Genomic DNA, 66,457 nt, shown 5'->3' with positions numbered 1-66,457 from the left:
TGACAGTGTTGGCACCAGTGGCGTTAGTTTGGAGTTCACGTATTAATTAGTCGGCCTAGTTTGGCTGCTTAAGCTGTCTCTAATGAGTTTTCCAAATATATGCTGTTGTTTACAGTGATGGAAAATTGAATGCCTACTTTATGATGTATTTTATGGCTAATGTTTCAAACATCAGAGGCACACTGCTACCAAAAAGCCTATATTAGGTGGATTTCTCTTTTCTTTCTATTTTTCTTTCTTTTTTTTTTCTTTCTTTTTTGTTTTGTTTAGGACTGCATTCCATGGACAAAATCTCACTCTGCTGTTATATAGCTATATCCTGTGATTGCATTATGCCTTGCAGTCTATTAAAACACACTTGTCAGTCCTTGATGTGATGCAGTGAAATATTGGCCTGCTTTTCTTATCCTGTAGACATTCCCTGGTCCTGTCTTTCACATCATAGTGTTTTCACACCAGATCCATTTAACCAGCTGATTAACAACCTTTCCTGGTTTGAACTGGGTGTTTTAGAGAAGGGAAAACCCTAAAATGTGCAGGAAACAGGGTTGGGAACCTGCACTCTAGAGCAGTGTGTATATAATTGATTAGAAGTCTTTTTTTTTTTTTTTTTTTTCTTTTTCCTTCAAAATGCAACTTTTTAAATGAGCTATTATAGTGAGGTCCAGGAGCCATTGACTGTGGTTTGGAAAAAAAATTATGTAGGCATTCAGCATCAAATTTGATCATACATGTGTGTGTAGACTGACTTTTCCTTCTTTGCAAGTTTGTTATTACTGTCCCTTTTTTTTTTTTTTTTTTATAAAAAAGTCAGGTTTGGAGTAACTGCATCATGTCCCAGAAGTCTCTATACACAGAGGTATATGTTGCCCGCACCATGTCTGTTGTGTCTTCATCAGCAGATGTTCATGGACGTCCACTTCTCGGTCGGTCCGCAACACTTCCAGTCTTTTTGAAATTGTTATAAGTTTGACAGCAGTGTCGTGTGTGTGTGTGTGTGTGTGTGTGTGTGTGTGTGAGATGTTTGCCATGTTTCCTGTTAAAGTCCATCACAACCTTGCGATAGCTTCCTGATCCAGCCATGAGAATGATTTCAATACGTTCTCCTTTTGTCAAAGGCATTCTTAAAGCCTATCTGAAAAATATATGTAATATAAACTAAGTATGAAAAAAGAAAGCACTGGAAGACATTTTGCTAAAAGGTCTTCCACATTTGGTCTCCATACATTTGCCCTTATGTATGGAGACTTTTTTGGATACCCTGTACTTTGTTCTTTACCAGATATCTTACTTTCTTTTCTGTGCAGAAATATAGAAACACTTTGCCCAATCAGCTGTAGGACTTTTTTATTTTTATTTTTTTATAAAGCTTTCTCTTATGTGGCCACATGGGGGCACTGCTTTTCATGTATTTTTCCCCCTCCTTATGACATGGAAAGTGACAAACATTTTTAAAAACTATGCAGTGTTAGTAGCAGTGAAAAATTTTCTACTATGATCCATTTTAATTCACATAGTTTTATTTGTATAATCAAACCATTTTTGTATGAATTTATAAAAAAAAAAGGCAAAAAGAAGTTGCATTTGAAAGCTTTACTTGTACATATTAAGCTACACTGTCTTTAAAATATGGCCACAGTATTGACAATACACCAAATTCCTACACATTGTCTGATAAGCTTTCATGCACTCCCACTTTATTACAGCAAAACATGACTACAGATTGTTCAGACCGTCTGAATGTCTGGGATTTGCTGGGGCGCGCTGTGGTAATCAGAGATTGCTCAGCGTACAGTGGAAATTCGTGGGATTTGATGTATTGCAGTAGTTATAACAAGGGATGCTTTAAGCGCAATGTTTTCTCCAAGATCAAACTCATATCGTGGCCTTTTTTTTTTTTTAAGTCTCATATTGCACACAGTGGAGGTTTCGGGTGTATATTTAAATCCTTCATATACTGTAACGATGTTAAGCCACTATGCAGGATAACGTTTTTGAAATGCAGGTAGAAATGAATTTTCACACAGCAGAAAGGATGCATTAAAGACATTAAAGATCTTCTATGATTAGACTTAATTAAAATAAAAAATCTGAAATAGGAAAGAAAAAAAAAGTGAGCATATGCAATGTTGAAAAGACAATAAACCCTGACTGCTAGGAGCTGCATGTTGATTCTATCTGCAACAAGACAGAAGAATTACCAACCCCCCATTTGAGTAGCTCTGTGTAGCCTAATTTGCATAAACATGAGTAATTTATGAATAATAAATGCACCCCTATTCGGCGTGATCCATTAATTTGCATATCACCATGCCACTACAGTTATTTTTTTCTGTGTGCTGTGCTATCATGAAGCACTAAGAACCTGCCTTTAACAGAATCAAGCAGAAGGACTGAGAAGGTGAGTATTTAAAGCTATTTTCCTTCTTTCCATCCCTCTTCATTTTTTCCCCCCTCTTAAATTGTACCATTTGTGAGCGTTTCAATTTGCAGTGTTGTATTATTCCGGGTAGACGGGTGTGTAGGTTTTGCAGGCTTGTCAGTCTGTACAGTTCCTAGGATGCATATGTGCTCCATTGCATAAACATGAACTCATGCTGCATTATTGATGAGATCCTGGCTCAGCTGTATGGGTAGCCAAGAAGGTGTCCGGACAGACAGAATGATGGCTTTGGTTTATTATTTGCCCGTGTCTCGCCCTGAGATTCTTCAATGAGGGTGTCAGATGCGTTATTTTCTGGATCCAGGGTGCTTCAGCTGTAGCTCTGTGTTAGAAGCGACCTTTGATGAGTGGCTTCCCCACCAGGAAAGCGTGCTCGGACACAGCAATTGCTGATGGATAGCGTTTACCTCCTGCCACCTTATGTGGTCGCTCCTTTCCAGATCCATGCGAGGTCATTTGCATGATCTATTTGTTATGCGGCTACAGTTTCTCTGGTGTCAGCAAAGCCCGTGTGGATTTGATGTAATAGCAGCTATTGTGGATGTGGATGCTGATTGGGGCCAGAAAGGTCTTGCTGATTGTGGTGTCGAAGAGACCACTGACTATTTTTGATTGGGTGACTTTTGGATGTTATGTTTTAATAGAGGGTTGGGTTTGGCGGCAAATTGTGCCTGTCATCCTGATCCCTGCTCACTCTCATTGATGTTTAAGCCTTCTTTCATTTCTTTAATGATGCGCCATCTTTCCTTGTTATTTCAACTATTTATGAGAGTCGTAGCAGACCAGGGGTGGAGGCTGAATGGAGGAAATGCAGAAAGCAAAAAGCTGCATTACTGTCACCGTGATGAACAGCCGCGTGGATGTGCGCAGACACGCCAGGAAAATCAAAGACAAGCATATTGTGACAGTGCTGGAACTGGCTGTGGGCTCTAATCAAATCAACACCGCTATGATAAACTTGTGTAGTCGGGTGGTGTGTAGGCTTTCTCTCTTTCTTTCTCTCTTTTTCATTTCCCTGTCCTTAGCGTAAAAATGTGTTGTGCGGAGGCGGATTGAATGTGCCTCCTTTTATCAGGAGAAATTGACATATCTGGTTTGATGCCAGATCTTCAGATGAACTGATGAGCCGGTGTAGTGTGTGAGCGCTGATTGCTGTGCTGTCTGTCTGCGTACTCGACCGTGTTTGCAGTGCTGTGAGACATCATGGCAGCATCAGCATCAGCCTCAGTGCTCGAATGGTTGACTGAGGGAGGTGGTTATTTTTATTCTGCCCGGTCCCTAACTGTCATCCACAGCTTCTCTGAAGTTATCTGCACAGTTTCTGATGAGTTAATCTGTGACGTGATGTTTCATAAGGGATTACACTCACTCAATTCAAAGATGTTACAGAAATCACAATGCTTCAAAATATAAAATGGATGTCACCTTTTCCTCTCCACATATAAGCCATGATTTTTTCTTTCTTTATTTATTTCTTTATTTATGTTTTAACCACAGTATCTTTTCATTCTTCATTCTGATTGGTCAGAAGGTGTTGATTCATTTTCTACACCAGCATCTCTGACAGAAGCACTGGCTGTAATTCATAACAATGAGATACATGAGATTTCTGTGAATGGTACCATTTAAAAACCATGAAGATGGCTCTGGACTGCAATTGATATGAACAGTTTTGCGCCCAAGTCTCCATCAGTGAACAGTGGATAACTTCAACAATATAGATTTCATGTGAAAACCATAATGAATTTCCTGGTTACACAATTGCACTATTTGACCATGTAGTACACAGTTATAGAAGGGTTTTATTTATAATCGTACTATCCAGTGCCACCCAGGATGGGTTCCCTTCTGATTCTGGTTCCTCTTAAGGTTTCTTCCTCATATCGTCTCTGAGTTTTTCCTTGACATCGTCGCCTCTGGCTTGCTCATTAAGGATAAATTTATACATTTAAAATGTATATATTTCTGTAAAGCTGCTTTGTGACATTGTGCATTGTTAAAAGCGCTATACAAATAAAATTTTGTTGAATTGACATCACGTTTATATTAATATACTCATTCTGATATCATTATTGTTTCTATAGTAACAGCTCATTCACAGGTACTTGTGTATATACTTGTATTATAAAAGGCTAACAATTCTGCAAGAAGAACAGTAACAGGTTTCCACTACAGGAGAGTCTTCATGAGTTTTTGCTTTCTGTTTTAAAAAAAAAAAAAAGCATCATTTTTGGTTACATGACAAGATTAATTTTTTTTTTGTTATTTTAACTTCTAGAGAGGGGGATACAGGAAAGGCTGGTCAGGCAACGACTTTTTCGAGCTGCTGTAATGTTAAGTGATAACAGTAAGTAACTTTAAGTGAAACAGGAAGTTTCATTGACGTCTACAACATTAAATGCAGTGTAAAGTATTGTATTGAAAGTACTGCATGAAAGGAATGACGTTTATCATTAATAAAGGAAAAATTATAACCATTGTGAATTTTCTGTGGCACAAGAGGAGTAAAACACTTCAAGATAGGCTGCTATTGGACAATAATCACACCACCAGTTGTTGTTTTTTTTGTTTTTTTTTTAATGGAAAAGTTTTTTTTATACGTTTACATAATTTGTGAATGACAAGCTATTTTTCGTGATATTTGGCAATATGTCCCAATATAAATATACACCCCATAGAAAGGCCATTATTATAAACATATAATAATAATAAAATCGTGCAGCTGTTATTCATGCAATGCATCATTTGGTGAAATTTTCTCAAACTGAATTTGGCACACATCCGTGTTTGGTGTGCACGTTTTGCAGGAACAAAAGCAGCTCCATGCGCATGCACTTCACCCACTCTTTATGCAAAATTAATGCCTCTGCCCCTGCGACGGCGTGATTTAATTTCTCCCTCTCGTTTTCCATTGCCCGTTGCCATGGTGAAGGAGGAGCAGGGCTGGTGTGACATTAGCGGGGACGAGTGCAGCTCTCCCCATGTATCCCAGCACCGCTGAATTACACCACCTCATCAAGTCTCCATTCTGCATGCACACGACACTGGTGCCAAGGCTGAAAAGGCAACTGACTTCCAGAAGGCATCATATATTAATGTAGCATATTAAACTGGTAGCTACCAGTAGGGTAGGGATGATGATTAATTTTCAATCATTTCATCATTAGGGACACTCAAAAGCAAAAAAAAATAAAAATAAAAAAGACATTAAAATGCATGTGAAAAATTTGTATTCTTTTCTAAGAAAACAGTAAGGTTTAATTTATGTACAGCAGAAGCCTGTAAATCCAGTGAAGTCAAAAAAAGATGAAAGGAACCGAATTATAAGGTGTCTTCTGTGCCACAGAATGCCACTGGCTTTTCATTGCAATAAAGCAGATTGCACAATATTGTCACACTCCCTTCGGTAACGACCCTGTTACCTATCATATCATACTGACCATGATGAAAGTGTGTATGTGTGTTTGTTTTACACCGCTTTGTCTGCCAGTGCATGAGTTTAGGCATAAGAGTAGGTATATCTCAGGTTGGCATTAGGCATACAATGGGCACACACACACACACACACACACTCCTCACTATCCTCAGCATGCGCTGTCCTGCCCCCCTTCCTTCATAATTGAGCTTTGTGTCTGCCTCCCTTCATTCTCAGACGTTCTCATTTGCATCCCGCATTGGCACAATCTCCAGCTGCACGGCTTAAATGAGAAACACAGACCCACTTTACGTGACTCGCATTTTAAATGCACCTCTTACTAGCAGCTCCTCTGTCAGCTCTCCATACACACACACATGCACACACACTGTTCAGCGAAATTAAACAACTGGCCATGCTGCATGACTTTGCTAAGCCTCTGTTAAATTCCAAATTATAAGTGAAATAACTTGGAGGTAGGACGCTTTAATAGTATGGTATAACAATATACTGTAATAATCAAGCCAGATGTGTGTTAATGTAATAAAGTAGCAGGTGTCAGAAACTAGTATTTCAGAGCAAAGTGCTTTAGAAGAACCATTTCACAGAGGTTGCATAGACTCAAAGACTTAACATTATTTCCTCAGAATAAACACTGATTTTCACTGATTTACATGTAGTTACTGGATATTGCAAAATTATGATGAATGTCATTTATGGGAAATAATTTTTCCCTTCATTGTGGTGCCAATGCACTGAAAGGTTATCCAGGGAACCAAAAATGGTTTTAAGGACTGTTTCTGGTAGGGTGAATTCAGGTATGTTTGGGGATCAGGTAAAGTGGAACAGATAAACCATAAAGCAGCGTTTACTTTCTAACCTGAAATGTGAATGACAAAACCCATGCAAAATAAGCCCTTGCAGTGGAGCTACATAAAATAACATGACTTAATTCATGTTACATCATATAAAGGGAGCGTGGTTAGCAAAAAACTGGAAGTTGACCCCAGAAAATTTGAGGTAGGAATAATTACAATGGTGAGTCAAATGAAAAACTTGGAATTTAAAAAAAAAATAAATAAAATAAAAAATTTATATACATAATCTCAATTTTATTCACTGCAAGTCTTCCAGCATTAATGAGTGTCCCAATTCCTCTAGAAGATGCAATCTAATTTATGTTGCACTTATACATATACTTTGGCTAGTTTTTTTTTTTTTTTTTAAATAAGGTTAAAATTGTCATTATTAATATATTACATAGTTATGATGCATAAACACACAAGAAGTACTATCACAACAAAATATGAATAAAGCTAATTTAAATCATGAACAATAATTCAGGACAGCATGGTCCACGTTAACTGGGTCTTAAAAGTGATGAGAGGAAAAATGACACATGTTAAGACACAGGAGAATAAAGTAGATTGGAAAATATAGAACATTACTTAGATGCAGAGATGTTTAGTTAGTGTATGTGTTCATAGAATTTTATAGATTGGTGTGTGTGTGTGTGTGTGTGTGTGTGTGTGTGTGTGTGTGTGTGTGTGTGTGTGTGTTTGGGTTTTTTTTTTTTAAAACCATGCTAAGCGGCAAGAAATTAATTATAAATGTTACTTACCTTTTAGTGGCACTTTTCTACTGTGATCTTCGTTTAATCTGTTCTAAGTGAATTTTAAACTGAATTTTAATTGAAAATATTTTCTACACAATGTTAATGTTAAAGGAATTGGGCAACATCTTAATGTGTAGTCAAGTCCTGTCATTGAAATTTGATTGATTGATGCCATCAATAAGTATACAACAAATTACGTTTTTTGAAATGTGTAATTGAGGATGAAAATAAAGGCCTAAACGAATGAAATGATGAATCTCATATTACCATGACAATGTAATTAAAATGATTTTCAGTCAGATTTAACAAAAGGGTAAGCAATGCTTCATTAGAATATGAGATAGTGGACACCTTTAGCATTTAGAAGTGTATCATGTGTTGGGTATTTTGATTATATTATTGTCAAGAAAGCTTAGAAAATTGTGGAAAGCAAAAACTGTCCCAGTGTTTGAATTTGAACCGACCCTGCTGTAAGAGGATAAATAAGCATGTTACAACAAAAACACATACTTTGATGCAAGAAGATCATTAAAATAAATGCTAGGTCTCTCTCTCTCTCTCTCTCTCTCTCTCTCTCTCTATATATATATATATATATATATATATATATATATATATACACATATACATATACATATATATATATATATATATATATATATATATATATATATATATATATATATATATATATATATATATATATATATATATATATATATATATATATATATATATATATATAATATACTTTTTAAAAATTTCCACGGTTATCATTATATGATATACAGGGGCGAATTTAGCGCTAGGCAAAGGTAGCCTTGGGCCACCAGAAGCCAAGAGCCTCCTGAAAATGCAAAATACATATATACATTTTAAATTATTAATGCTAAATAATGTATGCTGAAAATGTAAATATCGATGTTAAAACACTGAAATGAAGGCCCTATTCCTATATTTTTTCCTTGGCCCTCCAACTCACTAAATCCGCCCCTGATGATATATTCCCACCGTTCCACCGTTAAAGAACTGCAGCCTAAGCTAATGTGTGTTCCTGCATTTCATTTACACTACCACATTTCATAATCTTAGACATCTGATTATCTGTGCTATTTATCAGAAAACCGTGTTAGTAAAATCCATATTCCGCTGATGGTTTCGGATGCCCCTTCCAATAGCTTCCTCCTCATTTTTTTCCCCAATTGAACAGCAATCAGAGATTGAGTTCTGCCATTCAGAAACTATCTCAGTGTGGATGTGTGGCAGGATGGAAGGAACGGGAAAGTGTAGGCATTCATGTGTGAATCCAATCCACCACAGTACACAGCTCCCGCCAAGTCTCCACAATGACCCTTTATATCAATGTAGCATGTCCACCGCTCTGTGCCTCGCCAGCCTCAACTTGAGAAATAGATGCGTGTCCGGCCATGCTGGAGTAATATATGACCTGTCGGCTGACTGTTCTGAGTTTTTTTATCCTGTGTGTGTGTGTGTGTGTGTGTGTGTGTGTGTGTGTGTGTGTCCATATCTTGATGGGGCCCAAATATCCCCAAAATTATGGTAATATCTGACAGTTTTGACCTAGTGGGGACATTTAGCTGGTCCCCATGAGTTAAACTGCCTTTTTACAAAAACAACAAGCTAAAAAGCTAAAAAAAAAACCAAAAGCTTTCCTTTTGGTTACTTAGGTTAAGGTTAGAGATATATTCAAGTGTACATTAAACATCACAAAGATAGTAAGACAACTCTTTGTGCTATGTAATAATACTTACTGTTCGATGATAGAATGAAAAATGTTGTGATGCAGGCTGAAATTACACATTAATGTTTGCAGGGAATTGGTCCATGCATGATCGCTGTGTAATGTGTCTTTGTATATGTGATCAGCAGCGGCACGTGACCATAGATCTTGGTGTTGAAGGATAACATTAATAATGCCTCAAACAAAATTAAGTCGAGAGGCTATGGTATTTGACTATAGACTACTATGTAGCGAATAGTAATTGTGAATTAATAGGTAGTTGAGAGTCGACAACAAGAGTCACTTAGTATTCAGTCTAGCTGCTCACATTGAGCGATTTAAGATGTATTTTTGCTCAGCTATTTTTTGAGGTAAAATCACAAACCAGGATTTCCATGGTTCATCAAAATTTCCAGCCTGTCTACATCTCAAAAACCACACACACTAGCCAAAAATATACATGTACTGGCAAATACAGTCACATTGTTCTTTTTTCTCTCAGTCTTTGCATGGGAAACAAGGTCACCGTGGTGTACACACATGTCTGGTGTACTAACATTATACTGTACACTCCATAATCCACCTTTACATTCACATTTCTATTTATGGCATTTAGCAGATGCCCTTATCCAGAGCAACTTACAGAAGTGTTTTGTAGTCTCCATCAAAACACATCCTCATACCATCAGCCTAAAAACCTTACTCTGGAGATTAGAATAAAAAAGAATGAAAAAAACACAAGACAAGGAAAAAAGTGCTAATTTAAGTGCAAGTGTTCCCTCTTCGAATCTTTGCAATATGAGAAATCGCAATATCTTACACAAGAAATTGTTCTGTGCATTACTGTCTGCACTTACAATTTAAATTTCTTTGTGGAAATTAGGTTTAATTCAGATTATTTGCTATAAAACAAGTATTTTTAAAGTAGCCCAATCTGGTGTGAATTTAGACAACTGTACTGTCTGCTGCTCCTCCTTTGCTGAAAATGTTTAGAGCACGAGCATGGGGCTGCAGGATTCTTGCCCCAGTGAACCTCTATTTGTGCTTGTCGCAGTTCCCATTTTTGACCACTAGGTGCAAGAATAACTCTATGGCAATAAATGAGGCAGTGAGCATGCTATTGTACAATTCAAAGCAACATGGGCTTATATCTGTCAAATAACAACATCTATTTTAATCGTTAGTCACTCAAAAGAGAAAATTAATATTTCACTGGAATTTAAAATGTATGGTATGGTAAATAAGGACCTTTTGAAGATTAACATTTGTCGAAAGGCTGATAGATGATGAGGTTATGTTCAACCTGCCCCTGTGGATGAGTGTCGCTGTATATGATACCAATAGTTTAGTATTTTGGAAGCTTGTAAATGTTGTTGAACACACTGATCAGTGTGTTGTTTCACCGAATTATTTTCATTTGATTTCCTCTTTTATTCTGTCAAGAAGATCGCCCTCTTGTGGTGAAAAGGAGCCGATTCAAATTTTTACCATCATCCTATTAGTCTCTCTTACTCAAATGCAACAAAACATTATTGGAACATTATTTATTTATTTATTTATTTTCCAAAAAACATTTTTCTCCATTTTTCTATTGTTATTGTCATCCACGTGTACATAGTAATCGTAATGTGCATAACACGTGTCCTTCGTTTTAAATGAATAATTGACTGAATTCTCCATAGAAATGTCCAACACTGCTGTCCATGTTGAAAACACATTCGTGATTTTATCCACAATGGCCACTAGATGGCGCCATGATCTAACTGATATCCTTACAAATTTCAGGACTTTCCTTAATTTTCTCTTATTAGTGGCTCATATCAGTTAACAATTAGTAACTGTTATTCTTGCACTCGAGAACAAATAAACATTATAGTTAAAATGATAATGATAGCCTTGATTAAGGTTTAATCTAAAACTGCAAGCTACCACAGGCCTATCTGACTAAATATTAGCCAAATAATATATTAGCCAAAATAATCAAAACTAAAATGTTCATGTATTAACAAGTATATTATAAATTCTAAACATTTGAATCATTATATATATATATATATCGTTTTTTGAAATCCTTACAATATGTGTATACTTTTTACGATGGAAGTCAGCTTCAAATATCACCTATGGCTCCCAAATGATAGAATTCAGGTTAGTTAGTGAACTTCATTAAAAGGTCATTCATTGTAAGAAATGTCCCAAGACCCCTTGCTAGTTATTTTTGACTCATACAGAATAGGGAAGAACTTCCTGACCTTTTACAGCTCACAGCCCACACAACTGACAACAAAATACAGACCACTTTCCCAAACACAATATAAAGTTAAAATCATTTGAACTCCTAGAGAGAATTTTCAATATGATGCTCTGTACCATTTAACAATGATGGCTGTGCTCTGATGCTTCTGGGAAACCCAGCCAAGGTCATTAAGATGAAATTACAGATGTAACATTTTATAACGTATAACGGTGGATACAATGTGGCTTTACCGAGATGCTACAATAGCCAGCTTTAAATGCAGCATAATGATCTAGTAATATGCTGAATTTGTTAGCTAGATAGCTATTGTTACACTGTGAAAGTACTCACAAGCTTTTCATCGTAATCGTAGTGTTAATATCTCAGATAAAATAAACAGAAATGTTTGAACACATTGGCGGGTTTAGTGTATGGTATACAAGGTTTGATCTGAGTCTGCAATCAGAATGAATTTAATTCCATTTACAAAAAAGTTTGTAAATATATCTATTGATTAGGGTAAAAGCATAATATTCACAAAACAGAGCCTATATTTAATTATAATTTGATATGTGTATAGCCTATAGAGGGTGAGTATCATTCAACAGTGTTTCTAACTGAATAATAATGATATAACAAATAACCCATTGTTGTAAAATTATTGTCAAATAATATTCAGACTTTAAGTTATGACATGTGAAGTTAGCTAATAATTTTTAGCTATTATTTTGTATAAAACGATTAACCCTGCAGTACCACCATTAAAACACAGGTTTGTGATGTTTCTAAATGCCAGGAATGCAGGAACATTCTTACAAGAATATTAATTTTGCAATAGCATAAGAACAGAGAACACAATTGTAAGAGACATGCTGTGTGCATGCCATTACTGCAGAGGTAATTGCTAGTTAACTGCTAATTAAACCAGAATCTTTTAATAATATTTTTTTTTTTTTTGGGAGAGGGAACAAACAAAAAAAAACTTCCCTATTAGGTGTAGCTTGTTCCCAAGATGCCAATCAACTTTAACAATTTTTATCACACAAACTTACATGTTGACTCATCCGCCATCACTATGTTCTTGCAATGAACGATATCAAATTAATTCACTATTTAAAGTGCTGCAGGTAATGTTGGTTTAGTGTCCTGTGTTCTCTGAGTGTGTTGATTTGTGTACAATGCAAACCCTGACACTAATTAGCGATTGAAAACCCGGCTAACATGCTGAACTAACATGAGGTACTTGTGGCACTCTCACAGGAATAAGCTTCTCATTGTTATGCTAACACTCCAAACAAATTCTGATCCATGTGTTTAGTGTCACTGTGCTCTGTGTCAGGCTTTTGTTTATTGTTCTACAATGCTATCTTACTACACTAATTAGCCTTTTGACTAGCTGCTAAGATCACCATACAGTAGCTCCAATATAGCTATATGTACAGTGGATGTGTTTTCTAATACTTCTTCTTCTTTGTGAACTCTGCATATGTAAAAGGATTTCTCTTTAGACGTTAGTTATAATTTTACTTCTCTTCAATCAAACACTAGTGTTTGGGATATACATTTTGAAGCCACTGGCCTTGCTTCTTCTTCTTCTTCTTCTTCTTCTTCTTCTTCTTCTTCTTCTTGCATTTCTTGCTGAAACTGACCAAATTGGTCTCAGCAGGTGAAAGTAAAGAAACGTGAGGCCTTTGATTTCCAAACAAAGGCCCGTCGCACGTCTCTGAAAATCTCGACTGATTAACACTCTAACGGTGAGGAAAAAAAAGAAATAAAAGCACCATGACACCTCCTTAACATTGCAAATCTTTCATAGAATCAGACTTCAACTATGGCTGAGGAAACTTTTGTGTGAGAATGGGCTAGCCTTGAGAGCGGGGGGGGGGGGGGGGGGGGGGGGCATTTTTACACCTGTTAATCTGTTAATAGAAGAGATTACTTGCAATTAATTCAGGATTTTTATTCAGACACCACTTCCTGTCTGTCTCCGTTTGAAAGATAGATACAACAACTCTGCGCAATGCATAAATTATTCAGGGCAAATGTAACGTTTAATCTTCCTTGAATAATCTCTGAGAACAATGAAAAGTAGAGAGACATTTCTTCCTTGATCATTTAAATCTGCAGTACTTTCTCGTGTCGGTCATGTGCTCAAAAAACAGAGCAGGTTGATCATAGGAATCTAGGAATATACAATATATTGTCATAAGAGTAATCTAAGTAATTATTTTTACTATCATGCAAGTCTCAGAGCATTTGACCATATATTGTAATCTGATTTTGTCATTTGTGTGGAGTAATAATTCTGTTGTTCATCATTTATTGATTGTTGGGCATCAATACTGGTTGAGGTCTTTTATCATTCAAATGAGGTGTTTTCCATATTTCTTTCTTTATACGGTGCTTTTTCAGTGAGGGAACCTGATGTCAGATACTGTACAGTACAGACACATAGGCTGTGTGACTATTGTTCTGTCATTTGACGAGGCTTCATTATGTATGCCATATGCGCCTGTGATTTCTGTTCTCTCCTCGTCACCAAGGTTCTCCAGGCGTTTTTCTGACAATTATGCTGTGTGATGCTTTGATTAGTGCAGTCATTCCTTCTTGAAACTAGCATCAGTTCACACGTATACACAAAAGTTGGTTTGTATATTATGGTGTATATTGTATAACATGCTTTTTTCAAAGCATGCGGCTATACATAGAGACAAATCATGCTCTATTCATGATAAAGTGTGTTTGATGAGCAAAGCAATTTTATCATGAACGGATAAAATCTCCTGCAGTTCAAACGCTCAGATTCTAGTGTTAAATGGCAAAGCAGATTTCTTCTTATTATTGTTTTTTTTTCCATCTGGTTCAGCAAGTCAGTGCAACACACAATGCTTGCAGCTTTGTTTAAAATAACAAAATAGCAAAAGCAATTGTCCATATTACAGTTACAGTTACACCAACAAATACAATTAACCTCACACATACTGTATGTGCATTATTACTATATTATTATTTAACGTTAGTTCTGTTATTTAAGTTTGCACAATTTACTCTATATAAAATTCAGTCTATATGTGACTTATTTTCACGTTTAATTTTTAACAAAAGTGCTCATTATTTGAGGACAAATAGCCATTGCTCCTTTTATGTCTATTCCTCAGGTTGTGTTAAAGAAAAAAGAAAAAAAGTCCCTGATTTTTGTCATTGGTCAAAATCTGATGTGATATACCAAATGGCTCGAATGGGTAGCTGGACATGGAGGTCGAGAACTTATACACAACCCATCATAGGGTCATCTCAAGGCCACCTTTCACATGCGTCACACTAACATAGCTATACTGGGGAAGCTATCAGTACCCCTGTTTGCCCATCACACTAAAAGTGTGAGTGTTTGAGAGCATGAGTGTGTCACTAGATTTCTTCCATGTCTATATGTCTCTAGGTATGCTCCAAGCAAAATCTGCCTGGCCTTCTGGACACAGATCATCGGATCCTGGCAGAGCTCCATCGAATATTGAGTGAAGCTGAATATGGATAACTGGATTTCCTTTAAGTTTATTTGGCTGGGCTGCAGCGACTGATGCCGGGAAGAAAATGGCTCTTGGCCAGGCTAACATTCCCTATGGTCATTAAGCATAATAAATTTACAGAGCCTGTGCCAAATGTTTAGATTGATTTGTACAGAACAGTACAGGCACAGGCGTATCTATGATATCTCAAGCCTACAGATACTGTATATCTGTAAACTGCATGTATATTTATGCTTAGTGCATACTGCATAAGTTATTTCACGAACACACTGATGCTCAAACACACAGATCATATACTGGTTTTTGTGCTTCTGTCAGAACTAAATTTGACATCACATTACAAGAATACAGCGAGAGTAAGAAATTACTTATTTGTATAAGAACATCACCACAGATTAAACATGGGAGGTAATATTAATAAAGAATGGCAAGCCTGACCACAAGGAGGCCTTCTGCATCAATTTGAGATGCCGAGACTGTCTGGTTTTGTGTCATGGAAGAATTGCATTGTCTTTACCGTAGCAAGTGCGTGAGGTGTGCTCAACAATTCTCCTTGAAGTTTAGAGAGACGTCAGTAAAGACAGAGCCCTCTGAAGTAGGTAAAATCGGCGTCATGTGACAGACAGGAGAGCCAACATACCGTTCTCCGAGCCCTGTTTGAAACCTCTCATTAACGACTAACCTCTCAGCTCTGCCTTAATGAATCCTCAGACTGGTCGACTTCCAGTGTAAAGAAAGAAAGAAAGGGGAAGGGGGTGGGGAAACAGGTAAATGACAAAGAAAGAAACCTTGATATTAACAAAACAGGCTAATATTGGTTTTAAGGAGGAGAACAAAGGAGCCGGGAAAACTAGAAATATAAGATATAGAAGAAGAAGAACGCACTGAAGATGTATTCTTTATTTATTTCAAAGCCGATTAAAAATTAAGAGGACAGATGATAAAGAGGTGTAAGGGGTGTTGACAAACATGATGCAGATGAAGTTGGGAAAAGATGGACACTTCATCCAAGCTTTGTTGTCCTCTGTATGGAAGTAAACCTGCTAAGCCTCCCACTTGCTTCTTAATCCCACCTTTAGGTGCTTGGCGTTGAAAGTAGGAAGCAGGGATTATATATATATAAAAAAAACCCTTTCATGTTGAGAGGATAACCTTTCTGACCTTCTCTTAGTGCCAAGAGGAATCAGTCCAAGCTTACTGTGGCTCCAGAGCAGGTGTCCTCAGCCCATAACCGCACACCAGGAGGAAGCTTTCCACTGCCACTAGGTGAGAGGAGAGGTCGCAGAGGTCACGAAACCTTGCTGTCAGGGATAAAAGTGTGGCACAATCACCTGTCAATCAGATCAAAGTATGTAGAAGACTCTCTCTCCATGTGAGATATGCTCATGAATATACCCACTGCGCAATCCGGCTCCTCACGAATCACCTTTCAGTTGCTCAGAACATAATACCATATCAGCCGTGCTAATGAGAAATGTAGAATTAGCTTTCAGTGTCTATGAGGCTTAGAATGCGTGTTGATGGTCAATTAAAAAAAGTGAAAAATGTGTTTCATGTACAGTCCTTAAATGAGTCAACTGCTAAGTGAACTGATTTTATTCATCATTTATTAACCTATAGTTCACATTTTTCTTAGTTTATAATATATATCAGAACGTTACCTTTAAATATGACTACTTGAGACACTGAAAGATATGCAAATTCTTTTCATACACCTTTTGCTTTATTTTAAAATGGTTAAATGCTTCATCTTTCCATGAAATTATATAACAGTGTAAATTTATGTTATCTTTTTAGTACGCTTTGTTTTATGAAAATTGTTTAAACCCTACATTTGAAAAGCGCTTTTTTTGGTTGTTAAAATGGCATAATTTGTTTTAGATTTAAATATCTGATGAAATGTAAACTATTACTGCTTTTGTTAGTGGAATACATTCAGAATTTTGTATTTTTAACTTCTGCTGAACTGCTCGATATTAATTGTAAATAATGGTTAAATTTGAAGTGTGAGATGACTGTACCATGGATGCTATCCAGCCTCTCTATACCATGTCCTCCTTCTCCAAAAGAATCTGTTTTAATGAAAGCATCATGTCATTATGAATGAGTAGAACTGCACCTCAGTGTACAGGTCTTTAGGGGGCCACTGTGTGGCCCTGTGGCTCCTGGCTTTCGTCTTAATCCTCTGGCTAATAAGTTCATAGCCTGGCCATATGCTCCCGTGCTGTTTCGGAAGGGGGTAGGTGTCGGCCCATGCCACTTACACCGGGCCGGCCCATTTCTCAGGTACCTCCCCCGCTGGCCGGCCCTTTGTTCAGGCGGATCAGTCCACTCCATGCCGTGAATGCGCTGAATTGATTAGCCTGCACCGTATAATTGTCAAGCAAATCCCCCCTCCCTAATCATTTCCCATCCATTTGAAAAGGACAACGTGCATTCTCCTTTTTTCTCCACCTTCTATTCGAACCATACCCACTCTCCTCCCCCTTTCATGCCTCTTGGTTCTTGGTTTTGCGCACCCCCCCACCTCCTTTCCATTCCCAAACCCAAGCCACCCCCCTTCATGTTGAAGAGAAAAAAAAGGGTAGGGGGAAGACGAATAAAAATAAGAACAGATCCTTCTATCCCGCCGGCACTCTGGCGAAGGATGAAAGGGGCCGGCGGGTGGACGTGTTCTAATCTGCCGCCCTGGAGTGTGAGCGGCGAGTCGACCACAGCTCTTACCTGCCCACTCTGGGGAGAGAGAGGAGGCAGGGAGGGTGCATAGGGGGAGCAAGGGATAAAGAGAGAAAAAAGTGAAAGAGAGTTGTGGGGAGATTCTGGGGCACAGGCGCCAGAGCCAGCTTCTCCTGCAGCTCTGCCCATTCAAACAGGAGGCCCAGAAGCCATGCTCGGTTAAAAGTCTGGCATATTTACTAATGCTTACTGTCACTGCATGGGTAGTGTTCAAGTGAGCACTCATTGGTACAATGAGTATTTCAACATTTTATAACTGGAGTCATAGTCAGAAACTGTCTATATATTTATCCTGGACTGAAATATCACATATAAATAGACAGGTTTCTGAAAGCACCTGTTGATTGTCTACTGGGATAGTCATATGTTCAGAGTTTTTACTAAGCTAAAGTCCAACTCCAAATCAATTCCCTTTCAAATCTAGTATTTCTGCCTAATTCAATTTGTCCATGACTTCATGACATTTTCTTCATTTCTTTGTTTATCTCTTCCAAAATCTTCCAAAATCACAAAGTATTCGTTTGATTCAAAATGACTTCCAACGTTTGCTAATTCATTGGAACCATGTTTGAAATGAAATTGCTTTTTCAGTGAATTTCCGTGACCAGTCCTCATGAATCAGTGTTCATGAAGACCTCTTTTCATCTGTTGAGTCCAATGAAGTCTCTTTTGGGAAAATGTTGGAGTTTCAAGGTCGTAAGGATTGTGACCCCAGTGCCCATCCCCATGACCAAACATGGTCAGTTCCACATGAGGTCAGATGAGGTGTTGCTAAATGGTTTAAACTAATGTGTAAAATCTGGACAAAAGTATGGCCTCAGCTACTTGACCTGGATTATAGCCAGTGTCCATGTTGTCCATGTGCATAAAACCATGGAAAGAATTGAGGCATGAGGTTCATATTGATTAACATCTTAAGTCTTGAAAGTCTTTTTTGAAAAGTGTATTTAGTCAAGAAATTTAGAATTTAATTAATGATAAGAAGGAAGAACTTCAGTGAGGCAGATATACATTTTATATAACAGGCCAGTCTTTCTGAATTTGGAAAGGATTCATTTTTAAGGAAATGACAAACAGCAATATTTCATTTGTCATCCTGCTGTCAAATATATTGCCTCAGTGGAAGTCTTCACATTGTAATCTTTTAATCGCAGCTTATCAAACTCAGTAAGGCACTGCCTGCATAAAAATACAGCTATTAGTTCACTGAGAATAACTGTCTGAGGAAAATGTTTTCTGTTTATTAACTTTTGTCTAAAGTGTCTAACAAGGCAGTACACGGCACTGCAAGAGCCAGTGTCAAAGGTCAAGTCAAGTAGTGACCATTAAAACGACTGATAATAGACTGGTCAAACATGTCATGTCTGTTGGGAATTCAGTTTCCTTTCATAAACAATAAGTCCATATGGAGGATGGTGTATGTTGGACACCGAATAGGTCAAAGGTTAAGTGACCAGGCTTGTTAAAGGAGAGATAATAATCAATATGTTAGTCAGGATTCACTGCATTTTTATTGATAATAACTGGAAAATAAGTTGTTATATATAGTTATAATATAGTTAATCTGCTGTTTCATTATTTATTTTGTAAAAGTTTTCACCAGTTAAGTAAGCTCTCCTATTAACCTACAAACCACTTGACATGAAACTCATCAGGCCAGGTGCAAGTTCCACATCCATATTCTCATGAATTTGAGGACTAACAGCATTGTTCCATGATAGAATATGAATGTGTTTAACTAAGGGCTCTTTATATTTGGCCAACCTGTGGTGACATAAAGTAGTCCCATGGGACAGCTCTGAAAGGTCACTGACCTGCCTTGTCTTGATGACAAGCAGTCGCCTGGTAGGTTTTTTTCCCCACAGTCCTCAGCTCTTTTGTCCTATTGAGGGAGTCCTTTGCTAAGGAAGGCAGGAAGTTATACAAATAACGGACAAATTATGTGTTGGAGAATCTACAAACATCTGCAGCAACTAGTTTTGGGGGTGTGTGTGTGTGTGTGGGGGGGGGGGGGGTGTAGTTCAGTGTAACAGTTACGCTAACAAAATGTACAGATAATGAGAGAGAAACCAAAAATTCTCAGTGTTATCCAAATGAAATAACTAAAGATTTGCAGTTTTATTACTCTGAATGGTAAAATGGTATAAACTGGCGAATAGGAGTTCACCGTAGGTCAGGTTCATGTATGAATGATATTAACTGATATATGAATGAATCATATAGAGATAATAAATTGTATGAAGCATTGGGGAAATCTGATTCCACTCAACAGTTTTAGTCTGTATTTGATCCTTTTCTTGTTGCTCAAATAGCAGAGGATACTGCACATTTAGGCACAGAAGAGCCAGTTATGGAAACTCTATAGTGGGCTGCAAGTGGCCTAGAAGTAAACAGCCACTTTTAAAGTTTAATTGTCCTTTTGATGACATTTTTATTGGCCAAAATGGCCCAAATGCAACCAGTGCTGCTGTAGCATTTGAGCCATAAGTGATTGAGCTGTAAGTTCTGTTCTCAGATGTCTATTGCTATTGCTATTGCTATGCTATTGCTATGTCTATTGCTGTGTTCTGGTAGTCAGATACAAATTAATTCACTGCCGTCATTCACTGGTGGTATGTTGGCCAGATTGGGCAATTATTTGCCATCAGGGTGGCTACTACACTCAGCAATATCATTAAATATGAACACACATTTATACAAAACTGATATTTATTTATGTTTACACTTGATTATACACGTTTTTCAAAATAGCCAGCTAGGTTCAGGCTATGTGACCTGGTAAATGAAATGTGGTGGTGGTGTGGGGATGTTTAATTGCAATTATTCTTTTTTACATAATTGTCAATGATTGTGTGACAGTTGAACTCTGACTCGGGTTTGGAAAAATGACAATAACATGCACTCTGGATTTTACATTTGATACCCATCATCCTGTGTTCATTATGGACAGCATATCACAATGCTGTGTAAAGTCTTGCATTGTATTGTGGTAGATAGAGAATAGATGAAATAAGTAAATAACTCAAAATACTTGAAAATCATTTGTGGGAATATTACACTATTGGCTTTTTGTTCTTCCCATTACAACACTACTGCATAGACTTCATGTAATCCACCAGTCAGCATTTGCTTAACAAGCATATGTGTAGCCATGATTATGGAGATGTTGTCTTCTCTGAGAACGTGCTACTTACAGAAGTATTAAACAGCTCTAAATCCCAGAATAGCTCCAGGCAGAACTGGGAGTGGCCGAGTTGACCAGGTCATTTTCCGGATTGCTGCTCTCTTAAAGACCTAAAGGGGCTGAGACCAGGGGGGGACTTAGGCATGATTTATACTTCTACAACCATGTATTTGCGAGCACGTCAGGGTGTCATGCACCAATGCTCGATTGACTTCATATTAATGTGAGCATGTACACTAGGGGGCAGTGTCACATATACCAGACCAGTATTTACCGAAAACCAAAAACAACAAAAAAGAAGTCTTGGAGCCAAAAGCATGGGAAGATTTTGTTTTTCATTTTAGGAAAAAATATGAATAGAAGAATAAAATAAAGATAAATAAAGGTGCTGGGGAAAATATAAACATTGGGTGATCAATTATAAACCAAGCCTATTGTCACTCGTCTGAATTAATCAGTTTCATGCAAATCTAGGGTGACCATATTCTGGGGGGGTTGGTGGGGGGGGGGGGGGGGGGGTTGGTGGGGGGGGGGGGTCTTAATAGCATTCAAAACAGTGTTGCTATGAATGTAAACTTTAGTAAACCAAAAAAGGCACACTATTAGCATCACCTAAATATATATAAATAAAATTGGTTTCACTCTGCCCACATGTTACATTTTTCCTACTTTCGTTTGAATGTTCATGGAATAAAATAAAATACCAGATGGCACAAGTGTACCTTCATTCTGCCATCATTCACACATTTGAATGGCCATGTAATACAAAGCAATGTGATAACATGAAATTAAAAATTACCTTATATGGCCATGGACATTGATTTGACTCAGGACAGCTGTCATTTGCTGCTATTGTCAAGCAAGTGTTTGACTCTGTACACAACAGTGCTTCACCTTCGCACGTTTGCTGAGAGTACGCTTGGTTGAGAGGCAGGAATTTGGCCAATAGTTGCTGCAAGCCTTTTATTATCGACCAACTGGTGTGCGAGAAGGTGGGACTTACAGAGAGGGGTTAAAGCAATGGAAATATGCGCACACATGATGCAATAGTAGACCATAAGCACATCATAATGAAACTAAAGGCGAATCCCCGACATTTTCTCAAATGTAGACATCCTGGCCGAGACGTTTTTTTAAGGTCAGAAAAAGACTACATCTGGTCACCCTAAGCAAATCATGTGTTTCAATGTAAGTAAAAAAAAAAAATAATAATGTAGTTGCTATGGTTTACATCATCTACATTGTGTCTTTACTGGGAATCCCTTAGAGGGAAAAGGAAAATACAGTGTACGATCCTGCAGGTTGATTAATTTGGCTATTATAATGATGGCTACAACCAGTATAAAGGCTCACACTTTATATTTGCATATACCACAATATCATTTTTTAGTTTACTGTAAATAAATCCATTATACTGTACAATATATCACTCTGTGTTATGCAAATATGATATATGCTCACTTGCGTTGTTAATTTCTAGCTGTCTAGATACAAGAGTTTTATCATATTTATGATATTTACATCATATGTATTTTATTACAGACACTTCCCTAAGAAAATAACAGTGTGAATGGAGTTAAACTGATTTTGTTAGAAAGCAAGTTTCTTCAGTTTCTGTTGCAAGCTATTACATATATATATATATATATGTACATAAGATTTCTAACAGACTACACTTTTATCAAATAGATGGATTCACATCCCCAGCCTAAAGTAAACAGTAAGTATTTGTGCAATAAGGGGAAAAATATTGTTTACACCCTATCACTATGCCCTGGAAACACGGGAAAACACAGAGGTAGAAATGTCAACATGGTGTGTGAATCCTGGCTCTGATAGTTCCTCAACCTCAGCTACATCATGCAAGTTCATAACTGGTCTATCAGTATATCTGACCACTTATTCAACATTACATGAATACAAAAACTCATTGTGCAACCCATTTGTGTAACTTTTTTTTTTTGTTGCATCCCATCCAATCCCAGTCCTGATGCACACCTTTCTTTCTTTCTTTCTTTCTTTCTTTCTCTCTCTCTCTCTCTCTCTCTCTCTCTCTCTCTCTCTCTCTCTCTCTCTCTCTCATATATGTGCACACACACACACACACACACACACACACACACACACACACACACACACACACACACACACACATATATATATATATATATATATATATATATATATATATATATATATATATACAATAATGTACAATATGTACAATAATACATATGTACAATAATATATTTATATTCGGTTACATCCCTATCCCAACCAATCAGCATTTGCCTAATGCCTGGTTGAGACACCGCACCACAGATACACACTACATGCTATTTGTTTTTTTGGGAGGACAGCACTTGAGTTTTTCAGTATGCTTCTGTGTGCACGGTCATAAACCTAGCCATAAACCTCTCTGCATTTTGATGCAAATTTGCAAATATGCTTTAACGCAGAAGTATAAACCAGCCCTAAGATGTATGTGTATTTTTGTTTTACTGAAAGAGAGAGAGAGAGAGAGAGAGAGAGAGAGAGAGAGAGAGAGAGAGAGAGAGAGAGAGAGAGACCCTAAGCATATAGAAAAAAAAACAGCTCGTATGATGCTATGGCCATGAGAAGAGGTCACTGCAGCACTGATGTCATTATAGGATGGCAACATTATTCTCTCCATTTTACCAAGGAACAGTAGCATGAAGGCACTAAGATTCATATTGTGCTAAGAATGATTATATAAATATTCTAAAAATACATCTATTAGGCAAAGCATGAAAAATGGTATATATTACAGTAAGTTACAAACACTATAGAGAGGCTCTGAATATATATATTTTTAAGAAGAATAATGTGCTTAAAAGTTTGACAGATTATGCAACATTTCTAAAATATTGATTGATATAAAGATGTACAAGGATGAGCAAAGGTTTACTTTCACCGTTCTTCTTGAAGAATGTATAAGATGAATTAAAAATGTGTAAATACTACTACTGCTACTACTACTACTACTACTACTACTACTACTAATAATAATAATAATAATAACAACAACAACAGCAACAACAACAACAACAACAACAACAATAATAATAATAATAATAATAATAATAATAATAATAATAATAATAATAAGGGATTTAATCTAACCTCTAGTATAATTTACACAGTTGTTTAAGGAATCACATAGATACACATAAATGATGTGTAAATTTTGTTGTCAAATTCACAAAGGTAATTATCATTACTGTCATGACATTGTATTTGAAGAAAATACTATCTTATGAAATACAGTGGTGATGATTATAATTGATTGGTCCATAATAACAATATTGTGCATTTTGAATATAACTGATTATCAGCAGGTGCGTAATAAATATATCCACTGCAGTAAGATTGCTGTACGATATGGAGTTACGCGTTTCCATCCAGCATATGGCTCCTTCATTGTCAGCCATGTTCACATCTTCTCTTCCTTTCACCTCCGTCGTCCCTCGCCAGGATTTATCTGTGTCCTCTAGTCATGATGACAGGGTAAATATTCATGCAGACATCCAAGGTTCCGCACACAATTACTGGCACGCTTCGCACAGTTTGCCCCGCCAGTTAAATTCTTAAAGGGATTATTTAGCAAGATGAATGGGGCCAAACTACTGAAGGGCATCCCAGAGTTCTTCAAACAAAGCTTATGCTGTGATTGGCCTGGTGTGGATGAGGGGGAAATAATTCTGGGTCTAAAGCTAATTGAGTCTCTGTTATTTTGGAGATTGGCACTGAAGTAGTCATGCTATATTCATTGACGTTTTAGATGAGGTTGTTAGCATAAAGCTGCTGTTCACCTAGATGAAGAAGGGGGAAATGTGTTATAGGACCATTTCCATGAAAATTACAGAATTTTCACGTTACTCTCAAACATAATCGGCTAAGACGCCATGAGGCTTACTTGTTAGCACCAGTGCAAAACTAGAGAAGCAAATATTAAACACAAAACTTGCCTTTACTTATTAACTATCTTGGGAGAGTATGGGGAAGAGTGTACATTTCATTTTTTGGCCAAACTCTTTCTGCAATGTACATGGAATTATACTAGAATTCCTTTATTACAGTCCAATGAATAGATATTCTGTGTTAGCTCTCTCTCTCTCTCTCTCTCTCTCTCTCTCTCTCTCTCTCTCTCCCTCTCTCTTTCTATGAAGAATGTGGAAATACATACTGGAAGATTGACTATTTAAAATCACTTTTATAAATGGTAATATCTATTGCAATATAGCTTTATATAGTCTCTCATGTCTATAGGACTGGTGAGATTTGAGCACATACAGTGGCGTTTCTCTGTTTTTGATATGCATAATTACTGTATATGATTTGTATTTATGTGCAACGTGGTGTGTGTGTGTGTGTGTGTGTGTATGTGTGCGCGTGCACTGCGCCAATGCTTTGTGTCATGCTGAGTGCTCCTCCTGAGAGCCACTGCGCCACACCAGGGTAGGTGCAGCTGCACTGGCTTTCATCTCCTCAGGCGCCTGGTGGGGGGCCGCAGTATTTATGTGTACGTGTGAGTTTGAATGTGTGTATTTGTGAAAGCAACTGGGGGAAGTGTAGTGTAGTGTAGTGTAGTGCAGTGTACTGTAGTGTAGTCTAGTAGGCCTATAGTTATGACTTCTAAAAAAAAATCATCGAAGGATCCCTGCATTAATCAGTATTTCCTTGCTGCTTGTTATGAAATGAGGTGATATTATTATTTCACAATAATTTTCTGTATATTTGACACGAGCAATGTCCATCATCCATAGTGGCTCCCTTCTGTGCCGTGTTGTGCGAGACGCAAAGCACCGCACAGAACTCTCTGAGGCAGCCGAAGGTTATGGTGCGATCTGCAAATCCTCCATACACCTTTTGCTTCATTCAGCTGCAGCCTGGGGCTGGGCAGAATGTTTTAACTCCTGTGGTGTACCCTCGAGGCAAAGGTTGCCCACGAATTTCCAGCATTCCATCTATTCCTGCCTTTGATTTGCCTCATCCCAGGACACCTCACGTGTTTGAATTCTCCTTTTTTCATTTCAGCGAGCACTGAGGCCTGGGAGTCCACCTGTTTAAGTTTTAACTTCAACTGGTATGAAAATGGAAAGCTTTAATAATATTTAATATAGCTTATATATTTTATAAATATGGATACTATTGAGTGTTGGACTGGTGAGGGCTAATTTTATGGCTCTGAGGTTTTGGAGTCCAGCCTTGATATGTCTAAACTACAGTGTCCTTGTGCCTTTAGTGAAGAGTATTTTTCGTCATATTACAATCGTTGGTGTTAAAGTTAAAGGTCACTTCCTGTCACCACAATCCTGATATCTTCATCGAAACAGAATTACACTTAAACCTGGATCTAAAGAGATGACTCTCTGCCAATAATAATGTCTTTATTGTTGTACTTAAGATCAAAATTGACATTTAGGCCATTCGTGTCTTGTGTATGAAAAGCTGCAATAGCTGTTCCTTATATAGACGTGATATTAGAAATAACCAATTAGTGAACACCTTTGATTTGTCAGTTGGAGGCCTTGTCATGACATCATCCAATCAGATGTGGTCTCATCTGGTTGGTGAGACGTAGGTGCTACATTTCAGAGCCAAAACGGAAAACCTCCTTCATTCCTTGCCATTTGTTCGTACAGTAATCAGAGTTAATAAGTGACTCTGCACATGTAGAAAAGCTTCCATTGCCTCTATAGTGCTTTGAATCAGCTTTGCCATGTTCCCGCCCTGGCCCTGTCAACCCTTGCCGGCCTTTCCTCTGAGTGAGTCCTCATTAGAAGAGGCTCCTTTTTTCCTCAGCTCTCTCTATGAGACAGATCATTAGAAGCAGCAGTAAACAACTACAGTAGAGCAAGTTTAAGCCAAGTACTTTACCCTTAATGTATAAAGTTACAGATAGGACGAGAGTCCAAACCCAACAGTCCTGTACTAAACTTTGTGTTAAATAGCGATCTAAGAGGATGCCGCTGGTAATGGCCAACATACTGCGAGAAAGCAAATTTTCTGATGGTACAGTATTTATTTATTTATTTATTTATTTATTTATTACACTATACGGTAAACAGTATTAACCAAGAAAAGAACGTTTTTGATATCTGATAGCAAATAACAGAAGCACAAATTGTTATCTCAGATCAATAAAATGAATAACTCATTACCTCAGTACAATTTGGCAATGCATTACAAAATACAAATCAGACAATGTTATGGTAATTCAAATATGTAATAAAACTACATGAGAATAACTCTAACACAACTACATAATACGATACATATGAAAAATATATTGTAAATATGATTAGGTGTACATGGTTATGGTATCACATTACATATGTTCTTCCGTATATACCATATGATACATTATAATCTAAAACCTTGTTTGCTTATTGGTATCTCCTTCAAGTAAAATCTTCAGAAAGTCAGAATGCCACTCATAATACAGATTAAATCATTTTGGCATTTTGTAACAGACAGATATATATATATATGTACTTTTAAAGAACTAGAAAGCAATATTAATTACTAATAAAGTACTGAACCTTACTAAGTCTACCTTATGATTTCTAACAAATGCAGTTGTATTTAATTTCCTCCTATAATTTTATTCGGATTATTCGGATTTTAGATATTCATTCAGTCCCAAATATAACAACGGTAGCCTATGCACTGGATTTTTTGCATCACAAAAAATTAAATCAGAGTCTACCCCATTTACATGATTTAGTGTCCCATACATGTATGTTTGTATTTAACTTTAGAAAAATCTCAAATAAATAAATAAATAAATAAATAACAGTAACAGACTGTAGAGAAGCTACTTACATTTCTTATGTATAATATTACCAGCAATCTGAAATTTTTACCAAGAAGATAATCCTTAAAATTATAATGTTTTCATCAGTGTAAACAATTAGTACAAATCTAATTTCTTTAGCCTGCTTTTATTCATTAAATAGAAAAGGATGGCATGGACGTTAACAATACAACGCTATTCATACAACAGTAACCATTTCACAGCGGCACGAGAACTGAACTCCAACCTGAGAGGTCTCTGCCTTTTTCTGTTTGGAAATCTTTTTTATCCTCAAGCTATGCTGAAATTATTGAGGCCTCAGCAGGCCTTCTCACTCCTTTCCTCTCAGGTAGAAAAAGGGAACCACTCTCACCAGGTCCTCCTTTTCTCTCTGCCTCTCACGCTTTATTCAAAGTGAATGCGTAACTGAATATAAGATGGTTCAGGCATCTTTCAAGGGCCAGGGCTAATGAGATGTTTTACCTTGAAATTAGAGGAAGGCCCCGTCGAGCTGAGCTAGTACAGCCGGCTCCCAATCAGGTACAGAAGTCACGATTGCTCCGAAAAGAGATAGGGAGGGTACGAGAAACAGGGAGCGGGTCTATTTGAGGAACATAGAAAGCTATTAAAGAGAGGGAGGCCATTTTAAGGCTATGTGTAGAAAGAAATGTAGTGTAAAGTCTAACACTAGCCCCCCCCTTTTTTTTTGTTATTATTCATATCCATACAAGCAGCTTACAATGAGATGCCATGTATGAGGGTCACATGAAGGTAAGGTTTACTTAGGTGGGCTAGTTGGAATAAAGTTTGATGAACAGGTAATGTTAGAGATTAGCTTGAGTTAACATGTACGTACCAAGCCAAATGAGGATGGGGATGAAAAAAGACTAGAAGTTTTCTGTCTGAGGGGCCCGCTTTTAAAGCAGAGGCCCCAGGATGGAAGCATGGAGGAGCTAGCGAGTGTACAGCCACTGTCATGTTAATGAAAGAGTCTCGGGCTGTGAATGGGGGGAGCCTCTAGTTATCTGCACGCTAATTAATGCATGCTATGGTGCGAGGGTTATATGCATAGTAATCATGGGAGAAATTTTGGTATTAGTGGTGTGGGGGAGGGTGGTGGAGAAAGCCTGTCTTGAATTTAAAAATCTGTCTAATGTATATCTTTGCCTTGTAGAATTAATTTGTATCAACATACAGTATACAGTGTTTTCTTTTCGATAGCACAATTTCATTTCTAAATATACACGTAATACTGGTTGTGTTTATTTAATTGTCAGCTTTAAATGACTATGACAATAATGTGAGTTGCATGGTTGATTTCAGAGAAAACGAACAAGCGTTTTTTTTTTTTGTTTGTTTGTTTTTTGGGGTTTTTTTTAAACAATTAAATAAATTTGACCACAATTTTCTCATCTCAATTCACAACAAAGCACAAGTAAAATTGTGGTCTCCCATTATAGGTGCAAGCTCTCCATCTCAGACATGCCTGGTAATAATTAGACACAAACCATAAATCCTCTCTATTATCTCATGTTCATCAAACCTCAGTCGCAGTTTTGTAAGTGGCTCATCAACATCACCTCAGAGTCTGGTTTTAGTAGACCCCTTTGACCTTTTTCGTCTGGCCCAGACGAAAGACCCCCTTTTCCCACACATGACCATGCAGACAAACATGCATCAAGAGGCCCAGCATATGGCCTCAGGCTCTACCTATTGTCTGCCATTGGTATGAAGGACGTACCATGATCATTGTGAGCATTGTGAGAGTGGAGAAGTGTATCTGGAGGAACAGACATGGATTGATCAGAGCTGATCCTTACACTAGTGCACTTTCCCATCCAGCCCTTTATTATCGTTAACACAGAGTTAAAAAAAAATAAAATAGGATATACAGGATTTATGATTCAAAGACTAATTTAAACAACACAGTTTGCACTCTGCTAGACCTCATGTTTCACATCTGTGAATTAACAAAATGCCTTCATTTGAATACTCACATAAACCTGATTTAAAAAAAAAAAAAAAAAAATCTATCTATAATTGATATACACCATGTTAGTCTTAAACCCGCATGTGTGTTTTAGAAACCTCAGGTTGACAGGAAGCAAATAGAAAGTACAGAGTCATTTGCAACACAGAAAAGAAGAGGTCTCAGGAGAAATAGTTAAAATTAGGTTTCATCATTCCTACAGCCTGATCTAAAATTCTCCTTCATCACCTTTTTAGGACAAGGAGCAGCCGATGGCAGTATGTATTCTCACATCGATTTGGTGAAAGTGACACTCTCTGAGTAACTTTCAAGGTGGAGACCTTGCAATTATGAAATCCCTTTCCTTATTTTGCCATGTTAAGCATGCTTTATCCTGCAGTACGCCTTCACATTATAAAGCGTTTCTTTTTTCTTCTGTGAATGAATGAAATATATGAATGTTGATATAAAAATAGATGTTGTGCTGCTTGTGCTGATGTTGTGCAGAGAGTAAAAAATTGTCATAATGTCTATCTATCTATCTATCTATCTATCTATCTATCTATCTATGCATCCAATTTTCCATTATCAGCGTGGGCAGTTTACACTGTAATAAATGTGTTCTCTAACATATATATATATATATATATATATATATATATATATATATATATTGCTTGTTTGTTTTGTTTATTTTCTTCCTGATGAAATATATGCAACCACTGGCTGATTTTTTAAAAATGATTTATCTACAAAAAAAATTTTTTATTACAAAAACTGAACAAGAAAAGGAGAATTAGTATTTCTTCATAATTGTATTACAATCTTCATCATGTATCTAGGTGAAATTTGTCTTCCTTAATATTATTTTTTTTAAGCACATAAGGATACTATATATATATATATATATATATATATATATATATATATATATATATATATATATATATATATATATATATATATATATATATATATAATTATTATTACTAGTACTATTACTTTGCATGAACCAAGAATATAAAGTTAATTCTAATAAGGGGGGGGGGGGGGGGGGGGTATAAATGTAAATATACTGTTTGTATATGATTCAAAAGAAAGGAGGGAAGAAACGTTGAAATCAGGATGCTGCTTTTGCAGAAAAGGCTCCCAGGTCGCTGATGCCAATTTAATTAAACTGTTGCTAGGTAACAATGGCAAGGCGTTTGCTAAATGGGCTTCACTTTAGTGAAATGAGGAGGAGGGCCCCTGCATGAAGCATGCACATCTCGCGCCCTACAGAAAAGCATCTTTTCTTTACTTTACGCAGAGACAGAGCCCCTCGCAGAGAGACATGCTAACACAAAACTCTTTCTTTTCCTTTATTTCTCTTTCTGATTCTTTCTCAGGACCGCATGCAGAGGCCACATCAAGCCTTTCACCTTCAGCGCTGACTTATGGGGCCACAGCTCCTGCTGCATGCCGGGATGCTACGCGACACACACGCAGAGCGCGCGGTCTCCAGCAGCAACACGAGCACCGTAGCAAACAGCCAGGCACGGCAAAGCCATGTCAATGAATGCGGAAGTAAATCTCAGAGCTGAGGCCGTGCTTTCAAGCAGCAGTGACTAAGGGTTTATTTCTTCTTCTTAGACACACATTGTGGCAGTAATGTATGCGTTGAGAATACATCTCAGGTTCTTTCTAATTCTAATACCCCAGCTCTGTTCCCCTCAGATAATGCCACAATTTACAGCCGCATATTGTGAGATAAACGATGGTGGCTTTTCATAGCTAATGGGCATTTCCTTTAACAAATAACAGCTAAGACCTCAACAAGAAAGAAAGAAAGAAAGAAAATCAGAGGCTATTTCTCAGCATGAGAGTTTCCCTCTAACGGATATTTTTAAACAGAACGCATTGACACCAATCGAGAAATGGCTCAATTTTCAGATTATGCTTGTGCTGATGTATCTTTTAGTAACAATAAAATTCCTCTTTTTTATGAGAAGCAAGAAATCATTCCTGTCATTTTTAGCCTTGTGCAATTCGATTTTGTGAGAAGTCATATATTTTTGGTGCAAGAAAGGCCAGTTAGCTTCTTTTACTTCACACTCTCTCTTACACACACACACACACACACACACACACACACACACACACACACACACACACGATTGTCTTATAATTCTTGTGAGGACTGGTTATTAATGCAGCTAATTAATTCTATGCCTACACGAATCTAACTATAAACTCAGTAACCAAATGAACTGTTTCAATAGTTCATCTGATTTTATATAGTTTTTCCTCATGAAGACCAGCCAAATGTGTACCACTGGGTCAAAACTGTGAGATATTCATATCCTTATGAGGACATTTAGTCCCCACTAAGATATATAAACATGCCCCCACACACAGCCTCTAGCAGGACTTCTGGAATCTCAGTGTCCCTCGAGGCTTCCAATTGACTGGCTACTGACCCTTGCTGCCCTTGGACTGCTGGCCAAAGCTTAAATGAAAGACTCGAGGGACACATAAAAGGCCACTGAGGTTTAAATTAGCAAAGCTATGCAGGCTAGTACACCACTGACCAAAGATAATTAGTCCCCACCTTTTTTTTTTTGTATAGGGTATGCCAGAAGTTGTAGCTAAGACATAATCATAATTATGAGACATAAGAATTTTAATAATGATTTTTACTGAGCATTTTTAATGAAATGCCCGCTATATCATTATTTAGTTATAAACCTGCATATCTTAGGGAAAGTAATCGTTTTGCTTTTCTCAAATTGACACCCAAACCCCCCCCCCCCCCCCCCCCCCCCCCCCCCATTTGCCACACGGTCAAATTAAATTATTTATTTTAATATCATAGAAGGATTAGTCTTCTTATTTAACCGCTCCTACATTTTCATTGTGATGAAAAAGAGCAAGAAAGCAAAAAAACAAAAACAAAAACAAAACAAAAAAAACAACAACAACAAAAAAACATTTTTTAAAATAACAAAAGATTGCTTTCTCATTTGTGACCCTGCTGCATACACTTTTGATCACAAGGGGGCAGTGTAATCTGTTCCAAAGCCTCTTTTGTCAGAGCAGTTAAACTGACTTTTTTTTTTTTCTTTTTCATGCAGCAGTTCACCTCCCCTTATTTTCCACAATTATATATGGCATGAAAAATTCACTGTCCAACTCAATATAATTAAATGACATGTAACACCACAGCAGCAGGCCAATCATTTGGTTAGGGAAACTGCTAGAACATATTCTTAAAAGCATGCTCTGGAGCATTCAGTATCCAGTCTGTAGAAATGTTATAATTTGGTGTAAAATATCAAGTGGTGTAGTGGTATAATTTATACTAGCATATAAAGCATAGTGTTAATGATATTAGTATATCAAATGAGATTGTATATGAGGGTAAGTCGAGAGAAAAGCTTTAAAGTGTGGCATAAATTAGCAACTAGAAGATTTGTTTTTAGAGAAATCTGGACAGTGCTGGAATACTTGCAGTGAATGAAATGGAGATTATGTAGAAATATGGTAGACTTTTGTGACACCTATCAATAAACAATATGAATAAATAAATAAATAAATAAATAAATAAATAAATAATGGTTTCATTTGCCTCACTCTCATTTTCTTTTTTCTATTTATTTAAAATGGTTTAATTTAAATTATCACTCAAATATATTACACTCCCCTGATGGAGATACAAGGCTGCCAGGCTGATGTCCCGGATAAGAATCATGTGTACTTCCTGTATTCATTTAATATAAAGGCAGCAAGGCGAGATCAGCCATTATGCCAACTTCCCAGTATTTATTTTCTGCTCTTTCACCAGAAACAGCCCAATCATCAAGTCCTCATTATCTGCTGGAGACAACGAATAGGTGATTTAAAACAGCCGTTGGTCAAACTTTTTTCCGAACGCTTCTGTTAAATTGGAGTACTTGGGAATGATGGTCCTAAAAAGGCCACACGGTGGGCCTTGGTGAAGATAGGCGATGTGAAAAGAGCCCTCTCAAAAGAAGAAAAGACCCACTCTGACTGTTTGTTTTGGAACCTGTCTCATTGATCCAAAGACTGAGAGCAAGGAGATCCCGCCGTTCCAGGCCACATCAACAATAGTACAAAGGCATATCCTTAAATGAGTACAGGAATGTTTTTCACTCTGTGGGTTATTATCTCTGGGTAATTATTTTACCTGTTACATAGAGTATCAGTAACAGCTTATACAAAATACCACAATATATGCATAAAATTGTTATTGCAAACACATTACCTTGGAAATGAATGAATTACCTTGGGTGCTTCATTCAAAAAGCAACATGGCTAGTGTTGCCAGATATTCATCGTTAAGTTTTCCAAGCTAATAGGATGTAGGCTGAATAAATAGCTTGCTAGTTTCTGTAGCTAGTTATCTATCTAGCTATGCTGTTTAATTTGTAGCCATGTGAAAATATTGTAAACATTTATGTTCATTAAGTTTAGCTAATTCTTTTGTAATTTTTATAGTGGCACATGTCAGGTCCTTTCTAAGGTCATTGCTCAGTTCTTTTTCAGCCCTCCTAACTACAAGGAGTAGTGTGAAACATGCCGGAATCTTCCAACAAAGATGCATAGTGAGGCATAATGCAATATTGCAATAAATACTGTTGTCATGCCTATATTCTTATTTGCTTATACACATCGGATCACATGTACACAACATGGAGCTAACAACTTGACAGATAGCTTGGAATATTCTCCTCTCATCCTCTTCTACCTCGGTGGTGTGGTTCTCTATATAGAATGCCTGGAGCTCCATAGCATCTGTTAGCTTTGTGTTGGTTTTCTTTTGTTAGCAATACTAGGCTCTATTAGACATCACTCTATGATCTTGCACTGTACAGTTTTACTGTCTTCTCAGTAGATGGTACTTTTTAATGAACGTTTCTCACCAGGTCAGATGGTAGTCACAGTGGTGATCAACCCCTACTTGCTGGAACTATGGGTTAAGTCTGGACCCCAACGCCACTTGTCTCAGTGAGAGGAATCCAAACATTGGTTTTTCTGCTGAAGCAGAACATTTCTAATAAAATCAGTTCAATTGTGAATAGTGCCCTATTAAGAGATGATCATCACGGACACCTCATTTACATCTTGGTTAGTGATGTGGAACAGGTGGCATGTGTCCCCTCCAACATAAGATAGGAACACATCAACCAGCTGGAAATAAGGGGCGGTCCATCTGGCTCTCAATGTTTTACTCAAAGTAATATCTACAGTGAGGGAAAAAAGTATTTGATCCCTTGCTGAATCTGTATGTTTGCCCACTGACAAAGAAATGATCAGTCTATAATTTTAATGGTAGTTGTATTTGAACAGTGAGAGACAGAATAACAACAAAAAAATCCAGAAAAACGCATGTCAAAAATTTAATAAATTAATTTGCATTTTAATGAGGGAAAAAAGTATTTGACCCCCTCTCAATCAGAAAGATTTCTGGCTCCCAGGTGTCTTTTATACAGGTGACGAGCTGAGATTAGGCGCACACTCTTAAAGGGAGTGCTCCCAATATCAGCTTGTTACCTGTATAAAAGACACCTGTCCACAGAAGCAATCAATCAGATTCCAAACTCTCCACCATGGCCAAGACCAAAGAGCTCTCCAAGGATGTCAGGGACAAGACTGTAGACCTACACAAGTCTGGAATGGGCTACAAGACCATTGCCAAGCAGCTTGGTGAGAAGGGGACAACAGTTGGTGCGATTATTCGCAAATGGAAGAAGCACAAAAGAACTGTCAATCTCCCTCGGCCTGGGGCTCCATGCAAGATCTCACCTCGTGGAGTTGCAATGATCATGAGAACAGTGAGGAATCAGCCCAGAACTACACGGGAGGATCTTGTCAATGATCTCAAGGCAGCTGGGACCATAGTCACCAAGAAAACAATTGGTAACACACTACGCCGTGAAGGACTGAAATCCTGCAGCGCGCGCAAGGTCCCCCTGCTCAAGAAAGCACATATACATGCCCGTGTGAAGTTTGCCAATGAACATCTGAATGATTCAGAGGACAACTGGGTGAAAGTGTTGAGGTCAGATGAGACCAAAATGGAGCTCTTTGGCATCAACTCAACTCGCCGTGTTTGGAGGAGGAGGAATGCTGCCTATGACCCCTGGAACACCATCCCCACCGTCAAACATGGAGGTGGAAACATAATGCTTTGGGGTTTTTTTTCTGCTAAGGGGACAGGACAACTTCACCGCATCAAAGGGACGATGGACGGGGCCATGTACCGTCAAATCTTGGGTGAGAACCTCCTTCCCTCAGACAGGGCATTGAAAATGGGTCGTGGATGGATATTCCAGCATGACAATGACCCAAAACACACGGCCAAGGCAACAAAGGAGTGGCTCAAGAAGAAGCACATTAAGGTCCTGGAGTGACCTAGGCAGTCTCCAGACCTAAATCCCATAGAAAATCTGTGGAGGAAGCTGAAGGTTCGAGTTGCCAAACGTCAGCCTCGAAACCTTAATGACTTGGAGAAGATCTGCAAAGAGGAGTGGGACAAAATCCCTCCTGAGATGTGTGCAAACCTGGTGGCCAACTACAAGAAACGTCTGACCTCTGTGATTGCCAACAAGGGTTTTTAAACCAAGTACTAAGTCATGCTTTGCAGAGGGGTCAAATACTTATTTCCCTCATTAAAATGCAAATCAATTTATAACATTTTTGACATGCGTTTTTCTGGATTTTTTTGTTGTTATTCTGTCTCTCACTGTTCAAATAAATCTACCATTAAAATTATAGACTGATCATTTCTTTGTCAGTGGGCAAAATCAGCAGGGGATCAAATACTTTTTCCCTCACTGTACTTTCTGAGACATTGTCATGTGTTAATCTGTTCAGACAAAGTTGTGATGCTGTCTACACCTTGCACGGAATCTTCTATCTCCACAGGTGGGCCCTTCCACGACTTACTGAGGGCAACTTATCTGTCTAGACCAGGGGTGTCCAATCTTATCCGGGAAGGGCCGGTGTGGGTGCAGGTTTTCATTCCAACCAAGCAGAGGTCACACCTGAGTCTATTGAAAGCCAAGATCAACTGATTAAACAGGTGGAATCAGGTGTGGCTCCTGCTTGGGTGGAATGAAAACCTGCACCACACCGGCCCTTTGCAGATATGATTGGACACCCTTGGTCTAGACTATCCTTACTGAGGGAAACACATCTGCCTGAGATGGTCGAGATAGAACATGCATCCATAGGAATAGTGTTTGTACTCAGAAGTTGTAGCCCAGATCTGGGAAAGGTTTGGAAATACTCAGCTAGAGTATTTGCTAATTTGCTAACACATTGCTAATTGCAGTTCTCCATGGCAGAGCTAGACAACCCATTGGGACATGATTGGCCTCATGCTTTTCCTCTGCTGCAATACACTTTTACTCCTCTAACACTGATTCTTCCTATGGTGCACAGTATTTAGCAACTAGTTCACAGTGTCCTTTTCGTGGCCCAGAGAGGTCTTTCCATCATTACGTTTGCTAGAGGTTGGAACACCCTGGAGGCTTCCTCACTCAGCATATCTATTGGCCCAAATGCACAGTTAGATCTGGAATTCTCAGCCAGATCACCTGTGTCTATGGGTCTGGTCTTTCAGAATGAATTGCCAACTGCCAATCATTTCAAAAAAAGTTGGGAGTTGTAAGCTTTTGTGAAAAGCTTATCTTGCATGCATTTGTGACCAGAAGACCAAAGGTCATAGCACCCAAAATTGAAAATCAGATTAACATTGTATCTTTCAGTGAAGGTAGTAGGTGTGTAGGGCATTCCTTGCTGTACCAGGTATGCGCCCTACACACCCTGTACTACGATAATAGTATTGTACTCTAGTATTATTTAGACTGGCTGTAGACATCTGATCCTCAGACTAACTGTATATTTGCCATTGAAGAAAGACAAAATGGTTCCCCTTGTTTAAGCAGATGCTGGCCTACTGGGTAGTGAATGTAATCACCATGGCCTTTAGACCGAAGGCCATGGAGCGTCATCTCCTCGTGGTTTTTATTTGGAGGTGTGCGGTTTAATTAAATCCATCTGCTGCTACCTGGATGTCTCCATGAACCTTTTCCATAGTGTTCAAGATCAACATTCCCTCTCTCAGCGGTGAGTGCCAAGGTCATCTCTGAACATCTTTCTGTGTACTTGCAAGGTGAGCGCTATTCCTCATGACATCGTTGGCATACGGTACGTGTTTCCCATCCCCCAAGCAGGAGGGTGAAACAGAACAATAGTTACATATGTAACTTTAGTTCTATGAACCCTGGATAAAAACCAGGTTCCTTGTTAGTTGAAACGAGTAGCTAGAACAGATGCCTTAACGACGGTTGGATTTATTACAAATGCGAGGTCGTGTGTTACTGTGACTACATTGTAAGGTCTTGGCGTAAGTTTGCACAGACCCAAGGGGGTATCCAGATGTTTCACACCGACCCTGATTTCTAGCCAGGGTTTATAGATACATATGTACATACATATGTATGTGACTGTTAAATATTTAACTAATGAATAGGAAAACCTGCTGTATGCCAATATGCATGTGTGTGTGTGTGTGTGTGCAAAAAATGGCAAAATGAGCTGTTAAGGCATAAAACCAAATTCAGAAAATGTCCAAAAATTTACATTCAAATCAATTAAATATACTACGATAACTACAAAATAATAATAAGAAAACAAAAATGGTAGAATTTCCCCTTAAACATTCATTTATTAAACACAAACTAACAAAAAATAATAAATAAAACAGTAGAACAGCCATACATAAAACACAGTTAAGACAAAAAAAGGCCATTCTGGTTTGTGGATTTTAAGAAGTGTCCCAGCTTCATCTCCACTAGAACTCACTGGAGAAAAGAAAGAAAAAAAAAGGAAGGAAAGAAAAAGAATAGGAATTTTACAAATGATTTGTCAAATTTGTCTTGTGAAATCCAAACAGTCCAATTAAGAACCCAAGATTATGTGTTATTTGTCATTAGGCTTGACATGTTTAAAGACACGTAGCTATGATGAAAAAGAGGTTTTTAGTAATGATAAATAGCATCCTTCTGCTTCCTTGGTCACTCTTAAACTACATGTTTGAAATTAGAAGTGCTAGAAAATGACAAAAAGGTAAGAATCTGATAACTTCATAACTTGGCAAAGTCAGTAGTTTCTTGCTTGCAAGTGATAAAGAGCTTTTAAATGCTCATAAACGTTCCAATGACACTGGATATATGACCGACTGATTGGTTGATGATTGTGCAAAGTACATTTCAGCCAAAGTTCATAATTATTGGAACATCATTACTGTCCCATTCCTCGATTTAATACTGAATCAAAGGCGTGTTATCCAAGGGAACAGACAGCCTTCTGAATGTTAAACCACTGCATGTTAAATAAATAACTGAGTTGTCAGCAATACTGACCAAAACTGTCACCGGTTTGGCCAAGTTGAAAATCTGTAGTCGGACCAGGAAAAATAATGAACGAATGAAAAGTGAAAAATCGTACAACAAAACGGCAAGACTGATACATTCATATTGTGCACACTCTCCCAAATGCAAAATGGAGAGAGAGAGAGAGAGAGAGAGAGAGAGGGGATAAGACTGACTTCTACAACTCATAAAAGAGTTAAAATGGTAATAATAATAATAATAATAATAATAATAATAATAAAAAAGACACAATTACAAATCAAACTGATATGTGCATCCGGTATCTGTCTGAGCTGTAGTGCAATCCCCATGTTTTTACTGACCAAAATTCATAAAAATCTGCAGAATTCAGACTCATGCACTGCTATACCGCTACACAAAAACACACCAAACGTTCTTCGTGTTAACAAGCCGGGACGTTTGTTCCCCCATTGCTTGTACACTGTGGAGAACGTTTGAGTGTGAATACTTACATTTCACAGCAGTCCACATGGCTCTCTGTCTGAGAATGGACACAAGCAGTTACACTCGCAACAGATTAGAGCTTACACGCATCCTTGGCACCTTAATATAAAGCTAAACGGAAATCAATCCAAACACTAGAGCCGTGACAGCAAATCAATACGCATGACATGGTAGCATGTGCGCTGCACTTGCAGGCTCTGTTTGATCACGCTGGACCCTAGATTCAAAGCAAAACGTTTGACCAGTTAAACTAAAAGGAGAGGCAGGAGCAAAGTGGAGGCCAGTGCTTTAGATCGTGTCCAAAGATCGTTCCTTTCTTGTTCAAAATGCCCTTTTTAGATTTATGCCTGCAAGCGGCAGGGGTCAGCTGCAGCCTGCAGGCATTGATGTCTTTATTCGAACACTTGTCTGTTCTCACACACGCACATGCACACACTCACACATACTATTAAATTAGCTCAGTCTTTGTACAGTTACACAAACTCAAACAAGAAGGCCTATTAAGCACCTGCCTGGCAATAAAGATAAAAACAACTCTCACATTTAATTAATCCCCCCATCCCCCTCCCAGGTGCTATCCACAGCCCCAGTGCTTTTCTTTGCCATTAATACAACACTTGTTAGTTATTAGAGTTGTATAACTCTGGGGGTGTCCACCTTCCCTACAGCAGAGCCAAGTTTCAGAGGCGAAAGTGAAAAATGACTTAAAATCACATTTTAAACCCCCGCTTTTTTTTTTTTTTTTTTTGCATATCATCTATCATCCATTTAGAACTCTAAAAATACAGTATCTCAAAAAGCAATGCACAACTCCAAAATTCTCAGTGTGTTTAAAACGAACAAAAAAAAAAGGCCCATAAAAATGCATCCATCTGGAGATTCATGGGTGTCCTGCACTGTTAAAATCAACATACACACCCCCTGTACAGGAGACAATCCTTCATTCACTCTTCCCAACATCACGAAAATCAAATCATTAATCATTATTATTACTATTATTGTTATTGTTCGCTATGGTTGACCGAATGTGATGCTGAAAATACTTTTCTTTAAAAAGAAAAAAAAAAGAAAAAAAAAAAGGACATCAAAGTCCATAAAGGAAGCCCGTCAGAGAGATATGGTTGTGAAAAGGGATGGAGTTTCTGGGCCTTTGCCTGTACAGTCTTCTCTGCTAGCACTGGCCCACAGGTAGCCTGTCGCTATGCAGCCATCAGGTACTGGTGGTAAAAGAGGCCGAAGAGAGACGTGGAGAATAAACAGGCAGCAATCCACCAGGTGAGGAAGGAGAGGAGGCCTCGAAAAAGCAAAGGCGTGAAAACAGTCCTCAGTCCTCCCAAAGCCACAGAGAGCTGTGCCACTGTTTGTGGTGCCTGAGCTTCTGCATGTCCTGCTGTCCCCAGATGACAGTCCTCATTCTCTTCAGTATAAATGCCCCAGGAATGTCCACCTGATGATAAAAAAAAAAAAAATTATATGAAAGCTAATAGCTTCGGAGCGGACAATAACATACTTGATAACAGTTTCACAATCCAGTCGAGTCCACAATTATTAGCACTTCTAAGGCTACCGGGATTTGAGGTCATGACATGTTCAGGTAAACAACCTACTGTTGAAGCTCTTATCATTTGTATTTCACCCCCCCGTTGTGATAGAGGACAAAGGGATTCTACATGTGTGCAACCTCATATTTATGCACCAGGGACAAACAAAACAGACAAAAATATATAGTTTTTCAGTCCGGCAAGATTTTCAATGTGGTCAAATATATCCATTTCTCATATCGGAATCTGACAAAACAAATGGAACGGACTGCAATTTACTCTCAAGTTAAGGTACAAATATTGTACTGATATTGTATTTTAATGATAGCTAGTGTTAGAAACATCTTTAAAAGCTTTTCTGTACATCTATCATCCAATTATATTTTATTATACTATAATATACTATTATATCCACTTTTTTCTTTACTACAGTCAGGTAAATTGAACATTTATCTATTGTCTATTTTTCTATTGTGAGAATTTGTTGAGCAGTTATTTCCCCCCCAAAATGCAACTTCATCTGCCAATGGAATAAGACACATTTAAACTTGAATTTACTTATTTTAATTATGCATGCTTTACCTTTTTTACAAGCTATTTACAAAATTATAATAAGAGTAAGTATAATGGCGCACAGCTATCCATGCCTAGGAAGCCTAAAGAGCTCCCACCCAAAATGTTCTCTGGGTGGGAGGGATAGCATTAGTCTCCTGCCAATTAAAGGGACATTAGCCGGTCATGCATGCCTCAGAGCTCATATATGAGGAAGTGGACAGTAAACTGCCCTGTACCACAGCAATATGAATAATGATGAGTATAATAATAATAAGAAGAACAATGGGATAAAAAGAAGAGAAAATGTAAACAGCTTTTAATCTCCATTTAATCACTGCGTGTAATATTTATTTTATATGATTACTTTTTGACCATTCTCTTGAAGAATGGCATTAATTATGGTGATACACATTGTGCTGTTTAGGTTAGATTAATTTAACAGCCTTGATTATTATTATATTTTTCTTTAAAAACTGATTTTAATAATGTTCTTATCTAACTTGCAAAAACTATTTATTTAAATGACTAAAAAAAGAGCAATCTGTATTTAAACAGATTTTAACATACAATTAGCTAACAACGGAGTGGGTTATGGTTATAAAAGTATGGATAAACCTTGATACAGATAACTCCATACCAAAATTTGACCAGATCGCGATCTTCATGGTTTATCCATCACGGTCATACTGCCCAAGCCAACCACCAGAAATGCTGTGGAAGAACAGGTCTGATATGCTCACCTAATGTCTTTAGCAGCAAAGTTGTGTGCAGCAGCATTACCAGCGGTGCAACATACTGAAGGGCTATCACACACAGGTAGTAAAAGACACGAGCGACCTGGCAGAAAGATAAAAAAAAAAAAGGAAGAACATATTTGCAGTTAAAAACAGCTCCTTTGCACAAATCCACTTCAAAAAACAAGCTACTTCAGGGCAAGAAGGGTTCATCAAACAGACTTAGAGAGACTGTTCCCAGGGAGTTTAGCTAGGGGGAAGGACTGAAAATGTATAAATTCTGAAGAAGGCTGTAACACCAGACGCCACCATGCCGCCACAGCCATTTATGAGTCTCGCACATCAAACAGGCGCTTTCCCTTGGCTCGAGCTCTGGAGTGCTGGAGGTTTTGATCTTAACTGAAGCTCCACTAAACCCAAATAGCAGGCGCATTTCAGAGGGCAAGCAATATGACTCAATCCTTTTTCATTACAACACATTTCCGTCACTGAAGGACGCCGCTATGCTAATGCAGCGATCTTTAGGGGATGGACAAGGTGGGCATCTGGACTCATTCATGCACCTGTATCCGGTCGAGCCGATGATTCATTCATATCTTGCCAATCAACATGACACAGAAGAATGATTCATCCACTCAGATAATGTCATGATGGCTTTCTATTGGAACAAGCAACTGGAATAGTTTCTAACTCGGACATCTCGATGAATACGGACTATTTTATCCGAGTTAATTTCTCTAGGGAATAACGAAACTCCTTAAAAAGAACCGCGCAGAACGTCCAACTACACACCATTTTCTGCAGCTCAACCGTGCTGATACGTCCTGCTTCCTTCTTCATCTGCTCGACCCCCTTTTGGGCCAGGTTGAGGTAGGCCTGTAGGTGGTGGCGCATCATGGCCAGCCTCAGCGCGCACAGCAGCAGAATGGCCCACAGGCGCAGCGTGTCGTACGTCTTCTCTGACATCCTAACAGAAGCAAGGGAAGAGACACAGTAGGGGTGTTTCTTAATACATCATCGCAACAGCACACAGCAATAACCACTCATGCCTGTGACAACAGAAACTGCTACAGAGTACTTTTGTGTTAGTAAGTTGACCATATTAACATATTAAGCTTCATGCTGCATAATAAAATGCACTTGTTTATTTATTTCATATTTGATGCTTGTTTGGCTGTACGTTTGAAGTTTTTTTTTTGAGGCCTAGTCCATGTTAAATTGGGTTCAACGCAGCATTAACACACACACACACACACACACACACACACACACACACACACACACACACACACACACACACAAACAGGAAGGTTTGGCAGGGGCACAGGTACTTGGTGTCTGTCCGGTGGTCTTTCGACCATCTTCATTAGTTTTGATATGAAGAAAAACACAATCTCTTGCACAACCCAATGTCGCTTGTATGGTATACAAAGCAGACGAACATGGAATTAAACTTCCTAATATGGAAACGACACTGCAGTAATGGCACCCATCATGGAACAATAGAGATCGCAATCATACATCAGCATTTTTCCTCAGCCACAAAACAGATTTATTGACTCTGGAGAGTGGATTTGAAAAGATGCTATTTTCGGTGATTGAAAACACTGTGTTAATGACCACTGTGGACTGGACCTGAAATGATTGTCGTCTGTTTAATTCTGCATCATAAGAATAAAAGTGCACCCTAAATGTATTATAGTTTCCCATGTATTCCCTGCATTTTCCAAGATTTCCACATGTTTTGCATGAACAGCATAGCTGTTGCCATTTATATACAAGATAAAACTATACAATCTCTGTCTCTCTCTCTCTCTCTCGCTTTCACACGTACATACGCCTTGATCTTTTTTATCCGACACAGGGTCATTGGAAGCCTGGAGCCTATCCCAGGAGACTCCGGGCACAAGCCAGGGGACACCTTGGACGAGGTGTCAATTCATGGCAGCAACACACTCGCACACCTATTCACTCTACGGACAATTTGAAAATGCCAGTCAGTCTACCGTGCATGTCTTTGCACTGGGGGAGGAAACCGGAGTACTCGGAGGAAACCCCCAAAGCACAGGGAGAACATGCAAACTCCGCACACACAGAGCAGAGGCACGAATTGAACCAACAACCCTGGAGGTGTGAGGTAAACGTGCTAAACACCAAGCCATCATGCCCCCCAAAATGACTGAAGGTTTATCATAAAAAAATAATAATAAATAAATAATAATAGTGAGAAAAAAAAAAGAAAAAAAAAAAAAGAAAAAAAAACTTACAAAGGCACACTATCTTTCCCCAGCGTGGGATTCATTATATAATCCTTGGTAATGGGCTTCACCCACAACAGCACCATTATAAGTGGGGCCAAGAAGTTGATATGCAGCAACGTCCTGCAAGACAAGACAGAAAGAATCATTTAAACGGACAGGGAGTGACTCAAACTCAGGCATTGGCCAAGAGCAGTGGTAGTGATTTTTAAAAGGACAGGGCGGGAATCTAAGCTGGTCACACTGAAGTGGATTAGCTAGGTATAGTGTGCATCTCCCGACCCCTCACAGTACACCTGGATTTGGTCCCTAACATAAGCTAATATGGAGTCCATCTGTAATAATATTTCACTGCTGACTGGATAAAGCAGTGTCATGTTCTGGTTGTGGATGCTGAATTACGTGCAAATGCCAATATGATTACAGCGAACAGGTGGTTCTTTCGGCTAGAATGCGATCCGGTTGTACATGAGGATCTAACAGTGGTGAGAGGCATGGGCTCCGTCTCAATTAAATACATATATGGATAGTCAATCAGTTTACCAGTAATAAATGCAGATGTTGTTGCTCAGTGCTTTAGGTTCTGTGTTAGTGAGCAGAAGGTCAAAACCAAAGATTTCTAAAGAGCTACTGCTGGCTAATTAATACGCCATTAACGTTTCCTAAAAATGCTTCATAAAAGCTTAAGATTACATGCCCATAGGATTTTAAGATAATACACATATTGCTAATGTAACATGGTTTCTGAGGGCACTCACTGTGTGACTTTGCTGTTGTTTAGGGTGAGGGCATCAAGATGCATCTGGGCCAATCGCAGCCCAGGGAAGGTGAGGAATGCTCCAATCAGAGAGCAGAGTAGAGCCAGAGCCAGCTTAAAGGTTAGTTTGGATATGGGGCCCCTACACAGAAAGACAGAAAGCAAAGACTGGTCACAGAAGGGTTACACACACAGACACGCGCACACAGACACACACGCATGCAGACAGACAGACACAGAGACAGACACAGAGACAGGCAGACCCGCAGAGAAAGGCAGACCCGCAGACTCAGAAAGACAGACACAGAAAGACAAACACAGACACACGCACGCACAGACAGACACACGCACACACGCACAGACAGACACACACATTTACTCACTGGGACTGCAGGCCTTGGGTCGTCAGAAACTGAACAGCACTTTCAGAAAAATTAGCAAAACCTGCAAACAAGGAAAATGCATGAAACTGATTTTACAGGGAAAATAACAACTGCTAAAAAATAAAATAAAATCAATAACACTAACTGGTGTGTAGACGTTGGTATAAAACAACTCAGACTGCAGATGCAGTGCTTATTAATTATAAATCCAAGCACTCCATGTGTGGGCCACTAAATTCGAAATCTAATATATCTCTTAATCTTAAACCAAAGCTAGGAAAAATGAACAGTTCGAGCAGTCTGCTATAATATGACGGTGAGACAAAGCCCTCTCCCCTCCGTAAATTCTGTAAACACTGGGCAACTCTTAGGACTCTATGAACTGCTCCATCCATTTATGTGCCTCAAGGCGCCAAGATAAAAAAATAAAAATAAAATCCACCTCTTAAGTATAGATATTTCTGATAAATTGACATGTACATAAACGGATGAGAAATGTCTTCTGTTATAGGCTTTTTTTTTTAGAAAACCCAAACAAAAGAAACCCAAGAAGAAACTCGGGCCAAGACACCGGACTTTGATGGTGCATCTACGCATAATGAGAAGTAGTCATTGTAAACCCGGCATGGAAACGTGTGTCTGTTACACGTGTTTGTATTTTTTTTGACTGTGTGTATACACAGTTTTACTACATATCATTTAGTAGTTGTCAAACACAAATTGTTGCAAATCGTAAATTGGCAACAAATGCAAACCAGCTGCATAAACCCACTCATGCATGTAGAAGGAGTTTCTCTGGAGATTATTGGGTGGTGACTTGATGGGCATGAGTGGTATAATATTACTGTAATTCAAATAAATTCATTCTGAAATGAAACCAGGCAGCTCGGTTGTTGTTAAAACGCACATGGCTGCATTTCTCTTTAATAGAATCACAAAAAGCATGAGTTTCTTTGGCTAATTTTTAATGTTGAATGAAAAAGAGGAGCAAACTTTCTCCTTGGCCTAGTGCACGCTAACACAGGTCTTTTTTTAAAAACAAACAAACAAACAAACAAACAAACAAAAAAAAAACTATTTTTATATTTTACATATTCTATATTTTTATAACTATATTTATTGTTGGAATTGTGGAGATGACATCATCATCATCATCATCACACTAATAAACATCTCTTAATCACAATGGCATCTGATATCGATGAAAAGCAGAAGAAAATGATAGAAGGTTGTAAACACTGTGGTTATACTGTACCCGTCTCAAGTCCAAACTCAAGGTAGTTCTCAGTGACAATGAGGATGGCCATTGCTTTGACAAAGAAGAAGAACCCAAAGGTGATGCAGAGGGATCGCTCGCCGCCTTCCTCCAGCTTAAAGTAGTGAGCCGTGAGGGAGAAGAGGATCTTACTGAAGGAATCAGGAGTTAAGGATTAAGGCTGCAGTTATAAAACAGGCACAAATGGATTAGTTTCTAAACTTTGACTGGTGTTTATACTTATTTTTACATTTAGTCCATTAAAGCTTTTCAAACTCAAGGGCCTATCTGAGCAATATCCTTATCATGTGATGTCGGAAATGGAGAGATATTTCAATGTCATATATATATATATATTTTTTGAATTGGTACACAGAGTTAGAATATGTTGAAGCCGACAAATCCGAAGCTCCATCCGAGTTGCAAAACTTTTGATCATTCGTTAATATGAGCTCAGAAGGGATCTGCAGCTCCCTGAGAAAAACAGGAGCTTTTGATTGGGTTCAGTGCCACGACTTTTAGGGAACAAATCTAGTTTCCATTTTTATATCCTGGAGATGTGGTATTTCTAATCAACTCCTTCTCACAATCATCACTACACCATGCTTAGCATATGGGACGCTGCGACAGACAATCACTTGCAGAAAGGAAGCCACATCAAATTAAAGTAGATCTGCAGTGAAAGGAAGGAGGGAATGAGTAGAGAGGAGAAGAGAAGAAGAGAAGAGGAGAAGTGAGAAGAGAAGAGAAATAAGAAGAGACGATACGAGAAAAGAGAAGAGAAAAGCAGAGTAGAGGAAAGAGAAGACGATAAGAGAAGAACAGAAGAGAGAGGAGAAGATCTGAGAGAAAGGAAGAGAAGAGAGGAGAATGGAAGAGAAGAGGAGAGAGGAAAGGATAACAGTGAAGAGAAGAAAGGAAAGAAGAGAGGAGAATTCAAGAGAAGAGAAAACATAGAAGAAATGAGAGAAAAGAAGAGAACAGAGAGGAGAAGAAAGGGGAGAAGAGAAAAGAAGAGAAGAAAAGAGGAGAGTTTAAAGCAGAACTGCTGACTGGCCAGACAGACAATATATAAATCAACTCAATCTATCCAAGTCAATGTATTCGAATGGGCAACTTTAAACTATAATCTAAATGTAAATAATAATAAATCATTAACTCTTGGCGAGATGATGTTTGAAAGCACTGTTTAAACTATAACTACCAAAGTTCCAGTCAAAGCTGAGACAAACTCAACACAAAAACCTGAAGAAAAGAAAGAATGATATTAGTAGGAAGGTGTTATAATGAACCTCCTCATGAAGCCTGCATGCTTACATCTAGTTGATTACACTAGTCCAGGTCAATCATGTTAGTGCAGAGTGCAAAAAAAAAATCACAGACAACTGGAGAAGGCCATCTAAGGAAACGTCTCACTGCCCATCACATTGACAAAGCCATATCCCTGCCACACACTCTTCAGAGGCAGCCCAGTAAAATGGCTCCTTCCTGACACCGTCCACCCATTTGCACTCACACAGGCCTATCATCATCCTCATCATCTTTATCATGCCATCAGCCAGCCTCCCTCTCTCCTATTGCTCAATCCTTTTTTTCCCAGGCAAATCAGTCTGGTTGGGTCATGAAAATTGGGTGTCCAATCTTCAGTAGCAGGTTGTGAGTGGGTGAGGGGCAATGCATACAGCTGGAAGATTGATCCTTGTGGACTGTTCTGTTGTTAATGTACATAATTTATCAGCCAGAGAAGAAGGAAAGTAGCAGGTAAGGAGCAACAGTTGCTGAAATTTCACCCAACTGCACTCTCTCTCCATTAAAACTGAACTTTTTACAAAGAAAGCTATTTATGACACGCTCACCCCAACACTACACTAAAAACTTTTCTAGAGTGAATATCTAGCCTGAATACCAGTTCCAGCTCCTGGGTATTTCTAGCTGGGGTGGTTAGGGGTTAGAGCAGCGGTGGCGGTGGCGCTACAGATAAGGCACTGGGTTACTGATCATTAAAGTCAGGGGGTTCAAGCCCTAGCACCGCCAAGCTGCTACTGTTGCACCCTTGAGCAAGGTTAACCCTCTCGGCTCCAGGGGTCCCTGAGCTATGACCCCAAAGCTGGGATATGCGGAGAAAATAATTTCACTGTGCTGTAATGTATACATGACCAATAAAGACGACTTCTTCTTACAGAAACTAGAATTGACATTACCAGTAGCCAGGTTCTTTCCTACTGCTCCGCAGACGTGTAATGCAGCATTTCCTGCTGTTTGCCCTCAGACTTGTTTTCAATAAGTAAAATATACGAGTACATATGTATATTTTAACACTGACAGTCATGCACATGCCCATGCCATCATGCTATCCTTTCGCTCATAAAGAAACTCCTGTTTCCTCTACAATTTCCTCATTTTGTCACTCCATCATGGGTTAACCACAGGCTGTCTCTTCTGGTCTGTGAGATTTCATCCAAGAACTGTTTTTGTTGTAAAATAAACTGTAAGCTGCACATTGGGGTTACCAGTGGTTTGCATCATTCTTTTAACTCCCTGGGGTCATGCGGGTGTGCTCCTGTCTTTATGAAAATGTTTAACATTCTTCATTCATCGTTAGCTTCACGATGGCCCAATTTTCCTAGTATTCAAATGGACTCAAAGGGGTCATTTCCTGATGTATAACTCTTTAAAAAAAAAAAAAAAAAAATTTCAATAAAGAAATCTAGAGGAAAAAAGGAAAAAAGAAAAGGTATGATCAGACAGAGGGAAAAAAAAGACAATGATAAATAAACAGAAACAAATAACAAGAAAAAAAGGAAGGAAAAAGAATTGAGAAAGATGGAGAGAAGAAGAGCCAAAATGTACAGCCCCTTAAATAGCAGTATAACATACAAAAAAAAAAAAATAACTAAAAAAAAAAAGACTAAAGAGTTTAGTTAATATGGACATACCACATTAAATGCAACTATAAATGGATGAAAAAAAAAGTATGATGTGACATTCTTTAATAAGTACAAGAGGAACTTCAGGGTGGCTTTGCGTACGGTTACATCACACCACCCTATCGTTGATTATTTTCCTAGTCTGTACAGGATTTCTGAGGGGTTTTTTGTGTGTGTTCGCTGTGGCCAAAAGTGCTTGATTTTGCTGTGGCTTTTTTTCAAAACCTTTTTTTTTTAAATGGAAAACTACTTGAATAGGCAAAATTACAATCGCACAAAATTGATTTGCGTGGCGTTTCGCAGCGATGTTTGTTGGTAAATTTGTTGGTATGTTTGATGCGAATTGAAGAGGGCTTTGGCTGAATGCGTGTTGTGATGACGTCACACGACGCGTCTCGGTGCAAACCTGCGGAAAATCTACGCTGTTTTGAAAAATCGCAAGCCCCTCCGAATATTGTGGGGTCTTCCTTGATTTTGCGTCAATTTCTGCGATCACAAAATTGCTAAATCCTGGAGGGACTGCAATATCAGCATGGCCCATTGCGTTTCATTCCTTATTTATTACATGAAAGGACAAGAAAGAAATCACAAAAGAAAAAGAAATCTGTGTCTCAAAACACACATTGGTTTTAGTTAATCATAAACTAGTGCCTATTGCTAAACATCCAAGGACTATGGGAAAATGAAACTAGGGTAAACTAGCTAATTAGTTTAGTAGTTTAATAACAAACGTTAACAATATCCCTGACCTTTTGAAATGTTAGCTAGCATAAGAATAACTGATTCTAAAATGTCACATTATAACTTTTTTTTTTTTTAAAAACCACAAAAACAAAAAGATTGTACCCTTAAATCCTTCTATATTCTGCATGTCATCCTCATAGTCATTCATCCATTTCAAATACAATATGCAAAATTCCAAGGCCAAAACAAGAAATACACTTTTCTAGAGTCACTGGCAAAAAATAAATAAATAAAAAATACAACCAGCACATGAATAAAACACTCTGGCTAGTGTGTTCTGCACAGAAAATATGACAGCTCTTAAGCATTTTGTAGAACATCAAACTGTGCAGCACCTCCTACATCATTATCTGTTCTGATGCAACCTTCAGGACATTCAAGCTGCAGCACTCCAAACATTAAGTGAGTTAGCCTTGGGTGAGTGGTGTTATGAAGGATACATGACAAAGGCCAGCACTAACAAACTCCACACCACACTGATGTTCATCTCTCCATTACTCTCAGCCACACAGAAGTACAGCTCAGTGATGAGGTACACTGCTGTTGCTGCCACTGTGAAGTCCACCAGCCACTGAAACTCCGGGAAGTAGTGCAAAGCTAGCAGAAAAGAAGAGTAATGAGGTCTACGGTGCAGAGAGCGGCATGGAATATATGAGGCCGCTAGGCTTCTAATGATATGGAGCAGATGGAAGTGCATATACCTAGTGTGTCCACTTCGGCAATACATTTCGTTTCCAGCTGGAGGTCGATGTCTTTGGGAACAGTCAGTGGCTTGTTCTCTATGTGCCCATTGTATTTCCTACAAAAAATCCATACATGTTAAAGTTTAAGTTATAGATAAACATGCAAAGCCACAATTATATGAAGTACAGTCAAATTTGACATTTTTATTTCATGCAAATGTGCTGGGAGCTAGTATCTGTAAATAACTGGGCAAAACTAGTTGCGCAAAATGCTGCATCTCTGGCTTTAGATCAAACTCATCAATTTATACACTACACACTAGAGAAAAGAGTCTGAAGAATTCGTCCTATCTTCCTCTCTGAAAACTGAACAAGGTAATATTCGCTTATACAGAAAACAAAACAATGTTATAGCACACATATAAAAAAGAAATAAAGCAAATATGAAATACTGGGATTTGTGTTTAGTCCTAAATGATCTACAGATTTGCAAAGCATAGCCTAGACCTGGCTCAGTTTCCCTTGGAAACACCACCACCATCAGTGTTTGCACCTTTTACTGAGGATTAGAGTCCTACTTGCTTAAAAAAAAGAGGCTAAATATACACAATGCTGAAATCAAACACATTCCTCCCTCAGCACTAAGGCAGTTGGCATGAGAATGTTGAATGTTGAGGTCTGCTGGGAACAGTAGGATACTGGAAAGCAAAGAGGGGGGAGAACATGGGCCTCCAGATCAACAGGGGCCAGTGTTTGAGCCCTTTGCCCCATAGCCGCAGGCCAGCTGTCCTAAAAAGCAGTGATCCTCTCGTCTGGAGCGCTGCTGTTTACCCAGGGCCATGCACACTACGGCGGCCAGCACAAAAGCCCTGTGGGAATCCCGATCCTCTTTCGTTTTGATCTCCGAGCTACCTGCCTCGGCTCGGGAGGTCTCCAAAGAGCACGGCTCCGAAGAGCAGGACTTTACCAGAAGGTAAGCATAACAAGCAAAGTGGACATTGGCTCATCTGTACTATTTAAGGGATTAACATGCAGGACTTCAGTGTACAATTGGAACAAAGCTACTGAATGAAAATTAGACTAGAAACTAGTGTATGTTAAGAGCAAAGATAACAGCACTACAATTTCGCTCTGGTTTATTGGACATTATAAAGAAACAAAATGCAATTGTACTACATACCTGTCCTTTTTGTTCTTCCCTCCTTTCTGGTGCTTTCCAGCGAGGCTCCTCAACTCCTCTTCTGTTGGATGCTGGTACCAACGCAGACTGGAACATGCAAGCCAGGACATATAAACACACAAACAGGGCAGATTTTGAAGTTGTTGTTTTTTTTTTTTTGCACAACCTCTTCAACTTTGTTTAGAAATCATCCGAGTCCTGAGAGGGCTGTGCCGCTTTCAGTTGTTTTCCATGTTTATTTATTCATTAATGAAAACTCAATTATGGAGATCTCTAGGGCAAAAAAAAGCTTGTGTTTGAACTAGCAAAAAAAAAATAAATATAAAAATTCAAAAAGTTTCACAGCCCAAACAAGCACTGATGAATTATTGAACACATTCTGAGAAGCTGTTTGCTCTAAACACATGGAGCTAATTAGGAGGAACCAGGCCGGGCTCGTCGTGGTCCTCTCGGGTTATTCCACTTTCTGATGCTGCCCTTTAGTCCTACTGATGAGCCGTAATGATGCATCTTTGGCAGCCCCATTATGCTAACAATAAAATTAGAGCTTGAGCAAAAGTACATCATGTTGAACCTGCCTTTGAAAAGCACTGCTGAGATACAATGCTACAGCACTCGAAGGGTCAATCAACACAAAAGAGTCTCGAAGCATTCGCTCATTACCTGCCACTGCAAAGCAGCCATCTTGCGAAGGAGTAGTGAGGTATAATTTTCTGAATCACGCAAGCCATTACCATGGTAACCACCAGTTGCACACTGATCACACCCTGGGAGTAGAAGACACACACTTAGAGGAAAAAAGTACAAATAGCAGTTTTCAAATGAAAATGACAAGTTAAATATACATCACATGCAAACTATACTTTTGACATTTGGTGAATTATTAACATAAAAATAGGGATGCTAGTGGGAACATTATTATAAGCGTTTATTAAACTATTGCAGAAATGAGACGAGGTTTTGAAATTTTTGAATGGTTCTTTACAATTGCAGACATAAATGACCAAATAAGACCATTCGTCTGTGTTCTTTATTTGGAACATGACAATCCTGTGCACCTCAGGAGCGCAGACCGAGTCAAGAGGGAGGCTATTTCATTTGGCCAAACAGACTGGATATTGCAAACACGCTTGAATGTATTGCTCAGGTATCAAAAGTCATAACTGCCCTTTCAACCCAGCGTCAAACTACTTCAACTGGAGAGGAAGTACTGCAGCCATCACTGGCAAATTCTACCATCCACAGCAGTGAAGCACAATCTGAGACCTAGACTTCATAGTCAGACATGGACCTGCATCCAAATGTCCTCTGATCTGTAAATACTTATGCTTGACTAACCGCTTGACGTCAAGTCACGGCATGGCTAAAGACCATCAGGATTTTCAGGAATTTCAGTCCAGACATTGTGTGCAAAGAACACTCACTAGCCAGTTTAATAGGAACACCATCACATACACCTGCTCAGTGATGCAATTATCCAATCAGCCAATCATGTGGCAGCAGTACTGTGCATAAATTCATGCAGACACAGGTCAAGAGCTTCAGTTACATCACATGCTCACAACAAACACCACAAATGGGGATCTCGGTCATTGCGATCGTGGCATGGCTGCTGGTGCCAGACAGGCTAGATTAATTATTTCGGAAACTGCTCAGCTCCTGGGATTTTCAGTGTAGGACTGGGCGATATGGACAAAATCTTATATCACAATATATGATAATTTTATATCTTGAAATGATGGACATCATGATATATTGCGTTTTCTCTCAAAATTGGTGGAAAGAATTGTCTATACAAAATAACTACATGACTGCTTTTTGATCATTCTGTGAACTAAACGCCAGCGAAAAGTACTTTTTCTTTTCTCCTTTTATTCGGAAGTGAAATTGAACAGCACTATCAACCAACAAGAACAAAAAAAACAACACTGTCAAAATGGGAACAATATGAATACAAACTATAAAAATTAAATATTATTTATTCAACTTCAAGTTTCAGGAAGCCACTCGACAGAAGTACCTCCCTTTTGGAACAAATTCCTCATTTGTTAGTTGGGCTGATGTCTGTTCCCACGTGTCGGAGTGTTGTAGGGAATTTCGCTCTGTGTCACGCTCCTCTATGCTTTTTTTTTTTTTTAAATACACACACCCATTCACACACTACGGACACTTTGGAAACACCAATCAGCCTACAACGCGTCTTTGGACCGGGGGATTAAACCCCCAAAACATGGAGAGAACGTGCAAGCGCCGCACACACAGGATGGAGGTGGGATTCGAACCTCCAACCCCGGAGGCAAACATGCTAACCACCAAGCCACCGTGCTCCCCCTGTACCTGCTTTATTAGTAGCTACATTTATTCACATTTACAGTACATACAGTAGTAGCTACATTTTGCTAGTTGGTATTGGTGAAACATTATGAATTATTAAAACGTATAAAAAATTACTGCTAAAATCAGATCTTTCTGCAATTATTATATTATATTGTAGAACAGACTGGCCAATTTGGGGGAATACAGGAGCCAGTGAATACAGGGAGTACAGAAGCCACATTTGCAGCCATCATTCAGTCCAATTGTCAACTCAAACAACCTGGCGCACACACAGTCCAAGTAAAAAATAAAGTGCTCTCCTCCTTTTCCGTTTTCAAACACAAATACCCGCTCTATGATCTACCACAGCAATAACTAGTAAACACTGGAATTTAATGTACACCTTCAAGAAAGCAATACGCTCCATTCTGTCAAGGCTTCTGCTAGCGGTGCATTACAAGTCACCTTAGGTGTCCATTAGGAGGAAAATCACAGAACCTTTAGGGGTCAGAGAGTCAATGCCATATTACTGCTGTTCAACCAACTGCTCAGAACTTTGGTATACATGAAATCAAACCACTTTCAAAAAAAACACCATGTACCCTGTCAAGACCAAAATTCCAGGACATTGAGAGTACAGTTATCTATAGAAGGGATATATTCTCCATCGCTGCTGCTCCTAGAAAAAGAGCCAGCAAATAAAATCACTCTCAGATCTAGGGAACTTGTATCTGTCCCAATAATGTGGTTTACATATTCTCACTATCCGTAAAACATCTTACGGAGTGTTTCCTTGCCACCGTCGCACTCAACTGGGATAAATACACACATTTAAAATCTGTATCCCGTGTTTATATATTGCTGTAAAGCTGCTTTGAGACAATGACTATTATAAAAAGTGCTATACAAATAAAACTGAATTGAATTGAATAGAATTTTTCCCAAAAAAATGTATGCACCCACATTTGTTTGGTTTCTAGGTTTACTCTGCCACTATGCTCTGAAATTTGCAGAACATTTTTGGCAAGCTTTCTCCAAAAAAATATAAATATATATATTTTTTTAAATAACCAAATACTCTGCCTGTCGTTTGTATCTTTATTCTTATTCTTTCATATATATATATATATATATATATATATATATATATATATATATATATATATATATATATATATATATATATATATATATATATATATCTGTGTGTGTGTGTGTGTGTGTGTGTGTGTGTGTGTGTGTGTGTGTATATATCAACTTGAGGAGAAACTCTCTGCAGTAATAGATTTTTTAATTGGCCATTTGGAATCACGGCTGGCAAAAGAAATTTCAAAATCAAGCTAAATATCAGCAACTAAATTACTGAAATAAATAAAGAAAAACAAAATCGGAAACATGAAAGTTTCAGATTATGTTGTGATGGTGCCTCTTTGTGACTTGACATCATTTCACTGTACTTTGTCTGTACACTGTCATAGAAATGCAGCAGACAAACGTGACCAGTATGTGTGACACGGAAAATATAGGTCACACACATACACACACTGGGAGGCGAATGGGAGGTGTAGGCCTGAGGCATCAGTATAAGGACCAGGTCCGCAGGGGGAAATTAAAGCAGCAGGAGTTGACTATCTGCCTCAGTAGCACTGACCCAAAATACACAGGGGCCAAAATGAGGTCTGAGGAGGGCTGGTAGAGATAACCAGCAGATCATGGAACTCATTCACTGGGTCCTTCTTAAAATTTTTTAACCTAGGCTGAAGGATATCAGTGTTAACAGGTAGATGGATAGAAGTTTAAAAGCTTACATGCCATTCACCAGTGTGTCGTTCTGCATCTCTGTCCCATGATGGTATATTAAATAGACTCATAACATTACAGATAGACAGTAAAAAAAGAGATATGAAGCAGTGTCAAGACACCAGTGTAAGTGTGCGGCTGTTTGCATCCACCCTGTTCCCCCATACAGCTGGATGTCTGAGAACTGAATTTAGGAGCATCTCCAGACTACAAGATACATTCACGTTTCCAGAGTACTGGATTCATCCATCCATCCTTCCATTTGCCATCCTGCTTATCCTACACAGGGGCACAGAGAGTGTGAAGCCTATCCCAGGGAACTCCAGGCACCAGGCAGATGGGGTGCCAACATATTGTAGGGCACAATCACACACACATTCACGTACTATGGACAATTTGAAAATGCCAATCAGCTTGCAGCATGTCTTGGGCTGGGGGAGGAAACTGGAGAACCTGGAAAAAACCACGAAAGAAACAGACAGAATAAGCAAACTCCGTGCACACAGGGCAGAGGCGGGAATCTAACCCCCAACCCTGGAGGTGCGAGGCAAACAAGCTAACCACTAAAGCACCGTGCCCCCCATTATTGACACAAAGATTCTCAAAAAAAATAACCCAAATGTTATCACTTTGCGAATCCAATATGAATGTCAACTACAGAACTCTTGGCAAATTTCAAGACAAACAAAAACATGATTGTATAAAATTACCATTACACACACGTTTTCCATAAAATGATCATAGGTGCTTTTTAGATCTTTTGCAGCTAGTGGTGACGGGGCCCTCAAGGCTAGGCCTCAGACTCGGACTAAGTCCTCAAGATCTCAGACTAGCACTATCACATTGTCCCGAGGAGGATTAAAAACAGTGTCAAGTCAAGTGAAGTCAAATGGCTTTTTATTGTCATTTCAACCATATACAGCTGGTACAGTAAACAGTGAAACGAAACAACGTTCCTCCAGGACCAGGGTGCTTCATAAAACACCACACTAACTACATGAAACGACACAGAACTAAAATCAGACATTCTACATATATATTCGACATAAAGTGCACATGCAAACAACACAAGACAGTACAGTAACTACTAAAACAGGACAATGGGCACAGTAAGAGAGAGTAGCACTGACAAGTACACAGTTCTGGTGTGAAAGTGTCAGATATAACAGGTAGTGCAAAAGAATAACAATATAACAAAAATACATTTTAAAAAAATGCTGTGAATATAAACCTAACATACTATGACATAGTATTCAGCAGATTAGCTTATACCATATGTGGACACATATGGTGTGTATATGTGGACACCAGGTAAAGAGTACAGTGCTAAATTGAACATAATATTTTTATAAGTACAGGAGCAGTAGAAATACAGGCAGTCAGTACAGAAATGTGCAAAAATTGCAAGAAGAGTGGGATGGTGTTCAGTTCAGTATGAGTGTGTGTGTGTGTCAGTCCAGTCTCTGAGTATTCAGGAGTTTGATGTTGCTATACAATCTGGCCATGAGGGCCCGAATGCTTTGGTACCGTTTTCCAGACGGCAGGAGGGTGAAGCGTGTGTGTGAGGGGTGTGTGGGGTCATCCACAATGCTAGTGGCTTTGCAGATGCAGCGTGTAGTGTAAATGTCTATAATGGTGGGAAGAGAGACCGCAATGATCCTCACTGTCCGCTGCAGGGTCTTGTGATCCGATACGGTGCAATTTCCGAACCAGGCAGTGATGCAGCTGCTCAGAATGCTGTCAATCGTTCCTGTGTAGAACGTGGTGAGGATGAGGGGTGGGAGATGGTCATTTTTTTTTTCCAGCCTTCGCAGAAAATAGAGACGCTGCTGGGCTTTCTTGGTTATGGAGCTGGTGTTGAGGGACCAGGGAACCATCTTTTTTGTTTTCTCCACATTCAGAGACAGATTGTATATCTCTGCACCAGTGCGTTATCCGCTGCACCACCTCTCTGCATGCTGACTCGTCGTTCTTGCTGTTGAGACCTACCACGGTCACGTCATTGGTGAACTTGTTGTGATTAGAGTGTTGCTGCACAGTCGTGAGTCAGCAGAGTGAACAGCAGTGGACTGAGCACACAGCCCTGGGGGGCCCCTGTACTCAGTGTGGTGGTCCTGGAGATGCTGCTCCCGATCTGGACTGACTGAGGGCTCAGTTGCAGATGGAGGTGTTCAAGCCCAGTAGATTGAGCTTTCCAATCAGGTGCGGAGGAATGATTGTGTTAAATGCTGAACTGAAGGCTTTGAACAGCATTCGGATGTAGGTGTCCTTATTGCGCAGGTGGGTGAGGGCCAGATGTAGGGTGGTGTACGGGACGATTTGCGTAAAACTGATTTGGGATGCTTGCAGAATATTGTATACACTGACAATGTCCAAGACAGGAAACTGGGTTCCCGAGTGGTGCAAAAGAAAAGCGTTCACCAAATCATCAGGAGATCACGAGTTAGAATCTCGATGATGCCAGAGCCATCTGAAGCCAGGAGTCCACGCGTCTGTAGCAAGGAGTCCAAAACTGGCAGTGCTTGGGATGGCTTTACTCTCTCTTCCCCTGTCAATCAGAGCAACACTTGCCAATAGCAGGCATCTGTGAGCAAGAGCATTTTCCTCCGAGTGTGTTACACTGCCCTGTGACACAGTATGAGAAGCAGCGTTTTAAATAAAATAAAATAAAATAAAATAAAATAAAATAAAATAAAATAAAATTAAATATCAGCTTCACATGTCTTGAAGGAAGCAGGTTTAACCATCACCCTCCCCAGTTGGTAGCCATCACGTGACAGGCTAGAGCTACCTAGTGGGTGGGAATTGCCAGGTCATCATATTGTGGAGAAAAGGTGAAAAAAGATTAGCATTCCTACCAGTTATACCTTGCATGAGTAGGCTAGTAATGAGTATTCATATCAGTAATGAGTATTCATATCATATAGTAATGAGTATTCATATCATATAGTAATGAGTATTCATACCTGTACAGCTGGTTTACGTTTTGCATATTAATGCAACTGATGAATATGTAACAGCGCATTCAAAACGGAGTGAAAAATAATAATAAATAGATGACAGAGCAACCTGAAACATGAAAGAGGTGTATTCAAGGTACCATTAAATTGTCATTTTAAAAATGAAGGCAAAAATACGGGGTCTAACTGTATTGGGGAATATAAATGTTCAGATATAACAACATATACTATACTGCTGTCTGTGTACTTGTGATGTTCTCACCAATGCTCATACTTAGTGTTATGCCAGAACAAGAAAATAAACTGTGAAATAAATACAGTTCCCTTCAAGGGTATTGGACCGACAAGGTCGATTCATTGGTTTTTGCTATGCACTGAATACTTCTGTGTTTGAGATCAAAGATCAGAATTTCAGATTTAATTTCCTCACATTTCCATCTAAATGTGTTAAACAATTTCCAGAAGCAGCCATGCAAACCCAAGCCATGACACTACCTCCACCACGTTTCACAGATGAACGTGTTTGTTTTGGTTCATGAGCAGATCCTTTCTTTCTCCATACTTTGGCCTTTCCATCACTTTGGTAGATGTTAATCTTGGTTCCAGAACTTTTGTGGCTCATCTCTGTATTTCTTTGTGAATTCCAGTCTGGCTTTCTCATTCTTACTGCTGATGGGTGGTTTGCAGCTTGTGGTATGGCCTCTATATGTCTGCTTTCAAAGTCTTCTTCAAATGTTGGATTGTGGTACCTGCACCCCTGCACTGTGGAGGTTGTTGGTGATGTCACTGACTGTTGTTTTGGGGGTTTTCTTCACAGCTCTCACAGTGTTTGTCATCAGCTGCTGTTATTTTCCTTGACCAACCTGTTCCACGTCTAGATGTTAGTGCATTAGTGGTTTCGTTTTGTTTCAGGACATTCCAAATTGTTGCACTGGATATGCCCAATGTTTGTGCAATGGCTCTGATTGATTTTCTCAGCTTCAAAATGGCTTGCTTTTCTCCCAAAGACAGCTCTCTGATGTTCATGTTGCTTTATCCTTTTTAACAACAAATACAGTCTTCACAGGCAAAACCTAGGGCTCAAACTAAGAGTAGACATTCAGAGCTATTAATTCTTTAAACAAATGTTGTTGTTTTTTTATAAATAGGGCACACCTGGGCAACAAGGTGACATGTTCCAATACTTTTAATCACTTGAAGGAAAAAGAAAAAAAAAGGGTGGGTTCAAACAAAGGGTGCCATGTTCTAAGTTGTTTAACACATCTAGTGTTGAAATTCTGATCTATTGTCTTATGTTCATCTTTTGATTAGAAACCTAAAATGTCTTCCATGTATAGCGAAAACAAAAGAATCGGCCTTGCCGCCCCAAAACTTTCTAGTTGAACTATACAAAACAAACCCCAGGATTTTTTAATTAACAAAACTCAGTTTTCACTTCAGGCCAGTTCTGCAAACAGTCTTAAGCACCGGGGCTTGATAGCGTCATGAATTCTGCCAACTATCAGTCTACTTTAACTCATATAGGCTACGATACGAGTCAAAAAAATAACTGCAGAATTCTGCTTATAACACTACTTACAGAACACCAATTAGAAAAATATTTAATATTGAAAAAAATTAAATTAAATTAAAATAAAATTACAGTACAAAGCATGCCAATATGTTTAAGTTTAAACTACCATTTATCGCATACGTTTTTTCGGGTTGTTTTTTTTTTTTTTGGAAGGGTGCCATCAACTCTGAAGTTGACTCTCGGAAGCTAATGAGTTTTTAAAATGATGGCAGAACACTATCATTTTATTTAAAGCAATTAGAGATGCACCGATACTAAATTTCTCAGCCGATACCGATAAACGATTATTCAGAGTAATATCGGCCGATACCGATAGTTCTGCCTTTTATTCCTTCTTGTAAATTAATAATAATTAATTCCACAATTCTGAAAGTAATAAAACTTTATTCTCTCCATTTCAGTTTCAGAGTATTCTGGTCTCATAAACAGAAAACACATTACTCAAATTAACATCAACACATTAACTAAATTCTGAAGATTAAAGTAAGATTATTAACCTATTTAATGTTATTAATTCATATTAACATTGACTGAATTCTAAAAAACGTCCTGTAGTCTCACATTCACTCACCACAAACAAAAGCATTTCTACTTCATCACAAAACATCAAACTGGTAAATATAACATAAAATTCTTTATATATTAACATTAACTGATGAAATATACAATTCTACAAATATATTGTCAACTCATCTTCATTTAAATCTTTCAATGCCCTTTAATTCAGCACGAGCAGCTCGAGCAGCGCTGCAAACAAAATAAAAATAATTAAGATATGCACAACGCCGAAACTCCCGCTTCACTGCAGCTCACTTCCGGTGTAAAATTTTAGCAGTGCAGAGATTACAGAGATTACAAACTGCAGTTTTGTCGTTATTCCACACAAGAGACATCTTCTTTACACACAGTACGAATCCGATGTGTTTTCCCGCCCTCTTTTAATTGACAGGATATAATCGGCCCTGATCATTGGATGTTATTAAACTATCGGTCGATGGTCCATAGCGTGAAAAACTGCCTTTATCGGCCGATATCGGTGCATCTCTCAAAGCAACATGATGAATATATAGTAAACAAAGACATGAGGTGAGGTAATTATCATGAAATATTCTACACATCTACACTTGGCACATATGTAGACTGTAGTATTTGCAGTTTAGTCACAATCCCAAAGAGCTGGAGAAATCCTTGCTCAGGAGCAGTCTCCTCAAACAAACATTTCATCGTGATGAAGACGTAGTACCGCATATAAAGCATTATTATGTTTAGAGGGCAACTTAGTCAACGTCTTTATAGTAATGATACCCCTCTACAAGTTACTGCCACACTAAACACAAACACCGGTCTATGGTGTATTCGGTTTATCAGCTAAGTCCTGTGGGAGAGGAACAGGGAGTGTGAGGTGCTGCGCTAACTGAGCTAACAGTTCAGTGGGCTAAACTATACAGTGCTGCAGCCCTTACACTTACATCCCTCATGTATACACATGTATACGCAACAAAAGCACCTGTCAAAATTTAAAGAGCATAAACATCAAGTTCTGTCCAAAAATAAACAGTAAGCAGGTTAGGTCAATCAATAAGCTACTCATACAGGCTAATGCAACACCTCAGAGAGGATGACAGGTGCGTATAAACTCTGCAAAATAGAAAACAAAAAGTATTCTGTTCGAGTTATTCCAAAGCCAGTACTGGGAAGAACACACAACCCTCTCACATGCCGTGCTACTCCTGAGTTACAGTGACATTCACAGAAATACAACTAAAGTGCTTTCACAGACATTTAAGGTGGTATAAATAGCAGCGTCCAAGCCGAGTCTCTAATCAGCAGCTCTCATGTCCAAGTCCAAGCTACCTTAATGAATTACAGTAGAATATACAGTACTATCACATCTGAGTAACTTTATTTAAGGATTAAGAAACCATTAGTAAGTATGGCTTTTTTTTTTTTTTATACGCAAGAACACAAAATTCAGGAAAATGCTGCCTCACTGCTCCAGCATCCCTGATTCAGTCCTTAGCTCTCAAATACTCCTATAAAAAGTTTTGGTTAAAATGACTTGAATTTACAAAAGAAAGTTGACAGGTGACTTAAACTCGAGGCTGTTGTCTGTGTAAACATCTCCACATGCAGGTTACTTGTGGTTGAAGATGGCTCCAGTATTAGTTTTGTTTATGGCGTCTTAAGTAGGCAATAAACTAAATCCGTTAAAAGATCAATATTTACACAGGTTAATATAGTATAAACAAACATATCATACTGTACGGGAAACGGGAAACATTTCATTTAAGAGGATCAGATATGAACAGGCATGGTTTGAGAATGCACTATGGGCCGGCCGATATATCGTTATAATATCGATATCAGTCATGACAACTGATTGCGCGATACACTTTTCTGAGATATTGTTGGTATGATGTATTTTTGTAAAAAAAATATATATATTTTTAATAATTACAAATTAAATGGTACTTAATGGATGCTGTGGATTTGACGTAAAAAAAAATCTCTCTCTTTGTAGGCATTAAAGAAAAGTATCGTTAAGCTTAGTTTAATGGTTGTTTCGTGTTTGTTTATTTATTTATTTATTTATTTTGCAACTGTTTTGCAGACTGCGAGCGAAATTATCTATCGTGACACACATCGCGTATCGTAGAAACGTCCTCCAGTATCGTGATATGATATTTTTGCCATACCGCCCAGCCCTAGAATGCACTATACTGTGTGATGTAAATTCAGCCCTGGCCCAACGGACGCTTGTTGACTTTAAAACAGAGGGCAAACAGTGAGATGTGGTGGTGTTTTAGAGGGCATGCAGAGGTCAAATGTACCTCTGATGAGGAAGTACATAGACACAGGTAGCGCGCGCGCGCGCGCGCGCGCGCGCTCTCTCTCTCTCTCTCTCTCTCTCTCTCTCTCTCACACACACACACACACACACACACACACACACCCCTCTACCTGAGTGATTAATGTCATACACTGCTTCTGTGACAGTGAGCAATGCAATAATGCTCCACGATCACTAAATAAAACCACATCATGACACACACCTAAACCCCAATATACTAATGTTTCAGTTAATACAGCTGGGCACAGAGTAAAGAGCTGGATAAGGAAGCATCTGTATATAGTAGTAGCATCTCTAATCTATAGACTTTTAATATTAGCTCTCAGGATGACTGAAAAGATTCTCTGTGACACACAGAACTGTGGTGGTTATCTGTTAGAAATATAACCGTTATATATTTACATAAACTCCATGCTCACTAGTGCTACAGGAGGACAGCTAGCCACATGCTGCATCCCAAATAAACCCTGTATATAATGAAGTGAACTACATAAAGTGTAGAAGCCGTTATTTACCCCAACACAGTGATAGTTCAGGGAGTAACGAGGTATTTGGGGTTCAGCCTCAGGTTACTGTATGCTAGCATTAGCTTGTGTTACTCACCATGTCGATGTTGCTGTGCAGGAACAGGCTCAGCGCCGACTGTCACACTATTCTCCACGAGTCGGAAATCAAGCGGCTCCGAGGACATATGCCTGTTTGGGGATGCTGTAATTTGAGAGTAAGGTGTCAAACTAAAATGACTCGCATCCCTGCGGCCAATTGATTCACCCTCGGATCCGGAGTGTTTTCAACTGCAGTAGAGGTCACGCTGCGATTCTCGCGACTGAGCCGGACACGGGATTTGCCTGCATTTAAAAAACTCATGACAGATTAAATAAGTCCAGAAATTATTTTAGGAACGACATTTTTGCGTAGTTTATATTAAGATAAACTTGCAGTTTTATTATTTAATACAAATATGTAACAAGATTGTCAATGTAGGCAATTTAACTGTTTTGACAGATACAGGCAAAATCTAAGACAGCCTTTGATCTTTAAAGGACCCCGTCCCCGGAAACAGAATGGAAAGCACATGTGACGTTTTTCTACCGGTGTTGGTACTGCTGCAGTGAGTGAAGGAAGAAAACGTTGTTGTGGTTTTGTTTTATTTTATTTTATTTTATTTTATTTTATTTTATTTTATTTTATTTTATTTTATTTTATTTTATTATTTCCTCACCAAGCTATAACGAAGTATAATTAAATATATCGATGCATTTAATTGGACTTTTCAAACGAAAACTTTTGACAGAGTGAACCAAATACCTCATTAGATCAGATGTCAGTGTGGGAGCTTGAGCGGCCAATGCAGGAGGCCAGAAGTGTGTTGTTGCACACTGAAATATATTATTTCAATATTGTGGTTTCTGTGAAGAAATATCGTTAAAACAATAAGTTAACTCTTATTGAGGAAAACAGATGACACTTATGCAAGTTTGGTTAGATATAGCACTGGCTAGATGGAGTAAAAAAAAGTCCACAGGGCTTCATCAAAATGATAAACACAAGCGAGCATCGAAGTGATGCTACAATATTAAAGAGACCAAGAACCTAGAGGGAGAAGCACATTTTAGCATACACCCATAACCCGTTGGCTGTTTGTCATTCATACGAACTTCACCCGCGTGTTTAAAGAGCACCATTTTCTCATACTACAGTCAGCTAACAAAATACTGGCACCTTCTTTTACACTTAGTCTCCATGCCCTTTCCCCCCTTAGAGTGTAAACTGCACACATGTAAAATTCCTTTGTTGAGTGCCGGCATATTGTAACCCAGACCCTGGTTGCTTCTGCCAGGAGGGTAAAAACTGGCCATTGATGGAACAAAATATACATCCAAATCTACACAGGGATGGTTGTGGCCAGGACACTGCCACCTCAGTCTCCTGATTTAAACCCTACTGAAGGAGCAGTGCATATCTTCAAATTTGAGAATATAAAGTTTCAAAGAGTTCTGCGTGGAGGAGCGGATAAAGAACATCATACTTGCATAATTTATGAAAATAGATGTTCTTGTAACCTGTCTGTTACAAGTCTCATATCTGCACTTTATTCCAAATATAGTCATTCTGTTGCTGCCACTTATCTTTTATATCCCTTATGTTTTCATATTTTTCCTTTTCGACTTGTATACAAGTCAATTCTGTTTTACGTAAATTCTATTTTATTTCACGAACAGTCGAAAAAGTATTTCGCTGCACGTCGTATTGTGTATGGTTGTGTGTGTGTGACCGATAAAATTTGAATTTATTCTTCGAACCTGTCTGTCTTAACTGTCTTTGTCATGAGAGTTAATCTGGGTAAAT

At 38.5% G+C, this 66,457-nt stretch overlaps 2 protein-coding genes across 2 annotated transcripts in view; one reads left to right on the top strand and one right to left on the bottom strand.

Moving 5' to 3' along the window:
• Positions 1-372, top strand: part of LOC108255830 (major centromere autoantigen B) — a 1,430-nt gene extending 1,058 nt beyond the window's left edge. Inside the window, exon 1 of the mRNA XM_017452104.3 lies at positions 1-372. This exon is cut by the window's left edge and continues 1,058 nt beyond it. The gene's annotated coding sequence lies outside the window, so the exon portion shown is untranslated.
• Positions 373-38,400: 38,028 nt separating this feature from the next.
• tmem161b (transmembrane protein 161B) lies at positions 38,401-64,922 on the bottom strand. Its single transcript, XM_017452421.3, has 12 exons — positions 64,712-64,922; positions 53,272-53,375; positions 52,609-52,695; positions 51,447-51,544; positions 51,186-51,342; positions 47,075-47,226; positions 45,820-45,880; positions 45,438-45,578; positions 44,689-44,802; positions 43,214-43,388; positions 42,428-42,524; positions 38,401-41,038 (listed from the first exon to the last, which is right to left on the bottom strand). The coding sequence occupies exons 1-12, from the start codon at positions 64,712-64,714 to the stop codon at positions 40,791-40,793; spliced, it is 1,437 nt and encodes a 478-aa protein (XP_017307910.2). The 5' UTR covers positions 64,715-64,922; the 3' UTR covers positions 38,401-40,790.
• Between the last annotated feature and the right edge of the window lie 1,535 nt (positions 64,923-66,457).

The sequence above is a fragment of the Ictalurus punctatus genome, chromosome 22, assembly GCF_001660625.3.
Source record: "Ictalurus punctatus breed USDA103 chromosome 22, Coco_2.0, whole genome shotgun sequence".
Classification (NCBI taxonomy): domain Eukaryota; kingdom Metazoa; phylum Chordata; class Actinopteri; order Siluriformes; family Ictaluridae; genus Ictalurus; species Ictalurus punctatus.
The sequence above is the reverse complement of the archived record's forward strand: the minus strand, read 5'-3'. Positions and strand labels throughout refer to the sequence as shown.

Bases quoted from the DNA above. Each gene is read 5' to 3' on its own strand.
- tmem161b (XM_017452421.3), bottom strand. The intron at 45,881-47,074 runs GTACAGTATAAC...CCTTGTTTGCAG, and splicing joins TGAGTTTGGACTTGAGACGG to GTTTTGCTAATTTTTCTGAA. The intron at 41,039-42,427 runs GTGAGCATATCA...TTTTATCATCAG, and splicing joins TTTGCTGCTAAAGACATTAG to GTGGACATTCCTGGGGCATT.